General features: G+C 36.2%; 5 protein-coding genes across 10 annotated transcripts in view; all 5 read left to right on the top strand.

Annotated features, from left to right (window-relative positions):
• Nucleotides 1-11,245: 11,245 nt before the first annotated feature.
• On the top strand, nt 11,246-16,847 carry LOC147407393 (alcohol acyltransferase 9-like). The gene is made up of 2 exons (XM_086432837.1): nt 11,246-11,715; nt 15,833-16,847. Exons 1-2 carry the CDS (start codon nt 11,287-11,289, stop codon nt 16,730-16,732), a joined length of 1,329 nt encoding a protein of 442 aa, XP_086288963.1. The 5' UTR covers nt 11,246-11,286; the 3' UTR covers nt 16,733-16,847.
• A 6,014-nt stretch (nt 16,848-22,861) lies between these two features.
• Nucleotides 22,862-30,293, top strand: LOC147407392 (Homeodomain-like superfamily protein). Of its 3 annotated transcripts, none has more exons than XM_086435938.1 (13): nt 22,862-22,947; nt 23,487-23,638; nt 23,711-23,777; nt 24,074-24,246; nt 24,331-24,394; nt 24,824-25,068; nt 25,176-25,644; nt 25,850-25,950; nt 26,101-26,144; nt 27,465-27,729; nt 27,960-28,104; nt 29,196-29,320; nt 29,796-30,293. In XM_086435938.1, the coding sequence occupies exons 2-13, from the start codon at nt 23,606-23,608 to the stop codon at nt 29,940-29,942; spliced, it is 1,878 nt and encodes a 625-aa protein (XP_086292064.1). In that variant the 5' UTR covers nt 22,862-22,947; nt 23,487-23,605; the 3' UTR covers nt 29,943-30,293. The 3 variants fall into 3 exon arrangements, with proteins under 3 accessions (XP_086292064.1, XP_086292063.1, XP_086292065.1); XM_086435937.1 differs by lacking the exon at nt 22,862-22,947 and adding an exon at nt 22,954-23,398; XM_086435939.1 differs by lacking the exon at nt 22,862-22,947 and having other exon boundaries at nt 23,518-23,638; nt 23,718-23,777; nt 24,074-24,241.
• A 7,772-nt stretch (nt 30,294-38,065) lies between these two features.
• On the top strand, nt 38,066-42,235 carry LOC147407391 (uncharacterized). The gene is made up of 3 exons (XM_086432603.1): nt 38,066-38,157; nt 38,257-40,174; nt 40,220-42,235. The coding sequence occupies exons 1-3, from the start codon at nt 38,066-38,068 to the stop codon at nt 42,233-42,235; spliced, it is 4,026 nt and encodes a 1,341-aa protein (XP_086288729.1).
• A 6,799-nt stretch (nt 42,236-49,034) lies between these two features.
• On the top strand, nt 49,035-59,747 carry LOC147407390 (phosphatidylinositol/phosphatidylcholine transfer protein SFH6-like). Of its 4 annotated transcripts, XM_086435935.1 has the most exons (16): nt 49,035-49,298; nt 49,379-49,485; nt 51,030-51,333; nt 52,241-52,340; nt 52,430-52,696; nt 52,813-52,890; nt 53,033-53,134; nt 53,238-53,287; nt 53,402-53,501; nt 53,626-53,724; nt 53,839-53,952; nt 55,404-55,536; nt 56,911-57,311; nt 59,316-59,390; nt 59,503-59,567; nt 59,601-59,747. In XM_086435935.1, the coding sequence occupies exons 2-15, from the start codon at nt 49,452-49,454 to the stop codon at nt 59,521-59,523; spliced, it is 1,878 nt and encodes a 625-aa protein (XP_086292061.1). In that variant the 5' UTR covers nt 49,035-49,298; nt 49,379-49,451; the 3' UTR covers nt 59,524-59,567; nt 59,601-59,747. The 4 variants fall into 4 exon arrangements, with proteins under 4 accessions (XP_086292061.1, XP_086292060.1, XP_086292059.1 ...); XM_086435934.1 differs by having other exon boundaries at nt 49,387-49,485; nt 59,503-59,747; XM_086435933.1 differs by having other exon boundaries at nt 59,503-59,747.
• Nucleotides 59,748-69,250: 9,503 nt separating this feature from the next.
• Nucleotides 69,251-72,089, top strand: part of LOC147407389 (S-adenosyl-methionine 4-1-methyl-2-pyrrolidinyl-3-oxobutanic acid methyltransferase-like) — a 4,198-nt gene continuing 1,359 nt past the window's right edge. The window contains exons 1-2 of the mRNA XM_086435932.1: nt 69,251-69,381; nt 69,479-69,883. Coding sequence (XP_086292058.1) covers nt 69,304-69,381; nt 69,479-69,883 — 483 coding nt within the window. The 5' untranslated portion in view covers nt 69,251-69,303. The remainder of the gene's footprint in view (nt 69,382-69,478; nt 69,884-72,089) is intronic.

The raw sequence follows: 72,089 nt of genomic DNA, 5'->3' as shown, positions 1-72,089 counted from the left end.
GAAAATGACGTAAACCTGAAGCAACTTTTATTGCTCTCCAAGAACCTATAAACTTCAACCTTAGACTTAAACTTTTACTTTCGTCTTCAACTTGAAATCCCATCTCTTTGAACATTCAAACCTCAAGAATGGCAGAGGATTTTTGGGGAATTAGGAGACGAAGAATTTTATGTATAAAAATTAAGATTTTTTGGCAAATGCTTGAAGATGAAATAGAAAATGGTGTATTTGTAAAGAGTTCAAAATGAGGGCATTACATTATTTCTTATTTGTTTAATAATCTCTTTTTCAAGATATATTTACCATAACCCATAGGACCAGGTCAAAATGAATCAACCTTTTCATTGTAGATAATGGAGAGATTTTTTGCTCAAAGACTTTTTCGTCGCAGATTTCACAGACTCTCTAATGCATGCCACATCAAACTTAATGGGGTAATTTTTTAAATTGAGAATGTCATTTAATACACGTGTGCTTATGTGATTGGTCGATCCAAGATCCTGTGAACATTGTGAGGGAAAAAAAAAATCCCGTGTAAGATGTCCCTTTCCTATAAAATGGGAATGGTGTCTCTGTCGGTATGGAGCTCAAAATACATTCAAGCCATTCTCTATGTAACACGCAGTCCGCTGTGTTTATTCTCCGATTAAAATGTGCCACGTAAACACTGTTCTTATTTATAGAAACAGGACACCTTACTGGATCGCAACTCAGATACATAAAAATGATACGATACATTTCATTCACTTTAATAAAGTGCATATCTATATTCAAACGGGATCATGAAATCTCTTAAGTGGGACCAATCAAAGTATTGTGTCCTTTTTGACAGCTTTTGTTTTACTAATCGTCGTGTGTGATGTTATTTGGATCGTGAATATAAGGAAGTCTAGTTGTAACCACGTGATACAAACCCCTTTTAAGACTTCCTTTAAGATTTTAAGGCCAAAACCTAAAGATATTTCTACTTTAACTACTAACCTTCACCCCTTTTTAACTTTCTAGTCTTTGAGAGTTCTTGGTGGGTTGGTGAGTAATTAACCAAACTTACACGCATGTCACGTATGTACCACTTAAGGGTTGGTCATAGACAAATGAAATATTAATGCAGTACAAGCTTGAGGCATACGACGTCAGCCAACTAATACTCTCTTAATTCAATTATGTTTATATGTATCTAATCGCAATATCTTATTTCATATTCATTTTGTCATATTTTTCGTTCTATTAGAATTTTAAATTTGAACATTCATAAGTAAATTAAAATATTAAATATAAGATTGAAAAATTATAACTTGATTGATGTATCTAATTGGAAACTTAATTTAAGATTCACAAAGAAATCCAACAAGCTTAATTTAAGAAAAGTCTTCAACAATAAGTCAGGCCAAATACACAACTTATATAATTCCTCCCTACTTTTAGAAAAGTTTGGTCTAAAAGAAATCAAAGCTTGGCTATTTAAAAAAAAAATATAGTAAATACAAAGATATAAGCACGTGGTACTTTAAAACCTAAAGAAGCTAGCTTTCAGAGGTTAAACTTTTGACTGCTAACCTTATGATACATGCATCCAACAACAATTAACAGTAACTATCACTCTGAAGCTGAGACTATTTCTACTGCTCTTATCTGAATCTGCAACTTTCCTTTCTCTTGAAGGATACGTTGTGCTTATCTCTTTTCCAAAACTCTAAAAAGCCCAACTTTAATCTTTAATTTGACAAGAGAGCTGCTATTGCCACGCCAACTTTTACTAATGCAGTTGGTGTGGCAATAGTAACTCTCATTTGACAAATGTATCTATGTATGTGGTGATAGATTTTGAAATGTTTGGGTAATGTGTGGTGGGGCATTCCATAACAAACCTTAGATCTTCCACTTCATGTAAGCCTGGCCCACAGGCAAGCAACAAAAAACTGTCCAAGTCTATTTCAGGCCTAGGACCAAGCCTATCCATTAAATGGGCTGGGTATAATAAGCCCAACAAATTCATTCAATTGAAACTAATTCGAAACCTAAAGGCCAACTGTATTTGTTTATTTTGATATAGCGGATTCATTTGGCTCCAATACATTCAGCTCTAACATCAGGTACAGAAAATCACCTGAAGTTATAGAAAATTAATTGTACTTAATATTTGGCCGCATTAAAGGGTTGAGAACAAGTTGCATGATCCAACTAGTTTATTAATATTAATTGGGTACGGATTTGCTTGGGCAGTTGGTTATCCATTGACACTCCTTCCCAATGGATCATGACATGATTTCAGTGATACATTTTTGGTTGCAAGGATAAGAGATGTAACTTTTTGGACCAATATTTTCTATCAAGACTGCTTATCATGATGATCGTAAAGTTCTCCTACAAGCCAAGAACACACTTGAATACTTATGCACATGTTTGTCCGACATTTTAATTCTACATGAATATTTTATATGAGCTAATCACACCAGTAATTAATTAGCACAGATCTTCATAAACACAAAAAATCTTAAACAATTCGAACATGGTCAAAAGGTCGTGAATTTTTCCAAGGAGTTGAAATGGATGTATTAAAGTTCTAATTCATTGTTGTATTATATATATTGCAATAATTATTTGTAGAACTGCTAACTAGGTTCCTAACGATACTCTCGTAAGCCCAATGTTTGTCTCATCTTTTGGTTTAATAGGAGCATCGGTAAGCCCAAGCCCATACTTGTATAGTGATGAGTAGTGAATGTATAGGTGTTTCAAATGGTGGGTTCATGTGATTGGTGGATCGAGATTTCTGTGGGCAAAAAGTTTTTCTTCCACGAGGGGAAAACAAGCAAATTCGCTATATCTATGTTTACAAAAACGTAAGGTTATATAGTCTGCAACATTTATGAAAGATTGGCTGCGCCCACCAGTAGAGTTAAGCAAGCAAGGACAAGTAGAACACAACAATTATGATTGAACATCTATGGCTGGAAACTCGAGGTCTTTGCAAAGGTGGCAAATAAAGCTGGAAATCAAAATGGAGAGAGATAGGGCTCATGTAATACGTATGTTAAGGTGTGACACGTGTTACAAAAACGATGAATTCCATTAGTTGCCCCTACCCACGATACCCATATTCCCAAACTGCAACAAATGGTACATACATTGTCCTTCAACAAGCATCAAACATGGTACTCCATACCATATCATATCTTGTTATCTTGCCTTTCGTCCATCCAAATTCTAAAGGTGGTCCACTTGCTCGCATTTGCAATAACGTTGGCATTCTTCCCTAGCGGATGCTCCCAAAGATCATTAAAACACCTGGTGTCACGGACGATGGACGATATCAAGTACCAAGTAGCAGATATACGATACGATTATACCAGTTAGGCCAAAAGTGACATCCATGCATTGCTAGGGGACCTCTTGAAGTAGGGACCAACTAGATTGGTCCTTCACCTATAATCTAACCAGGGTTCAAAGATTTGTATCAGTTTACAACGTCGCAAGAAAATATTTCAATTTTGATAAAGATCAAAATTAAACATAAAATTATATTTCAAAGCCTAAAGTCTCATCATTTCAATGTGGTATAGTTCCGAACACAAATGTGAAGCTCAACCCATTATATGGGCAACGTGTATGAGCCTAAGAAAATATTTCAATCAAATTATTTTGATTTTGTTAAAATGAAATATTCACTTATACTTCAAAAGTGTTTTGGATAGATGTGTACCAAACAATATTTTCTTTCCTACTTTTTTATGATATAGACATCTCAACATACCCCAGGGCCCATGCCATGACCTTCTATGGATGCGCCGACAATGCTAACTCTCACTCTCATGCACCCTCAATCTCCACCCCCACCCTATTCCACTCCTATAGCTCATTTGAGTGCACACGAAGTGGGGAAGAGGACCCTCTATAGCATGTTTTTTCTTATAATACTTTTTCCCACGGTCAAGATACTACCATGTTGAAAAACAAAACAAAACATCTCAATCATTTATAAGTGCTTATGACATAGATTAGATTTTTTAATTTTATTTTATATAAATTAAGAAAAAAAAAAAAATGGCACGATCAAAGACTTTGAAAATGAACAATCGCTAAACTCTCAAATTTAAATAAATTGATTTTTACTGTTTATTGATGTGGTTCTCTCTCAACCCTTGTCAAACTCTGAAGGGTAGTGCAGGAAAAACGCACTACAAAGGATCGTATTGCCCCACACAAAGTGCTATAAATCATTGATTAGAATAATTTAATTTGATGCAAGGATTTCGAAGATTAGGATTTGATGAGGTTCCAATTTGATCATAACTTGGGAAATTAGTTTTGAATCAATCATGTCTCAATCTGTTACATTCCAAAGGGACATGTTAAAATATATTATATCATATACTTTGGACATGATGTGTGTTTATGTTCTCTATATTAAAACAGAATGGATCGATTTGGTTTCGGTCCAATGATTACTTGAGTGGATTTGGATTCAAATGTTAAGATTATCCAACAAAATATGAGTCTGACTAATCTTATTAAATTAGTAAAGAATTCACCCTCACTGAGGATCTTTAGGTTGGCATCTAAAAACATGATCCAATGTTTCAGAGTTGTAGATGATAAAATTCAACGAACTTTGAAAAATAGAAATTTCCCAAGAAATTATTTTTTACCTTTGAATTTTAATTTTAAATTTGAGAGTTATGTGAAAATTCGATAATTATCCATCTTCAAAACCTTCGATTAAAATTAAAAGAAATTGTATTTAAAAAAAATAAATATTTGGACCTGAGTTTTTTTGAAGAAACTTAGAAGATTCTGGTGTTGGATATTGCTTGTATATTAATCCATTAGAGCAAAACAACCCTTACTAAGGTTTAAAATCTAACAAAGTTGGTAAGGAAAATATTTTCTTATAAAATATCGTGTTAGCTCCGGATAGAAGCAGATTGACGGATTGGCTCCAAATCAACCTGATCCATTGACAGCCGCCCCATTTGTAACTTTTTTTAATGAAAATTTTGATAAATCACGAAGACCCGACGCTGTTGACGTGGCAGTGTATAAGAACATAGATTTTTTTCTTCGGGATACACAAGGAAAAGATCTATGGTTTTATCGACTGCCACGTTAAGTGAGTCAGGTTTTGCGAGATAGTCTTTTGGAAACGACGTATTAGAGTAAACTTTTTACGTATTGAAGAGGATATCTTTTGTTTGATGCCATCTCATGATAAACATGAGATCAGCATCTAATACGGATTTGTAAAGTACAACATCCAAGTACGTACGTGTCAACTGAAGTGGAAGAGTAGCTTTTTACCCTCATTTCCAAAGCTTTGCTGGCATCTATATATAAATATATTGAAAAACAATACGACAAAACAAAAATATCCTCAACCTCTAGAATTCCATAACATAAAATAAAATAAAATCCCCATTTCCTCTCACGCGATCTCTTACTTGTATGGGAGGAATTGGGAATTTTATTGTATGGAATAGATTTGTGATAAACGGACTACCCCATGTGATACGCTCAATTGACTCTCCTGATGTGATAAGTCCAAAAATCATAGATCTATCCACCTCGTGATTCATAATTCTCTTAGGATACGGATTTTTATGGGAAAGTGCAATTTTGTATCCCAAAAGGCATAGATCTATGATTCTCAAATTTCTCACGTCTAAAGGGTCGATCGAGAGTGTCACGTGGGGTAATTAGACTTTCATGATTTATGCTAATAAACTAAGGTTAAGGGCAAGATAGTGAAGTTTAAGATATATAAAGAATGGGAATAGACCATTACTATGAAAAAAAAAAAAAAATGGGGCAAATTTGAGACGAGTCTTCTAAACATCACATGAAAAGAGGATAAATTCTTTAAACCTTGACATCGAATTTGCCTTTTTTCACATAGTGCAGTATCCCCTTTTTGCTTCAATACTCTCCCTTTGGGGTAGATATGAATTCAGCTACGAAATCACTAATCTAACTATTTGTTAACTCCTTAGATAAGAAAGGTTATTCCTACTCATATCTATATACTTAGAAAATCTTTAATTTTTATTTTTAAAACTAATCATGAATTCATCATTTTGAATATCACATTAATTCTTTGTAGAAAATCTTAGAATTTTCTACCAAAAAATTTCATCGTCTTTTACTTGAAAAATCTTATCTTACTCTTTGACTTGACGAATAAAGTAGACTCTTCTTAAAATTGAAAAGTAGGATAAAATATTTTACCCAAGGCATTGAGGATGACCAATTTTCATAAAAGAAGTTATATCAAAGAGTTTGTAATTTTAGGTTGAAGACGCGAGTAATGAGGTTATTTTATATCATTCTATCGAAGAAGGCCAAGATCAATGACGCACGCGTTTGGTGAATATTTGAGGTACCCTATATATATAAACCATTGACATTGTTCCCTTGACTTGGATTTGCTCTCATAGACTAATCTTTACTATTATAAAGAGAGAAGGCGAAGTATAAGTAGTTTGACACCTAAATTTGAATGGTCATATAAGCCCCCTCTTTATATTTAAATTTACTATAATCAAGGTCATTTTAATAAAAATCAAGAAAATTGTAATCATGTTGCTTTATTTATGAAATTACAAAGTATCATTTCTTACTATGTAATCTTCAAAAATATTTTAATCAACTTTTTAAAATACATATAAGCCCTTTTATTCAATCTAGCGTTATATATATTTAAATAATATAATACATATTAAATAATTATTATACTTCTTTTCTAATAAAAGACAATATTTAATATCTAAAAGATCAACACACTTTTTCATTAAAGACAAAACAATTAAATAAACTATTAGAAAAGAAACGTATCATACGATGCTAAAGTCCCAATGAAGTATTAGACGCAAGAATTGCCATAAGTGCATATTATTAATAATGAGAGAATGATGAATGTTGTTTAAGAAAATTCTTTTCATTGATTTAAAAGTATAAAAAAAAAATCCCATTTATGGAGACCATTTTTCCACGCTTTATGATGAGGGCACGTGTCACCAATGATTGAGTGGGGTCCCAAGAAAAAAAATACCAAACTAGAACTAATAATACCAATGGATCATTGCAAGCAAACATGAGTATTTATTGAGGCTAGATTTAATACCTGGACGAGGTTTAGGATGGTCAGTAAGCAGAGCGAGATCCTACCCTAATTCACCCAGTTAGTCAACATGATGGCATTAACTGAGCAGACATGTGAACCCAATAAATTAAGTGAAGGTTACCATAACGGGTTGTTTTGAATGACAAAAATGCAAATCGAGCTTAGAACCATAAGTCATATCAATTCTGTACAATCTCAAAAACTAGTTGATTCTTGAGGTTAGTCAATGACCCCAATTATAACTAAATAGAGAATTTAATGCAATCTAAGTTCTTCCATGTGTCAAATCTCCTTATTTATGACGATATCCATAAATACCTATCAGGGCAAGGATGACTGTGATATGGCTTGACTCACCCACCCCCAAATAGTGAAACGTAATAGTTAAGCATTTAATGCACTGAGATAATATAAATTCAACTTAAGTGCTTGTTACAAGTGATAGATACATCTTCCAGAGCATTCAAGTGCATTTTAACTACCAACTCATTTTACACCTAGACTAGTCATGTGGTGATATTTATATATGAATTTCAACTATAAAAATAGCATCTTCAAGACTGAGTGGGGCAGTGGATATTCTCTTAAGTCTTTACATATGGAATATCTCTCTACAACTCTACTGTTCATCTTTTTTTTTTTTTTTTTTCATTTTTTTGATCACTACTATATTTACTAACTAAATCTTTGAAGGATTTTTGGTAGGCACCACACCAAGGCCTCTACTTTCTCCATTCTCTCTTTCAACCCTCTAAACCATTGGAGCCTCGAAGAGAAGACTTGTTGATCAAGAACACTACCAACATAATCTTCATTGAGGTACCAAACCAATCTCAAGGAGTGGAAGTTGTAAAAAGCCTCCACACCATTGATCTAAGTATCGCTTCGCTCTTAATATGTATGAATTTTGGGTATTTCATGAAGATAGATCTAGTGGCTAACTTGACGCTTGAAAATAACAAGTCTTGAGATCAACGCATCAAAGAAAAGTGCTTGTCATTTAGTTAAGTATCAAGCTTGCCACTAGACCGATTGATAAAAAGTTATATATGCGCATTTTGATTACTTCATGAAGATCTATCCAATGGTGAGTATTTAGACATGATGCTTTAAAGTGTGGAGCTCATATTTTGGTGAGGTGACAATCTTGCCATTGAATAAATCTTCATGAAATACTTGAAAAGGCATACAATAATAACGAATTGATATTCAGATAAAAAATTGTATCGTTACTAATCACTCAAATGGATCTAACCATCATTATAAAACTTAGCAAGGTAAATGTGGTGATTAAATCCCATGCATTGCTCTAGATTTGTATAGATTCAACTCATTTTCTTCTCCGATTAGCTTTGTTCTTTTCCCAACTACTTCTTAGCTTGAATTTGACACTGGTTTGATGCTTGCCAAACAAACTCCGAGGATTACTCAGTAAATGAACATAAAGGTTTCAAAGAAGAATAAAAACTCAAATGATATTAATGAAGATTTTAGAAGGAGGTTTATATGTTTGATTACACATGTAAAATAGGGTGGAAAGTCAATTTCCATGGAAAATGACATTTTTCAAATGTTTGATTGCACATAAAAATGGAAATTCATTTTCCACCCCAATCAAAAAGTCCACTAAAACATGGATTTCACTTTTCTACCCATATGGGTGAAAAAGTGAAATCCACTCATATTTTCCATCATCAATTTTTCCCCACTTATACATTCTTCTTCCCTACCACCACCACTACCACTACCACCACTATCACACTAACATCACCCTCATGACCATCGTCGTCGCCATCTTTGGCCATCTTTTCTCTTTCTCACCTCCGTCGCCGTCATCACCACCACATTCTCTCCTCATTTTTCTCACTTACCTACGTTGCCACCGTCTCCACCACCACCACATTCTCCCATCTCTTTCCTCATTTGCCTCTGTCGCCACCGTCGCCACTGCCACCACTACCACCACCACCACCACATCCTCCCCCCATGCCTCTTCCTCCTCATCTTCTTTTTCCTCTCCCCCTCCTCTTATCTTCTTTCTTCTCCTCTTCCTCTCCTTCTTCTTTTTCTTTTTCCTCATATAATTTTCCAAAGATTTTATTCAAGTAAAATCAAACAATGAAATTTGATTTTCCAACCCTACCTATTTTTCACCATTATTTTCTCATGGATTTCAAATTTCCTGAAAAGTCACTTTCCATGCAATCAAATATATCCTTAATGTTTTTTCATATAAGAGTAAATATATTTTTTAAATTTCCAATCATTTGGCTCCCATTTTTTCTATCTTTGTTGTATTTATAGCAATGAATTAGTTAACAACTCGTCAAAATATGATGTAAAGACCCATTGACATAAATTATGTTTTAAATATAAGATGAATATTTTGAAAAAAATGACATTTATAGTTTATAAAGACTTTAGATGATGTTTTTTCTGAGATCTATCATTAAAAGTTTAGATCTTAGATGAGCATTTTGCAAAAAACCCATCATCTAAAGTTTTACTTAATTTTGAAAAGAACTTTAGATGACAGTTTTTTTAAAAGTTGTTATCTATTTTTTTTTTTTTTTTGTAAGCGTCATTAAATACCATTTTTTTAAGTAATGATAAGCTAAGCTTGTGAATTTCTTATGATATAGCCAAAGCCCAAAATATTTATTTAATTTTTTTGAAAGATTTGCTTGAAATCGTGGTGGGGTTGGTCCAACCAATTAGAAAGGAATGGGAGAGGAAAGAAAAGATGATAGTTATCCCTAACAATAAACCGAACAGGCATTTTCGACTAGCCCGCTTCTTCAAACACTTGGCACAGAAAACAGGGTTTGGGTCCAATTCTTTGATTGCGAATTCTGCCCAAAAGAATTCATGAGAGGGACCTCCACAAAGTAGGATCAACAGAAGAGGGTTCGTGAATAAGACTGACAAGCCCAAAATATTTACTTTTAACACAATAGAATGATTTTTTCCAAAAAGAGATGACTCACATGAGTCAACTTGATAACCAACAAAAAAAAAGGGGCCCACACAGAAGTGCATCCCTTGGAAAGAAATGTTTTGGTGTCCTCAATTTCTATGTTACTGTCACTATTCTTTCTTTTGGGGATGCTTAGCCAAATATCCCGTCACCATTCTTCCTTTTGGGATGCTTAGCCAAACACCCTCCAAAGTAAGTGAAAGTGCCAACTAGTGCAGATGGTTAAAAAAAATTTGTGCAAGATAAAATCAGCCTTCACCTACCAATTATTAACTATTAATCTACTTTTTGTAGATAAAATAATATTTGATTTATTAACTTAAGAAATAAAACATTCTTGATTCTATAAATATAAAAAGAATCATGATAATGTGACTACCCCACGTGGTAGACTCATTTGATTCTCTTGACGTGACATGTGCTAGAACCATAGATCCATATTTCTTGGGATATATAACTGCATTTTTTATGTGGATGTGTAGTTATGTATCCTGGGAAGTACAGATCTTCGATTCTCAAACGTGTCACGTAAGGGGAGTTGATTGAGTCTGCCACGCGGCGTAGTCAAATTGTCACCACATATATAAAAATTAATTATTACGAATTATCCTCGAGATAAATATCATTGGTATATATTATTAAGATAATATAAGATTTTAACTAAAGTTACGTTTACATGATAGGGATTGTGTAGTATTTTCCTAGTCAATGGAATCTCACCTAAAAAAAAGTAGATCCACTCCAAATGAACGATTAAAATTTAAACACTTAATTACTTTAAGTCCTAATTATGTACTCGGACAATTATGGTCCTCCTAACTAATCGCTCTAAGTTTTTAATACACATTGCATCACCGTATCCCTGTGGGAATATCCTCATACTCCTCTATGACTGACATCTATTTTTTGGGAAAAAAAAATAACAAAAATATTCTCAATTTCTCGACTTCGAGAGTATCTTGATAAAACTTATTTTCTCAAGTACCACTTTATTTTATTTTTTTTTCAAAGTATTTTACTTAAAACATTGGTGAAACAAATAGTTACTAACAAGAATCTAATCGTACATTATCAAATCAAAACGAAGGTGTTGCACCTCTATATAAACAATACACCCTCTCTACCCTCTTTTCCATTGAATTTGATCTCTCTCTCGTTGTGTGTATTTGTGTTTTGAGATTCAACAGCAACCATGTTCAGATCGTCAGAGCTTCCAGATTGTTTATATCAAAACAAGCCCATCTTAATTTGCCCAAAGATCCCAACACCAAAACAATCACTCTATCTCTCTAATCTTGATGACCAAAAATTTCTGAGATTCTCCATTAAATATCTGTATCTCTACAGGAAATCTGTATGCATAGAGAACCTGAAATCTTCACTTTCAAGGGTTCTTGTTGATTACTTTCCACTGGCAGGGAGGTTGAAAATTAGTGAGGAAAATGAAGAGAAGCTTGAGGTTGATTGCAATGGAGAAGGTGCTGTGTTTGCACAAGCTTTCATGGATTTTACTGTCGATGAGTTTCTCGAAGCTTCTAGATGGCCCAACATGTCTTGGAGGAAGCTCTTGTATAAGGTGGACGCTCCAAGCTTCTTGGGTATCCCTCTTCTTGTAATTCAGGTGAGAATTTCTTTTTCTTTTTTATTCTTTTTTATTTCTTTAAAATTTATTAGTTATTTATAGTTATATTCTTCTTATTATCTTTTCTAATGGGCTTGTGTGATTTATTTCCAATTTTTTTTTTTTTGTGGTTTGTTGGGTAATTTTTTTTCTCTCCATTTTCTAGTATTTCTATTTAAAGGTTTATATTTAAATAGTGATGAATTTTTATTGAAGAAAATGACTTTTCATGCTTGATTTTCTTACTTTTCTTTTAATTTACAGATTTTTTTTTTGGCTTTCTTTTATGGACTTTGTTTTGATATAATTTGCCGTACAATTTTTAGTTCTCTCGATGATCTTTGACATTCATGTTAGGCGAATCTTGAGTACTTGTGTAGCTTCTTTTTTTCCGGACTAGAATATTTTTATGGAGACCAAATTTTTGAAGGCTTCGAATGGTAGGCATTATGTGAAGGCGCACATGCATGCCATATATGATATTACCTGGATTTTCTCTGATAACTAATGTTAAATGTCTTAAATCCTCTCATCTTCAACTTCTACAGCTGAAAAATCCTTATTTTTCTTCTCAAAAGAAGGCTTTTCTTCTAAAAGTCTTAACCCATGGGAAAAAAAACCCATAGATTTAAACTCCATCATCATCTACTTTCCCGAAAATCCTATCTTGTTTTTAAGTTTTGAGGTTGGAGAGATAGAGAATCTTAATTAGACAGTATATAGTTGGTTTGGATGATGAAAAATCAAGGGTTCAAGATTAAAGATTTTGACGAAGGAAAAAAAATTAGGATTTTTTTTCTACAAGTTGATGTGAGGGTATTTCAATCATTAAAATGTTGAAGGTGAGGGCATTTTGGTTAATGTTTTTTAGAGTATATCTCAAATATTAACCTGAATTTGGAAGGGTAATTTGTCAGGGACTAATGATTTTTGAACTCAACCTGATAGTCGGACTCAAAACTCACTGATGTGTCATGCACAAAGAATCGTAAATTCTCTTGCTCAGGATACACAACTGTACCCTTGAGATACACAACTGCAGATGTTAGGTTGATTGTCTATCCCGAGAGACAAAATCTACGATTCTTTACCAATGCCACGTCAGTGAGTTTTCGAGTTTTCCTGTCAGGTTGAGTTTAAAAGTCAGCACTCTTTGTTAGGCTTTTGTGACATACATAAATAACTTCCTAAACCGTCCTATGTGAAATTATGAAAAAAATTTTGCTAATAGAAAAATCAATACGACATTTTACAGAATCCCAATTGACTAATTGCACAATACCTAACATGATAATTTTGTATATTTGGGAAGCCCTTAATACACATGACTTCTTGCGATTGATTGATGTTGGATTCTATGAAAACTTGGATTAATTTTCATTAAAGTGGAAAAAAATTCAAGCCATCACATTAAACTCAAACTCATATTTATGGGGTTCCTTCATAAATTCAAGGAGTATGACCAATTCTAGCATATTAATGTTCCTATGGATTCAAATCATATAAGTATCAACATTCTGGCGATTGGGGGGACAATAATAGTGACCAAAAGCACAATTATTTTCTAAATTTAATTATTTTTAATTTTTTAAATTTTATATATAAATACCCATGTTGCTTTTGCTAAAAATGTGAATCCAAATATTTCTACCTTGTGATTTCTAAAACTAGATTCAACCACTGTCCTTTATATATATGTATATATATTAAGAGAAATTCTATTCACACCAATTTTTACTTATAACACACCAAACCTTTTGAAATTAATATGTTCTTTAAATGTTTACATATGGATTTGTGTGCTGTAAGTAAAAGTAGTTGTGTTAATAGCACCTCTCTAATTTAACCAACATAATTTACTTTAATTGAAAAAAAGTTTGCTGGTGTAAGTCAGAGGTTCAATGAGTGTACGTTAGTTAGTCATTAATTTCAATGATCTAGATTCTTCCTCGAATAAAAAAAAAAAAAAAAAGGAATAGTATTTTTTAGTTTGATTGTCAATCAAATAAATCAAGAGCCATCCTTTATTTACTTTTAAGTGTAAAAGAAGAACGTACTGAATACTGATGTGATGTACAATCATTGATCTATTACCATCCATTCCCATACCCAGCTAGGCTCTATTCCAACTACTACTTAGGGTCATCTCATCTACACGAATCTTGTTCTATTCATTCCATTTTAAGGCCTTGCCCGGTGCGCCACAGAATGTGAGATCAAATGTTTCTTTTAAGAGAGATTTACTGGGCAAACCCAACTTCATAAAGTAAGGATCTCTTAGAGTTGTCAGAACAACATTGGAGATTTTGTAATTAAAAATACAATAATTAGGTAAATTTCTATTCTTTTAATTCTCTTTTTAAAATGGTAGTTTGTGAGTCATATTTCCTATTGATTACTGGATGTTTAATTGTTCTATGGGACATGTTAAATCCTGATAATAATTACAAAAAAATAATGATAGTTATTACATTTACCATTTGAATATTCATTAATGATCATGTAATTATATGTTGGGTGCTTATCGCCTATGCTTTTAATTATATGTTGGGCGCTTCTGAATGATGTATCACTTTGAAAATTATATTTTTACATTTTTCAAAATATTCCTTTCTACTACTTCAATACAACATGTACTATTATTATCATAAGAAAATAATTATAATGGTAAAATAGAATAATATAGAAATTTTCAAAGAATAATAACAAAAAAATAAAAGTGTTAAATGATTTTTAATTATTAAACTCGACTTGACCTAATATGAATTAAGCAATTCAGGTCAATTCAGATCCGAGTTGGATTAAAAATATAAATATTGATATACTCGAATCTGGTTTGAGTCTATCCCATTTTAAGCCCCACTCTAATATGCAAGGGATGAGGTTGACACCAACTTAAGATGACAATTATATCCTTCTTTAATCCTTCATCAGTATTTTATGATTTTCATTTTGTTAAATTGAAATGAAATAATATTTTTATAATTAATTAACTTGTTTAATTATTTTAGACTGTACATTTTAATTAATTATTTAAATTTCAAAATGTAAGTTTTCAATACTTATTAGTTAATATATCTTTACTATTATAATAAGAGAAGGCAAAGTATATATAGGATATTGATACACAAATTTTACGTTAAAGATATTCTTAAAATACATTTGAACTTAAAATCAGGATCTTATGATTGAAAACGATAAATTAAATTGCAAAGACACTCAAGTAACCTCATTAATTAATTTATTAAAACTATAAATACATCATTTTAATCTTCAAACACTATAATGAGATAATGGTTTGATGTGAATTTCAAAATTTCCTAATTAATACTTAAATTACAAAAATACTTGTAAAATATATTGAATCATAAAGAGTCCTAATAAAATGACTCATTAGGTGGCATACTCAATCAACTCACTGATGTGGACAAGTTAGGAAATCGTAGATCTTTTCGTCTCAGGATAAACTTTTTTATATGGTGAAGTGTAATTGTGTATACCGAGGTGTATAGATCTACGATTCCAAACTTGTCACGTCAATGAGTCGATTGAGTATGCACCTGGCGAGTCATTTTATCATGACTCAATTATAAATTATAATATTCATTTGAAAAAAATTAATCTTATGTAAATCCTAATTTAAAAAAAAAAAAATATATGCGCCTTTGCACACGCCACTAATTTAATTCTAATTTAATAGAATTGTGATAATTTGACTAGTCCACGTGGTAAACTCAATCAACTATCTTGATGTGATAAGTTTGGGAATGGTAGATATGCACTTCTCAAGATACAAGACTGTACTTTCTCATAAAAAATTGTATCTTGAGGGAATTGTGTATCCCGAAGGGCACAGATCTACCATTCCCAAACTTGTCACGTCAAGTAGTCGATCAAGTATGCCACATGGGTTAGTCAGATTATTACGACTCAATTGAATAAGAACAGTCATATTTCTTTTTGAGATGGTGATCACTAAGGCTAAAGTAGATAAATATAAGCCAAGAAAAATCTGTGTGAGCTTGCCCACTCGTGGTGTTTTCCCCTTTTTTTAATGACGAAAATGGCCTTTGTCCTCCATTGGAAATGTAATGTTCATCTAATTTTATTGATGTAGGTGACGAATCTCCGCTGCGGAGGAATGATCCTGTGCACTGGCATCAATCACTGTCTCTGCGATGGCATCGGCACATCCCAATTCTTGCACGCTTGGGCCTACATGACCACGAATCCTAATGCAGATCTCCCTATTAGTCCCTTCCACAGCCGCCACGTGATAAGTTCCCGAAACCCTCCAAATATAACCTTCGATCACCCTGAATTTACCAATACTATTCCTCACATTGACATGCACTTCGATCTCACCCAATTCGTTCTATCCCAAACGTTGGTCCCCATCTCCTTAACCTTCACTTCTTCTCTTATCCTTCAACTCAAGAAGCTCTGCGTTCCCTCGCTAAAATGCACCTACTTTGAAGCCCTTGCATCGCACACGTGGCGCTGTTGGATTAAATCTCTAAACCCACCTTCATCACTAAAGATCAAACTACTTTTCTCAGCTAACGTTAGGAAAATAGTCAAACCCGAATTACCACAAGGATACTATGGAAATGGGTTCGTTCTAGGATGCGCCGAGACTACTGTTAAGGAGTTGGTTGATGCTAACGTGCACCATGGTGTGAAGTTGGTCCAAGAAGCAAAAACATCTCTAACCAACGATTACATAAGGTCCATGATTGACTTTTTGGAGGTAAAGCGAGTAAAACCTGATCTTACTGCGACATTCGTGATCTCTTCGTGGACTAAATTGGGTTTAGAAGATTTGGATTTTGGAGAAGATAAGCCTCTCCATATGGGTCCTCTGGTTAGTGAAATTTATTGCCTGTTTTTACCAGTTGTGGGTGATGTAGGAGCTGTAAGAGTGCTTGTATCAGTACCGGAAAGTGTTGTAGACAAGTTTGAATACTACATGAATGATTTATCTGATAATGTGAAGGATGAAGGAGAAGATCATTGAGAAGGTGAGAGAGTGTTGGGAAAATGGGTGTAACGTCTGTGAGTTTGTTTTTTTGTTTTTGTTTTTTTTTGTTTTTAATATTTAAAATAACTAAACAAAGTTAACTTCGGAAGGATTTGACTTTGAAAGACACGTCTCGCTTTCCAATTAAGATTTGATGGTCCTTATCTTGTCTATTTGTTTATTTATTTTTTTCTCGACAATAGTTGAGATTAATGGTCAATAACGATGACAGGTTTTGAATTAAATCTAAAATGTACACCCGCAAACGTTAACCATCGAATAATGTTGGAATGATTTTAAAATTCACATCGATTCACATTTTACTGATGTGGATGTGTGCACGGATTATATATGCTTTTAATTGAGATACGATTGAAAAGCATATATGATTCCGTGCACATTTCACGTCAACAAAGTGTGAATTGATGTAAATTTTAAGTCAAGTACTCTAACATTACTCTTAACTAAATTAACAAGTGACACCCTCTTTATTTCTTTCACAGTTCCATTGGTCCACAAATATATTTATAGTTATGTACTGACTTAACTAATTATGTTGAGTGACATTCGGGAAAGGCTCAAATAGAGGTTTTACACCTTCATTTAAAGTTTTGTAATTATTCTAAGTAGATTGTTGAGTCATTGAAGTAATCATATCATGAAACAATCAAAACTTAATAATAATCTCTCATTACTCCACATATTGGACGTCACCTGGATTATTGGAACAAGTTCTATCAATTTTAGTTTATCTAATCTTCACAGTTGGTTTATTCCTAATTTTTGTAATGATCTTCATGATCAAAGATAGTAATACTCTCCAATATTTTAAAACTTTTAGGAGTGCCCTATCAAATAAAAAACACTTTACTTGCTAAGTTAGGTGTGATAACGTTTAAGGGCACATGTTAAAGTGTAACAAGTACACCTTGAGAATTAAGCATATGAGGGTATTTTGGTAAAAATAGATTTTTTTGAGGGCATTTTTAGTTTCAAAATTATATGTCCCAGGTGCATTTATGAGGGCATGTTGGGCTTTGTGGAGCCTAGTTATGTTTGATCTGATTGACGACCCGACCCGAATAATATTTGCGTGGTATTTTGATGGGAACAAGCTTGCCTTCGGGAAAATTTTTTGGGGCCCTTTTTGTAACCCATTGTGAATCCTGTGCGTAATGTATAGAAGTCATTTTTGATGATTAGGATTTTTTAAAGTTTTGGTTGTCGTCTTTGGGACTTGAGCGGCACTTTGTAATTCTTCTCGAAAATAGTGAAACCTCTGCAACTCTGTGGACGCAGGCAAATTACCGAATCACGTAAATACTATCTTGTGCGTGATTGTTTTTTTTTCGACATGTATTTTTTCTCTATTTTTGTTTCTCACATGTTGTGAATTTCGGGTTGAATTCCTTACAGGGCACACGTTAACAAGACCTCTAAGTTAGTAAGGAAAGTTTCACGATCGCTAATATGATTCGATGCCATAACTAGGGTTGCAAAAAATGAAATTCTATGAATTTTTAAGAGAAATATTAAAAAATTAAGTTATATTTCACCGTTGAATTTGGATTTTAAATTTGAAAGTTTGATAACCATCTATTTTGAGCTCCTTGGATCATGCTCAAAAAATAATATTTAAAATTTTTTTAATTAAATTTTAATTTCTATGAAATCTAAAAAGTTGGGATGTTGGATTGCTAATGAAGTAATTCATGTGAGCCCAATGACTCTTAGTAAGATTTGAAATCTTACCCAGACTAGTCTACCCGTTCATCAAATTTAATTGTCACTAACTCATTTCAAAATATTACATATATGTAATAATTTTGTCAAATTAAACTATTTTTTTTTGTGTGTGTCATTTAACAACAATTTTGATGAATAATGCAAAAATTTTGATGAGTAATGCAAGTGTTTTTCCATAAGAAGTTGTCTCCCAATTCCATAAGCATCCCAATGCTGCTAATTATTGTATTCAAGTGTTGGTCAATTTATTAAAGTGTCATGCTTGGGTGACACAAATGGAGATACAAAGGTGACAAAAACTCGTGATGGCACAGGATGCTTTTTCGCGAGATACGACTAAAAAACATCTAAAGTTATGTAAGCGCCACCACATCATTTTTGTCACTTTGTGTCTCCGTTTGTCCTTCAAGCATTTTCCTTTATTAAAAGCTTCTCATTTTAATTGCATAGAGTTTCTTAATTATATATCATGCCCTACTAACTATCTCTTTAACGTTATCCAAACATGGTGAAAGGCTACGGCTACCTATAAAAAAAAATGCCCTCAAAAAAAAAAATATATATATATATATATATATATATTATCAGAAATACCTTCAAATGCTTATTTTCAAGATGCATTTAATGAACCTTAATGTGTGCCCATCATTTAATTGATTTTTGTCTCTCTAATTAAGTTTACCCTTGTTTAATATGAAAGGAAACTTTAAAGCTCCACGTGGCACATGTTCATCGATCCATACAGTTGGTTTCATCGAGACCTATGTTGGAGATCTCATGACGCATATGATCTTAACCATCTACTTGCTGAGTTCATCATCTTAAATCGTAGAAAGAGGACTTCAGGGGGGGGGGGGTAGCTTTGCCAACCAAAAACACAACCCAATTTCAAAGAAATCACTACAGATTCTGTAAGTGATCTTTCCAAATCTTCTAGTTTAGCAGGAACAGACCTCCTTGTGATGCCAATCATATAGTACTTCTTGATTTCTTTTCTATGCTTATTTGGCATGATCACATCCTTGGCCTCATACCTACTCCCCAACAAGGGATTTTATCAATATTTTCCAAGTTAAAAAAAAAGAAGGAACATTATATATAACATCTAACTTATCGATGTTCTTTAACTACTCAAGGAGTTGATTCAAATTATTTTGATTAAATTACTTGACTAATCATGTTTTACTTGTCGTGGTTGTGGAAGTTGAGTCATCCCACATCACTTCACTCTTAATAATATAATGAAATACAATAATATATATTAGTGCAAGGTTGTTTTGCGGTCATATACAAACAAAATGGTTTATCTATTAATGTTTTATTTATTATTGTATGAGGGCCATTCATCCTCACAGATTCTAATTTAATTATGTTGATGTGATCATCCTCATGATTATCAAAAGTCTTATCTCAAAGAATGAACGAATCATGTTTGTCTGTTTAAGAAATAGTGGTCTTTCATGTTATTTTATGATTAAGAGATAATGATTTTTATACAATAACTTTACTTAAAGGTTACTTAATTAATTATTTTGATTAGAGTTAAAGACTGATCATTGATCCTTATGGTTATCAGATAATAATGAAAATTCCCCACTTTAAATGATAGCATTGAGCACTCATTTTGTACTGCACATAGTCATAAACTTACAATCTGATTGGATGATTAGTTATAAATAATAAGAGTCGTGTTGGAGTGACCTCAAGATTGTACTTCATATCTCACTTTCCTGATGTGGCAGTGTATTGGAACCATAAATGCTTTTCATCGAAAGTGAGATATGAGATACAATCTTAAGGTCACTTTAGCATTAATATTAAAAAAGAAATGGCCTCGATCCACCCACCCACCCACCCACCCAAAACATGAAGAAATGAGCCATATATCAGATGGTTGTGATTTGAATCATGAGATCTTCTAAATGGGATAATTAATAGTTAGAAATTTCAGTTTAATTCATTTTGCATTAGAACATTAATTGATCAAAATTTTGGACAAAAAGAAAATAAAAACCAATGATTGGATAATGGATTTAAAAGTGATTTTCCACCACCAAGCTTTTTTTGCATTTGACATCGAGATGACCCACTTAATTATCTTTCTTTTTGGCCCTAAGCAGTCCTCTCGTAAAGGTTGTCCCATCCATGGTGCGGCCCATTTTATGGCAGCTTTCACTTTAATATACCTCAATTTGGACCCTCAAAGTGAGTCCTGAGATTCGAGGCCGACAAATGGAGCTGGCATCGATATCTTTCGATACGAATCTAACCAATCCAGTAAAAGGCTCCTGCTAAAAGTTTGAGTCCTTGGCTCTTGGGTCATATCATCCTAGGTTCATTGATGTTGCTGAAGTGGTCGGAGAATCTGGGCCCTCATATTTACTTACATATTCTCTGCACTAGTGGTGGCTTTGAAGAAAAGAGGGTATTGGTCTGTCTACAGACTGGCCTAGAGAGTCCTCATTTTTCTTAGAGTCCAAAGACAACTACTAGTTGTTTCTCAAAACTCCATCTCAATTTATAAAGGAAGAATAGTGTGGGACGTTCCCTAGGCTAGTGTAATCATTTTGGATTCCAACCTTTTGGGCTATATTTTGTTTACATGTCACCTCTCTCTCAATCTTGGTCTATGTATATATATATATATATATATATATAGTTTGCATACAATTAATTAAGTAAATATGGTCCCAATAATTTATTGACAACTAAACCCACCAAGAGATTAAAATAAAAATTGACATTCAATTTAGTCTTGCAGTAAGATTCTTAACAAGTAATGCCCATTTTATTTTTCTACTTTGTTTTTCTTTCCTTGGTATTTTTCTAGATGAAATCTAACATTACAATTGGTTTTTCCACCCTATCCATTTTTCCATGGAAAAGGACTTTCCATTCAATCAAATAGCTCATAACCTAAACCTTTATATAAATTGTAGGGCTCTCAATGGGTGAGCTTTGCCCAGACTCAGCTAAACCCTAAGGAGATGGGTGGTGCCTAGTTCGACCCTAAACCCTATCGGCTGCAGGCCTAAACTTTTTAAGCCTTAGCATGATGCACATGCGCTGAAAATATGAGGTCAATATGATGATAGTGTAAGAGAATAGGATACATCAATATTATGTTGCATGAGATGCATTGTATTTACCAATATCCATTTATCTCAACGCAACACAATATGATGTATTCCATTCTTTTACACTATCTATAAAACCAAAAGGAAGGTTGTGATTATTTACTAATATCCATTAAGATATTTTACATTAAGAATTATAGATTGTTAGTAACTCTATGTTAGGTTACTTTCTATGTCTTGGTTGATGTAATCTCTATAAATACCTTAGTAGGATCCATGTAATGATCATTCAAGAATTCTCAATAAAGTAAATTCTTTATATTGGATTGTTGTCTAGATAACATTTTTGTTAAATACCAAATAAGATAATTAAGCAACACACTTTTATGAGTCAAAGGAGCATATGCATTATATTTGTTTCATTTACCTCTTCAATCCACAAGCTAGGGAGTCATCTAAGAAAAATATTCATCTAACTTATTGTATTATGAATATATTTACAAGATATAGTAGTTGGCCGGGCCGAGTGGGGTTGTCCACTATCATACCCTAGCCCAATCCCAATTTAACAGTTGAAAATTATTGAACCCCCGACACTACCTTTGAGAGGGCTCAATATGAAGGGCCTAACCCTTGTTTTATCAGATAGGCTAGGGTAGCGGGCTCAATTGACACCCCTAGTGCTGAGTCTAACCCTGTTTGGACCCAGTGTTTAACAATGGGTAGTGATCCAGCATTTAACATGTTTTGACCTGTTCAATTATCTTGTAATTGATGTATTGTGTCAACCCGTGTATAACCCAACCTGTATATAACCCATTTTAAACCTTGAAAAATAGGTTAAGCGAGTTGTAATCCTATTGATCTGCGTACAACCTAACTCAGCCTTGTTTAGAAGGTTATATCTAGGTAATATAATGCGTTTCATGTTCACAGGTTTTATGTGTCAACCTGAGCATGGCTCAACCCAAACCTATTTATTAAACTGGTTATATAGGCTGTAACGTGCTACTTGTTTAATAAATCGGCTTGGGTTGGATAAATTTTCACAATATTCTTAGCTCAACATGATACAAAGATTCTAATGTTAACTTAATATGTTATTTCGGGCTAAGATGGACAGGGGACTATTAAGCTTCAAGACAATCTGGGTTTCATGGACTTCAAAAATGTCAGCCCACCTTAATTTGAAAGCTCAAGCTCAAAGCCTGAACCATTGTTTTTTCGGGCCAGATAGAGTTATTGGGCCTAATTGATAGCTCTAACAAATAGATATAAATAAAAGCCCTATATGAGTCGGTGTCTATCAGTCATGCTTAATTCACTATTATTTTACATACCCAGGCTTTCGGTTGTACCGCGAAGGCGCGAATCGAATTGTTTTTTAAGGTTCGATTTAATTCCCATTAGGGTTTGCTTAGGACTGTCAAATTCTGCTTAGAATTGGTAGAGATCGGTTTGAGATCTGGTTTAGGATTCGGAGAGTTAATAGGAAAGTAACCCTAAATTGAAAGTTATTAGGGTTCCATTAGAGCATTTTTAAACCTCGATTAGGGCAACCGACTCCTGTAGAATTTGAATATTGCTTTGAATTTTGGTGTAAACTAGTAACCGCAATTAGGGTTGATCTCTGATCGATCCATCAAAGTTAGGTTTTAGATTTAGAACTCGAATTCTTTTGAAGCACATAGTTTTTTCCAATCAAAGACGACGAATACAGATAACAGAAACCAACTCTCTATTTTCAGATAAAATTTGATTTCTTTTAGGTGGAAGGAAGCCATGTCCTTTGATTTGGATCCTTTTGCCGATATTCTTCCTGAGACTACTAGCGTAATTGGTAATTTATAGTTAATTCAAGATTCTGCATTTTTGTTGTTGTTCTATCTTTATCTGATGGAGCTAATGATGATCCACTCTTTTTGCAGCTCGTGCTGGAGCCAAATTCCAACCCAAGGCCAAACCCCGCACCCGGAAGGAGACAACAACCTTCACAGCCCCCTCCAGCCTACCAAATGCTACCGACCCTCCGCTGTCGGAAGTTACAATGTCCGTCCAAGGAAATTTGCAGCCTAGAGAGGCAAGAATTCATTCATAATCTTTGGTCATGATTTTGTATCTTTATTGGTAATTTTATTTTTATTACTACCAGACTGCAGATATTTTTTCTGAATTGGAATCCCTTGATGATATTCTTTCGCAATCCACCTCTGGAAATGGTGAGCAATGAACCCTCTTTTCACCAATTTGAAGACTTTATCCAATTCTATATAAACCATACAAACCAAGGTTCGAAATGTTGTATCGATTGAATGTTTCGGTAAATGGATAAGCCGATATGGTATTGAATGATGCAAAATGATAGATTTTGATACATACCTGATACGTTCCCGAAACATTCTATGTTTCCAGGTCAATGTTTTGTATGGGTCTCAGCCGATACCGATACATATCAGTCGATACATTCCGATATTTTTAACCATGATACTAACCATCTTGGGCTTCTTATTATCAGTGGGAACTGTGAGAAAATTCCAGCCTAAGATCAAAGTGAACACCTCACTTAGAAATAAACTCCCTACATCGCGTCCTGTTGACACTTCACCACAACTTGTTGTGTCCAATGAGCCAGCAAACGGCAAGGAAGCTGAAACTTTTGAATGCAATGGAGATCGTTTGTTGGGTAAGGTAAAGATTTGCGTTTTTTACCTACCCATATTTCTGTTTTGCTTTTCTTGGATAATTTTGGTAGAAATTTTTGTTTCCTCACAGGAGTCAGAGACATTTCCTGATTTGGAGTGTCTTGATATTATTTCTGAGGCCACCACTACTACTGGTAAATAATAAATTCCATTGTTTTCAATGTTTCATTTACTTCCATTTCTCTGTTTTGAGTAGTGAATTCTTTTTTCGTGGCAGCCGTGATGAAAAAATTCTCTGATTAATTACGGTTTTTTTCAATTGGCGATTTAATCCCAACTTATTCACATAACTTTGAACAAAATCAGTTTTTATATTATATTTAATATGAAATTTTGTAATTTTTTTAATATTATATTTAACATATGAAATATATACTTTTATATTATCCAATAAGTAATAGTATATTTTTATTTTTCCCAAATTTTCCATGTTTTTCCGATTTTTTACGAATTTTTCTCTTGCCAAATTTTCCCGAATCCCAACTTTGTCACAATGCAGCCATCAAAACATGTACTCTGAACTCTTGTCAATCTTCCTTATGCCACGTATGTTTCTTTTTCAGGGGACGCTCAGTTGATTCCTTTTGAAACTGAATACTTCGATGACGATTTGACTCCTACGATTACTCCTGAATGTTTTCTTGATATCTCAACGACAAGCGTCTCTGATTCTGCACCCACTGACCCTCCATTCAAACTTCCAGTGACCAAAGAGTTTACACATCTTGCTGATGCTTCAGGTTTACGATCTATAATTCCCGAAGAAGTTCTGAACTCGCAAGTTGTTCCTGTAATGTCAGGAAAAGAGGTATTTGGCCTGTTATTAGTTTATTTAATAAAATGAAATCAAGAACTTGGATTTATATTTTTAATCTGATTTTATCTCTTTCCTGTTCTGTTAATTGGGTTTCTCAGAGCACTAAGAGTAGGAAAAGAAAATCTTCAACAGTATCAGAAGAGATGGTGAGAAAGTTTCCTTCCGAGAATGTTGAAGAACTTTCTCAATGGGCCCATGATGAAAGACCTGTATTAGCAGCAGCTGTTGAGAGGAATAACACCAGTAAATCATCAATGCAGCTGAGAAAGAGGTTAACTTCTCCTGTTATAGCTGATGAGATGGAAGATGATACTCAAGAAAATGGAGACCCGCTTTTTGAACCCTTCAATTCTGCAATTGGTGAAGAGGGCCATAGTGATGATAACGATGAATATAAAGAAGAAACATCCCGTCGGAAGAGGGCACAAAGTAAATCTAATAAGGTTGTAGTTGGAAATAAGAAAACAGTCGGAAGGCACAAAAATGTGTCTGAAGTACCAGATCCACTAAACAAAGAACCTCCCAAAAAGAGGTTCTCTCGTTCAACTCGACGAAATAAAAGACGAGGTACCTCCAATTTTTTACCCATTCATCATAATCAAACCCTTATCCCGAAAATTTGGGGGGGGGGGGGGGGTTTGGTCATTTGAATTGGTTAAATTTTATGATTCTTTATAGATGTTATAATGTTGATATATGCATTTTTCTGTGCATAATTGTCTTCTGCATTTCTTTCTTTTTTCCCGATAAATGTTGACTTCTGCATTTCTAGTGAACAAGGTTTTGCTCGAAACCCCAGAGGAGGAAATTAATCCCCGAAAGTTGATTTTAAAGGATCTCATCTTTCTTGCAGAGGCTAAGGAACGACTATCGGTACATATCCTGTTTCTCTTATTGTGTTAAGTAATTTAATATAATGGAAATAGTCATGATGTCTTCAAGAGCATTTCATTTTTATCTTGAGTTTGCTAGTTCTGACATCACTGCTTGTCTTGCTGAGCCCTTTCATTTTTTTGTTTGCAGAATAAAGATGCATCAGCCCCTAAGAAATCTCTTCCCAATCAGAGGTACTATAAAGCTTTTACTTAAGAATCAACAAATTTCTTTGTTTTCACGTGCAATAGTTATGGCATTGTTTGTTTCATTTAAGAACAGAGGCACTTGGCATGATTCCTGCTAATACAAGTGGTTTGATATTATTAACTTATAAACTTAATTGTAAGCTTCAAAGATGTTTCTGTATGATTCAAGAAAAAGGAAAGAAAGGCGTACAAGATGTAAATTGTTTTATTATTTTACTTACATAAATTTTGTTGTGGTTAAAGTAATCAGTGAGAAGTATGTTAGGCTGGGGATTGGGATACGGTTAAAAAGCTTTGAACTCATTATTGTGAATTTCAGTTTGAGAAGTATCAAATTGAGGGGGTCTAATGATAACATAGAGTTTCAACTACTCCTCGATATTGGTGCACTAGTTTTGAGGATCTATACATTACTATTAGGGAAATTCAAGTATAGAACTAGCATTTTGAATCTCTTTGTAAAGGCCATGGGATGAGGATTTTGGAGAGCTGCTTTTCTGACGGAACATTTACAGCAGCCACCAGATGCTACTGTGGAAGTGGAGAGAGGTATTCTGCTATTTTATGCCTTTCTCTTTATTGAGTAGGAGAGGGAGAATACCTACTGATCCAAATGGCCATAACAATTCTTAACAGAGAGAGCACTCACAATTTGTATCATCACTTGAATACATGATTTTGATTTTTCTGGGAAAAGATCTCTCGTCTAATTATATCAATATGAGTTTAGAAAAGTGTCTCTGTTTACATATTGATACCCTCAAGTAAGGTTTTGTCATCCCCCCTCCACACACCTCCCCCCCCCCCCCCCACCCACACACGCACACACAATTATTATATATGATCTTGAATTTCTTGATATTATTTAAAAAAAAAAAAAATTTAATTAAAAAGAAACTTTTTTTTTTAATGAAACTTATGATCAATGATTTGAGTGCCTCATTGATTTGAATCCCACTCATTCTGATTTTACGATCCAATTCAGTTGTAACAACACTCTACAAATGTATAAGGGTATTAGCATCACCAGGGAAAGGGGGATTTGGGGAGATTCCTTTAACATGTTAGGAATTAAACAATCAAGTGCAAATCTAAATCTGTCATACTTAATTAAACAATCAGTTTTAATTAATATTAGACATAAATCTTCAATATTAGAAATATGTTACTGTTGTAAAAGAATTGAAAAGCGAAGAATGGATAAGAAATAGGCTTATTTGATTATGAAGTGGGCAATTTATTAGTTTCACATGAAAGTGGCATACAGTCTTTCTATCACTCTCTAACGTAATTTTTGTTATGCAGTGTTAATGATTCTTTTGCCCAGGCCACTCTGTATGATGATGACCCTTTTGCTTCAATGCGAGGTCTAAACGCTGATGATGATGATGAAGCAACCGCAAGAGTTCAAGAAAGTTCCTCTTTTGTTTCAATGCAAGGTCTAAACCCTGATGATGAAGAAGCAACTGCTAGGGTTCAAGAAAGTTCCTTTAAACTGAATTACCATTCCTTCATGGATAGGACACCGAAAGAAAGATGGTCGAAACAAGAAACAGAGCTGTTTTACGAGGTAGGATTCTTGTTCAGACAAATATGTGCATTTCTGACTATGAATTACACAAACTGATCGTAAAAATGACTGACCTTGTCAAATATGTGAGTTTCCATTGAGTTATTCAGTGTTTGAAGTTTTACTATGTGCTTTCAAGTTTCTTCTTTTTACACATCGGTTCTATTATCATTGTGAGTTTCCCATGAAGTTCTTTGAGTGATTTGTATCTGGTTTATCCTTTGATTCAGGCTATTCAGCAGTTTGGGACAGATTTTGCAATGATACAACAACTATTCCCTGGTCGAACTCGCCATCAAGTAAAATTGAAGTATAAAACGGAAGAACGCCAACATCCTTTGAAGCTGTCTGATGTTTTAATTAATCGTTCCAAGGGTAAGTCATGCGCAGGCATGCTTGCATTTCTTAAATTTATGAATAACTAAATATATCAATAAATAAATAATAAATATTCCAATAAACGAGTAGATCTAGGAAAATCTCAAAAAACATGACAATTGTCAATTTCATAAATTGTCACTTAGATGGTAAAAACCACTCTAACTAAGAAAGCATAGCACCATTCTTAGATAGTATGGAGGGTTCGACATAAAAAGAATAAGAAATAAGGATGAAATAAAAAGTAGTGCTTTCAAAATTCCAAATGGGGTTATAGCCTTCAAAATGGGTAAGGAGAACAAAGTCCAATTTTGGAAGGACCGTTAGTGTGATAATTACCCTCTTAAATCACTATTTGTTAATGTGTGTACAATTTCTTCCAAAAAGACACGTCTAGTGCAAAATTTCGTGGTTCACTTAGAAAATGAGAATTCATAAGACTTCAAATTCTGGAGGAATATCAATGATTGGGAGATTTGAGTCAATTATTGCGATTATTACAATAATTAAAAAAAAAAAATTGGAATATTTTTATATTCAATATCATTATAATTAATTATGTTGTAGGTTCAACAAGATGCATGAACTCAAAAAAATTGGAATTTTTTTGGGTGAAATCTTGCTTATTGGATGTTAGATTTTTTTTTTCTTGAATGTTGCAATAATCCTTCAATCTTGAATCTTATTTTATTTTGCCTTTTTAGCTTGATGCAAATAATTTAAGGAGTAGAAGATGTCTAGAATATAGTTCAATTATTAACTAAAAAGAACTTAGGAGTTAAATAGTATTAGGAGTGAGTTATAATGGAATAGATGTTAGATTGTTGTAGGAATTTGGAGGGGATTAATAAGAGGTTTTTATTTAAAATATAAATAAAAAAGAAAGTTTTTGCCCAAAGGTCAAAACTTTGTACATTGGGAAAATATTTGATCAAAGAAGTGGGTATACGCACATCTTGATTTGCGAGTATTCGGGGAAGCTCCTACTATTAATAGCAAACAGTTCGGATTATTTATGAGAAGTTGACATGCTTGGAAACATCAATATTAAGGTCTCTCTTTTGTTCCCTCTCTTTTCCTTTTTGCAGATCATTCCCATTTTGAGCTAGTGATCGAACGGCTTCAACAAGCTGCTGCTCAGGCCCAGCAAAATTTTAACATAGACATGGAGTCGGTTGAATTGACAAGCAAGGAGGGTACTCCAGAAAATAAGGTATTCCCCTTTAATTATTATTATTTTCTCTATATAGAATTCTTTTTAACAGTTACCAAAAGAAAATGGAATGTTTGGATACCAATTTACTGTATCTGTCATACTCTGGTCTGGGGTCTCTACTTGTGTGTTTCATCTTCAGTCCAAACTATTCAGTCAAAATGGTTCTACTAATGAGATCTCTGATCCAAGCAATCATTGGCCTGGATAATCCTAGCCATCTTATCAAGTAGTCCTTTTGCACCATTAGAATATGGTGTATTGCCTCAAGATCATTTGATCAAGCTGATTTTCTGGGTTGTGTCCTATGTGTACCACGGGCACAATGGAGGAGAAGCACAGATATGTGACTAGTACTACTGATGAATCTCATTTCCCTCTCTTTAGTTAATGCTGTGTGGGTCTCTACTTATGACGTGTGTGTGTGTGAATCCAGTTGTCTTTTTCTCATTATTGGAATGTCTCCTGCTTTCAGGAAGAAGTAGCAAAATCTGAGCAGGAGGGTGAAGAAGTAGCTGAAGATTTGGAACCAGATATTAATGGTTTTGTGAAATCTCATGAAAGTGAAGATGACCTCTATAGATGGATGGAGCCCATACAAGATGATTATGATGCATTTTGAACTAAGAACGCCTTTTGTTGTTTCATCATGAATGCTTATCTTAGCTACCAACGAAGAAGCTAATTGATAAGCTAGTTCTATGTTATTGGCCTTGGTACCCATTCTTTTTAGTTTTCTTTGGTGCGATTTTTAACTTCCAACTGTAAAAGAATGCTAAAATTATTGATTATGATTCAGCAAGTAAGAATATAAAAAGTAATGCTACCATGAAAGGGAAATTAATAGGACCCAATTCAATGTCAGCGAATCTGGTACCGGATCTAATAACATAGACGTGATGATATTGCTAAGAAAATACTAACTTGTTGCACGTTAAGTAGAGTTTTGAAAAGTAGCTTTCCACATTAATTATTGTTACCGTCTGTTGGATGTATGATTATTTGTTCGTACATTGTTGTCAAATTAAATTAATAGTCATGGTGATGGGCCTCGTCACATCCAATATGATCATGATTCGGATCCTATTAATTCTTATTTTATTAGCAAGTACTGTGAAAATTTTGTGAATTTTCTATGGGCCAAGAGCATGGTCTCCAATTGCGAAACCTTTAAGACCATGGAATGAAGCTGACCTTATTGGGCCCCGATATGGGATATGGCGAAATTAGAGACGATTCTTCCTAGTTTTTTATTGGCCTTCTGAGGTGATGTTATTGTTGAAACTTGGGGACTATCCTTCCAAAATTGCATAATCATAAATAATAATAATAAAGAATAAGAGAGAGTTGCTATTGCCACACCAACTGTGTGCACTTCTTTGGTGGTTTATATAAGAATTGGTGTGGCATTAGTAGCTCTCTAAAAAACACCGTATCCCAATAATTTGGAATCAGCTGAACAAGTGTTGTTCCTCCATCAATTCTATCTAATGTCCATGGTTGTCTCTTCTCTTAAATCAAGTGTGTTGATATCTGCACTCACTATCTTGATCCATGTTCTTTTTGGTCTTTCGCTTATTTTTTAGGAATCTCAATTTGCACATTTCTTCTAACTAAGGTTATAATCTGTCTTTGTTGCACATCAACCAACCATCTCAAATCAATTTTCCCCTTGTTTATTACATATTACGTATTTGGGGGTACTCTTTACATTTTCATGAAGACATCCATCTTTAAAATTTTCATTCTTAATGTTTTTACTAGTTCGTCTTTTTTATCTTATCTGCCACGTTCATCCTATGAACATCATCTAATTTCTTGAGCATAAAAAATTAAACTCTATAAAGTTGTTTAGTTTTTGTGCTGTCTTATAACAATTTTTCTTTCAATTTGATCGGGGTAAGTTGGTCACATGGTACTCTTAAAACACACTTCCACATTAACCACCCAATTTTAATTTTAATTTTGACTCCACGTGTGAAGAAAATTAGGGAGTTACTATTGACACCCTACCTTTTACTTATTACACCTCAATTTCTTAAATTATTTATCACACCCTGATTAAAGATTAAAAAACAGTCTTCAAGCATTACAAAGGTTTGCCTCAAAAACATAATCTCAACATTACAAAACATTGTAATGCTCATTCAAACAATTTCACTAGTTGTTTACAATTATGATTAGGCTCATAAAATCTTAAACCTCAAAAAATATAAATCTCGGAAAAAGCAAGAGAGCTTCGATCGTCATCCCAACTTTTAGTTATTCTCAACCATTTACGTTTTTATTTTGGGTTGGGATCCGTTAGACTCCCAGAATGACTCATGAGAAAAACACATGACCCTAACTCTTTAAATATAAAATCCAATGAACCATTGGATTTTGCATTTCAAGGGTTGAGATTATGTGTTTTTTTCATAAGTCAATTCTTAGGAGTAAACGGATCCAGACCTTTTATTTTTAATTGGTGTGATAAATAAAATTTGGGGTGCCAATAACAACACTCTAAAATTATGCCGTGCTAAATTTGACTAGTATAATTGAGAGACGTGAGGTGGCACATTTATTGTTTGACAATTGGCCAAATGTGAGGCTAGCCATGGCTATAAGGACAAATATCTAATCATACGGCCTTCCCAACTACCACTATTATTGTATATAGATGCGGAAGATCTAGTGATGGTCAAATATCCCAATTCATTCGGCCAGGCTTCTTTAAGCTTTTGTAGTAGTTAGATGAAGCTTTCAGGCGTGTTTATTACAAAATATAAATTTTAAAAGATTGATTTTAGGGGACGTAACATTATGTGTATTGTTCCCAAGAATTGGTCTTGTTTTCTGCCAACCAAAATTACAGGGTTACTGTTGCAACCAAAGATTGCTAAATTTCGGTTCCAAGCTACAGACTGATTGAATTTAAAATTTTGCTAAAAAATGATTCATTTTGATAATAAAAAAAATTTAGAAAATGATTCATAATAAAACATTTGAATGTGTTTGATTGCATCAGGAAAATGTCAAAAACTATTTTTAGTTTTTGAGAGTTGGGTTGATTGTGAGAGAATAATATTATGATTTCCTATACAATAAGAGAATCATTTTTGGGGGTGTTGTATTGGGGGGTGGGAGTGCCAGTGTGTACCAATTTAATTGAAATTGAAATCAAAGACTCTAGTTTTGAGTCCCTTTTTTCTTTATTTATTTTTTGATAACAGAGTGTCCAGACTTATGTTCAACTAGGGGGACCGGATGAGCCAAGGTCAGAACCAAGGCATATGGGACCCTCCCCCAAGCACATGCAATGCTTGCAAATCACACACACTAGGTAAGTCTAAAATAACCAACTAAAAGGGATTAGATCTTATTATAAATTTCAAATGATTTGAAAAAAATATATGAATTTAATCAATTAGAGAACCCGGAAATCAACTTGAGCTCAGCTTAAGTTTGTTAGGACTGGATTCGGAGCTGGTACAACCATAGCTCACCTTGAGGGTAGGGCTCTATCAAGCCAAGCCTGTCTAAGCTCAACCCAACTTGGCCAGTCCAAACAAAACTATGTGATAGGGGTGCAACTTGGTCTAGTTCAAATCAAGAACCGTATAGAACTTATAATTTTGGACTGGTTTGATTTGGTTTGAAACATTTTGTGATTCAATTATGGGTTAAGAAAATGAAAAATCAATCAATTCAGTTTAATTCTAGGTTCAAGGCTTGTATAGAACCAAATCAAACCGAGAGTTAAACCCTTATATAATAATAACTATAAATTAATTTATTATGAATTATTTTAGGAGTTAAGATAGAAATTAAAAACTTTGTTTTTTATGAATGAATTAATGTCTTTTTTATTTTTTATTTTTGCCGACACATTAATGATTTATTATATGATAGTTTATGTTTATTATTTATTATTTATTAAAGTATGTTGTTACTAAACAATTTTATAAGATATTGGCAACTCGCATAATCGAATCGAATCAAACCACCCTTAATTCAATTTGATCTGATTCAATTCTATTGGCTTTTTGGTACGATTCTGATTCTTATTTAGTGGAATCTGACCTATGTTGATTTGATTCTAATTTGACCTCAAATCGAACCAAAGTGCACTCCTACCACGTAAGAGGGATTTTGTTGCCTGTAAACGTCATCTACTCCTTATTTGCCATACAGGAAATGTCGGTAAAAGTGAGTGGGAAAATCCAAAATCCACCAAACAGATCCTAACAACAAATTACTAAACATACAAATCTGTCATCTTCGATGTGTACCTTCTTACTTACTCGACAACATTGTCGAGAGCAGAGTCATCTATTTTGGTTCTGACCCACAGTGACACTCCAACAACTTGTGGCCCAATGGAACTTCTACTGTCCATGTCAGAATTGCTGCACCATGAGGCTAAGGATCTTACGTCAAGAGAAAATAGTCATTTTCAAGCGATTTAAAATGATCTAAAATGTACTCATCTGCAACTTCGAGGGTTAACTTTCATGAAAAGAAACACTTTCCTTAACTTATTAAGCATGTAAGGCATCCAAAAACATTATTGGAGGACACAGAGATGTTGATGTTAAAATTTTAATTTTTTTTAAGGAAAATGCTGGAATGACACGGGGCGTTGACTGCGATTCTCACAATTCTGACTTGGGATGTGCACACAACCATAGATGTGTTTCCTCGCGATATGAGTAAAAATCATCTACGGTTATGTATGCATCTCCACGTCAGAATTGTGAGAATCACAGTAAATCCTGTGTCACCCCAGCACAACTCTTTTTTAAATATAAAGAAAAGGTGATATTTCATTGTTGGATTTTAATTTTAAACTTGAGAGTTCAGTGATGGTTATGATATTATTTTGCCAATATGGTAATATTCCATAACAGTCCAACCTATCTTACTAAGGTAGTCATGCTAGCCTATATTAATTTTCTTAACTTATGCAGACCCATCTCCGGTCCATTGTCTTCAACTTCTTGCAAAAACTCTGCAATTTTCTATCAAACAAAATTATCTTTCTCAACTTTTCCAAAAATTTTATCTTGCTCTTGAGATTTGATGTATGAAAGGAGAAAATTAGTTGTGTAGTGGAAAATCAAGGGAATTCTTGGATAGAAGTTGAAGGTGAGGGCATTTACGTCATTTCTTTTATTTGTCTACAGTGAGATCGGGGCATGTCATCAGTCGGAAGACACAGAATAACTCAAATATTTACAAAACTACTTGGAGGGGGTATTTCTAAATCACCATTACAAAGCATGTCTCTCCAATAGAGAAACATGCACTTACGGTCGATCGATCATTTCGGATTGAGAAATTCGTACAATTTCTTCTTGTCCCTAAGTGTGAGAGTTAGGAATAACGTCTCTAGTGATGCTTACAACCTTACATTTGTACAACTCAATGGAACAAAAATGTTGATTGTACTATTCTTTTCCTTGGGATATTGTACATTCCCATCTAACGGTGAGTATCTATCTACAAGATGGTTATAATAGGGGTTGACATCTTTTCGCTTCTCCAAAAATATTACTAACGGAAGACATAAAAAAATTAGTATTTAAGTACCCTAAATTGCATTAAGAGAAAACATTAGAGATTAAGAATCTTAAAAGACGTTGTTTTGTCACTTGTGGAAGTCCTCATATTAGTTGTGGGTTGTCTAATTTTCTTTTTTTCTAAGTAATCGGGGATTAGGCAGACCCCCAACCATAGAACGAAAGTAATCATAGTATGAAGATTCCTTAATTTGCAAGTGCCAACTAACTTAGTTGATAAAACCTTTGGGTGATGATATTAGAAATCAGGGTTCAAATCCTGCCAACTCCGAGTTACTAAACTCATGATTAAGAACAAACTTACCAATTATATTGAAAAAATAGTTTCTTAGATCGGGGTGATTTCAACAAAATATGTGTCGACAATCAAGTCTGTAAGTAATTCGATAGAGTTTCTGCTTAAGAGAGTGCAGATTGCATACTTAAGAGACTGTAGTGGGTAAAAAACTCGGTTCAGCTTATGATGAGCTGAGGTAGTTGACATCTCATGTACCAAGAGGTCGTGTTGTGCCAGAAATTGTTCTGCACTGCCTTCCCACCCCTTCTCAGATTTTCCATGTTTGTAGTCCATATTCAATACATCCTACACCCTATACATGAACGATACTTATTTATAGGTTCAGATTGTCTAGCGGTAACAGAATGATGTTAGTCATAGAAAGATGACTTGGGGCAATATGGAAGCTTCCTCTATTATGAAGATCACGTTGTGTCATACTATATGCATCCTTGATTAATGTATGAGTTTGGTTGTTCGAGCAATGTCTTATAACTTAGAGGGTGTGGGATTGTATGACCTCAATAAATCATTCATGTGTGGGGTGGTTTGATTTTTGGGTCTTTGTCCTACATCTTTCTAGGCAATATATTGTGTTCTCACCCCTTTCGATACTAGTTGGTAATTCCATCCTAACGTTATCGATGGGTCCCTTATCCTTACCTTGGCACAATATTGTTTGTTTCATGTCTTACAAAATAGGTCCGTTTTATCTGTCTCTTATGTTAGTAACTCCAACTTAATTTTATTTCATTATAAGGGACTCTTAAATCTTCCTTTTAAAAGACAATTCTATTAATACATTTGCCATCACCCTCAGTGGAAAAAAAATGGATGTACTATACACATACCCAAAATTAGGGGTCATAAGGAATTATCAAGGGTAATTTTGATACATATATAGCATAATCATTTTAAGTTTAAGAGAGGGAAATCAAATAATATAAAAAATGTGGATTTTAGGGTTTGGTAAGTTTGAGACAGGGTTGTAATTTGGGCAGGTTGGAGGGTCAACCTAAGCTCAACCCAAATTGTAAAACCCCCCAACCCGAGCTCACCTCAACCCGACCATTGGGGTTAGAGCTCATTAACCCAAGCTCAACCCGAGATTGAACTTCTAAAATAGAGTTGAGTTCGGGTAAATCCAAGTTAAGTAATTTTGGGTAGATTGGGCTCATTGAGCAAGTATAATTTCATTTTGATCAATATATAAATTTTATTTTATATCTTAAAAAATAAATATAATATAAAAAAATAAAAGCACTAGTAAATAAATTTTCACACAACATTCAAATCCATTAATTTATATATTAAAATTTTTTCCTTAATTTTACAAATATTTTTAAAAAGAAAAAATTAATATTTTTAAAAAAAAATAAAAATAAAAATATTTATATGCAAATATACAACATCGGGTTGCCCAAAGACTCAACCCGAATTCAATTTGGGTTGATATTTCCTATTCCAAGCTCAACTCATTTTCCATATAACCCAACTCAAACTCGCCTATCAATCGGATTGAGCCCAAGTTGAGTTTGAGTTTGCCTGTCCAAGTTGTAGCCCTTGTTTGAAAGAAGTATATAAAGAAATCTTAAAGTGTAGTTTCTTTCTTAGAATTAGTAAATTTCTCTTTGTCTTATTTATAAATAGAAGTAGAGCTAGAAAGGAGTTGATGGGGGAATTGCCTTTTGCCCTAGTATTTGTAACCCCCTCCCCCCCCTCCTTTTCCTTTCAAATTTTTTAAGTGATGATATTACCTCTTGACTTGGGCTTTCTCTCCTTCTCATCAACAAATTGAAAATGACTTAAATACCATTTTCTTTAATCTCTAACAAAAAACCTGTGAATTTTTCCCGCAAAACCATCCAACTTCAAGCTCTTCATTTTGCCCCTACTACTAGAAAATCTTGGCTCCACTCCTGTTTGCAGACATAGGCACGCTACTAAAAATGTAAATCTTGTTGTGTCATGTGTGTATTTCGGTGTGTTTATTTATTATATCATGTTTATGATGGTGATGCATTAATTGATATTTCCTAAAAATGCGACATGTGTGACCTCAAGATACAAGACAAAATGGTGTGATCCCGAGTCTATTTTCGAAGTTGGGTATTGAGAGTAGAATTTATCATTTGGCTCAAGCACAGCAGAGCGAAAGTTTCGATGGGTATGCGATCATACCCATTGCAATCCTCAAAGGGTATGATCTCGAATCTAACACATGCCATTTGGTCAAACACAGTTACCCAACTCTGAGGATTGTGATGGAGTTATGAACTATTACCACCTATCACAAGTATAACAATTTAATTGAAATGGTTTCTGTGGGGGGAAATTCTTGAGCACCGACACGTGGCTCGGATAAAGGGCCAAGGATAATGATTTTGAGGTCGGGCAAACCACGACTCTTGCTCGGTTTATTAACCCCGACGAATGCTTCTATCCGAAGCTCGGAGCTAGGCCATCAGCCAGTGAAGCGGTCCGGGCAACTGCCTCTTAGGTCGGTATGACAAGCCTGACAGGCGTGCCAGCAATAGATAGCCAGCTCTAACAACCCACGTCATGTCAGGCCAACTCTGACTTTCTCAGAAGTGATGGGGCAGTTGCAACAACTCCTGCAGCTGACATGTCAGGGAGTAAGCTAACTACCCCAAGTCACCTCAAGGGGTGGCACAGAAAACGATCAAGTTGAACGCCTATATAAGGAAGAAAACTACGAGTAAAAGAGGTTCGAACGCTCCTTCTCTAAAACACACTACACTGATCAATTTTGCTAACTTGATCGTCGGAGTGGGCTGTTTTGCAGGTCCCCCGAGCTTAAAGAGAAGGAAAGTGTAGAACCATTTCGTGCATCTACAATTTGGCGCCGTCTGTGGGAAACTTACAAGGAGAAAAACGACCAATATGGGAAGAGCTAGAGGCGAAAATCGTGGAGAGTCATCAAATCTACCACCAGCAGACTCGCCCCCAAATGCGCCGGATCCAATGCTAGCAATGTACAACTTACTCACAGAGATGAGAGAGGAAATGCGCAGGGGGTTGGAGAAACAAAATGATGAGATAGTGAAAATAAGAAAGGAAAACGAAGAGCTCAGGCAAAGGTTAGGCGAGCGTGCGGAGACCGAGGAAGGCCCAGGGGCAGAGCAGAGTAGCGACCATCCTGTTCGAGCGGCAAGAACGGAGGTAGATTGGACTGAAGATTCAGCAGCAGTAAAAACGCAGCAGGGAAGCTCCGAAGTTAAAGAAACCATGACGAGGAAGGAAGTGGAGGAGATGCTCAAAAGGAGGGATGAGGAATTCGCGCGAGGAAAGGATCCCGCGCAAAAGGTACGGAACGCAATTCGGGAACTCAAAGGGACCCCATTCTCGCAGGCGATAATGAAGTCAGAACCACCCAGGTCGTTCCACATGCCAAAGTTTGAAACTTATGACGGGACGCGAGATCCCATGGACCATATACTACACTACAGAAGTCAAATGGTGCTGTACCAAAATGATGATCCGTTGCTCTGCAAGCTGTTTCCGTCAACCTTGAGGCTCGGGGCCATGATGTGGTTCCAGGCCTTACCAGTTGGGTCCATTACGAACTTTTCCGAACTGGAAGAAACGTTCGTTGGGCAGTTCGTGCACCTGCGAAGGAAGAAGGTCGGAGTTAACACTCTATTTAACCTTCGACAGGAGCCCGGGGAGAGTATTAGGTCGTTCGTAACCCGTTTTCGAACGAGAGCCCTGGACGTAGAGGGCATGGACGAGGCCACAGCATGCGCGGCGTGCATCGCTGCGGTGATCCCGGGAACACGGTTGCATGAGTCCTTGATCAAGTCTGATCCTACTCGTCTAGAAGATTTGTATGCGAAGGTGGAGAAGTACATCCTGGTGGAAGAATCTGTGAAGGGCAGAAGAAGAAGCACTCAGACAGTGGCTAACAGCGAAGGAGGAGTAGACGCTTCAAAGGTACCGACCCACCCCGGAGTGGAAGGAAGTAAGAAAAGGCGGAGAGATTCGAACGAGCAGTCGTGGTGGAAAAGAGGCCGGGTGTATACCCCGCTCAACGAAAAACTATCCGTAATACTGAGGCACATAAGGAGGGAGCCCGATTTCGTTCAGCCGCCATGGGGGTATAAGGGGAAACCCGGAAAACCATTCTGCGAGTATCATGAGGTTGAGGATCACCCTACTGAGGACTGCTACAGGCTGCGCCATATCATCCAGGATATGATCGAAGCAGGGAAGCTCAAAGGTTATGTTTCCGCGGGAGGAAGGAGAAGTGGGGAGACTACTGAGAGAGCTGAGCGAAAGCTCGAGCAAAGAAGGCCAGCTAAAGGAGGGCGTCGAGAGACGGAAGAGCGCAGGATAGTTCATACCATCACAGGATTATTAGGGGCCGAAGTGCCGTCTAGGCGGGAGATTCGAGAGAAGGTAAAAAAGATCCGACATATGGTCGGGGTTAACAGCGTGGCGTTAGGAGTACGGGTAGTTGGAACGACAAACCACGGAGCAGATCCCCGGGCAATCGTATTCACAGAGAGTGACCTAAGGGGGACGGCAGGGCCCCATCAGGACGCGTTAGTAATCGCGCTCCCAGTGGGAAACGTCGAGCTCCGAAGAATACTTGTGGACTCGGGGAGCGCGGTGGACATTCTCTTCCTAAGCGCGGCTAAGAGAATGGGGGTTTCAGGTAGTTTGGAGCCAACGCCGACCCTCATCTATGGGTTCAACGGTGCCGCTAGCAGTTCGGTAGGAGAAATTACACTCCCGATCTCAGCAGGGTCTAAAGTGGTAATGACAAGATTTGTGGTAATAGATGCAGACTCGGCTTATAACGCGATCTTGGGCCGGAGATGGATACACGAGATGAAAGCAGTCCCGTCAACCTACCATCAAGTTATTCGTTTCCCGGGTAAGGAAGGAATAATGGAAATCAGGGGAGATCAGGAGATGGCGCAGAGGTGTTTTCACCTGGCTTTGAAGCAAGACCGAGGCCCCGAGGCCGTCCCACCAAAGAAGAGAAAGGTAACTCCAACTGTTAATGAACATTTGTAGCAATTACAGAAGCAGCCGCTGCGCGAGCAGCGAGTAACAGTTGAGGAAGTCGAAGCCGTGGATCTCGGGGGCGATGGAGGACAGATAGTTAGTGTCGGTACCACGATGTTGCAGGAGGAGAGGGCAGCACTACTCCAACTTCTGAGGGCAAACAAGGATGTATTCGCATGGTCATTGGAGGACATGCCTGGGATAGACCCGTCGGTGGCGTGTCATAGATTAAATGTTGATGAAAGCTTCCGACCTATTAGGCAGAAGCCACGGAGGCTGTCGCCGTGCCTCAGGCAGGGGGTGAACGAGGAAATCGAAAAGCTTTTAAAGGCCGGGTTTATCAGGGAGGTAGAGTACCCGGAATGGATAGCGAACATAGTAGCAGTGCCGAAGAAGGATGGAAGGGTGAGAGTGTGCATTGACTTCACGAACCTGAATAAGGCGTGCCCAAAGGATAGCTTCCCGCTGCCAAGGATTGATAGGTTGGTCGATGCCACTGCTGGACATGAGAGAATGTCGTTTATGGATGGATATTCGGGGTATAACCAGATCCCCCTAGCAGTGGAAGACCAGGAACGGACATCATTCATTACCGAGCAAGGGCTGTTCTGTTTTAAAGTTATGCCGTTCGGTTTGAGAAATGCCGGGGCAACTTACCAGAGACTCGTGACAAAAATGTTCGAAGGATTGATCGGGAAGACTGTGGAGGTATATATCGACGATCTGTTGGTAAAAAGCAAGAGAGCGGGAGACCATCTGGCAGACCTTAAGCAAACATTTGATCGGCTGAGGAGTTTCAAAATGAAGTTGAATCCGAAGAAGTGTGTCTTCGCCGTTTCCTCTGGGAAATTCCTCGGGCACATTATCACCAGGAGAGGTATCGAGGCAAACCCAGACCAGATTCGGGCGTTGGTAGAAATGCCGAGCCCCGCTAACCAAAAGCAGGTGCAGAAGTTGGCAGGGAGAATAGCTGCGCTAAACAGGTTTATCTCCAGGGTGTCCGATCGATGCCGTCCGCTCTTCGCGTTATTGCAGAAGGAGAAGAATTTTGCATGGAGTACGGAGTGCGAGGTAGCCTTTAGCGACCTAAAGAGGTATTTGGGGCAGCCACCGATCCTTAGCTCTCCGGAAGATGGAGAGGAGCTGGGGATTTATCTGGCGACAAGTCCATCATCGGTAAGCTCAGTTCTCTTTAAAGTTGAAATGGGACGGGAATATCCTATTTATTACGTCAGCAAGACATTGGGCATATCGGAGGTTAAGTACACCAGGACGGAGAAGGTGGGATTGTCGCTCGTTTACTCGGCGCACAAGCTCAGGCCTTACTTCCTTTCCCACCGCATCCGAGTTGTGACGGACACCCCGCTTAAAGAAATGATGCACAGATCCGAAAAGTCGAGGAGGATGGCGAGGTGGGCTGTAATCCTCGGGGAGTACGACTTACAATTTGAGTCCCGGACAGCAATAAAGGGGCAGGTATTGGCAGATTTCCTTGCGGATTTCCCGGTTGAAGATCCGAACTGGGAAGAGTTGGAAAATGAAGACGAAGGGGCAGAAGAAGTGGAGCTATGGGACAAGCAAGCAGGATGGAGAATTTTTGTCGATGGATCGTCAAACTACTCAGGTTCGGGGGTGGGAATAGTAATTGTAACGCCGAGCAATGATAGATTGGAAAAGGTCATCAAACTCGGGTATGGGGCATCAAATAATGAAGCTGAGTACGAGGCAGTTATCCACGGGCTGAGGATGGCAAATGAATTGAAAATCGGTCGGGTAAAACTATGCACCGACTCTCAACTCATAGCCAACCAATGCAACGGGAAATTTGAAGCAAAGGACGAACGCATGGCGAGGTACCTGATCTCAGTCAAACGAGAGATTGAAAAGTTCGACCAAGTGGAGATATGCCAGATACCCAGGGACGAGAACAGGCATGCAGATTCATTGGCTTACATTGCCTCAATGCTAGGAGAGACGGAGGGACGGTCTTTACCTGTGGAATACCTGCCTATAGCAAGCATCGAACATGAGGAGAAGTAGTGCGCACAGGCCGAGAGAACGTCGGGATGGATGGAAAAATTCACTCAGTATCTGCGCTCAGAGGTTCTGCCAGCAGACAAGGGGGAGGCCAGAAAATTGCTCCAGCAGGTCGGCAAGTACACTCTCGTTGGGGAGGAGCTGTATAGAATGTCTTTCGGGGGACCACTTCTTAAGTGCCTTTCTAAGGAAGAGTCCGAGCTCATAATGGCGGAAATCCACGAGGGAATCTGCGGTAATCATTCGGGAGGACGGTCGCTCGCCAATAAGATTATCACTCAGGGCTACTTCTGGCCAAGGATGCAGGAAGACTGTAAGAGGTATGTGAGGACCTGTGATCGATGCCAAAAACACGCCCCCATGCATCTGCAGCCAGCCAGTGAACTCCACCCTATGAAGTCACCCTGGCCGTTCTCGATATGGGGGATGGACATTGTGGGACCTCTGCCTCGGGGAAAGGGGGGCAAGCTATTCATCCTAGTAGCCACGGATTATTTTACTAAATGGGTGGAAGCTGTTCCCCTTACACGGATTCGGGAGGAAGAAGTTATCAAATTCACGTGGGAGCACATCATAACGCGGTTCGGGATCCCTTATGCACTGATCTCTGACAATGGAACTCAGTTCAAAGGCAACCACGTGCAGTCGTACTTCAAGGAATACGGAATCCGTTCTCTGCAATCGTCGCCAAGATATCCACAGAGAAATGGCCAAGCTGAGGCATCAAACAAGACAATCCTCGCAAACTTGAAGAAGAACCTGGAGGAACACAAGGGAAGATGGGTAGACGAGCTACATAGTGTCCTCTAGGCGTACCGAACCACGGCGAGGAGGGCAACAGGATTTACTCCGTTCGCACTAGCCTACGGAACGGAAGCCGTTATTCCAACCGAGATACAGGTTCCTACAACGAAGACGCTAGTGGCCGAGACCGAGTTCAATGACGAATTGGTGGCACGAAATTTGGATTGGTTGGATGAAACACGGGAAAGGGTCATAGAAAGATTGGCACGGTACCAACAGGTGTTGAAGAGGTCTTATGACCGGAAGGTGCGTCCCAGAGAGTTCAAAGTCGGAGATATGATTCTACGAAAGGTATTTTCTAACACCAAGGAAGTCAATAGCGGTAAGCTTGGCTGTAACTGGGAAGGCCCATACATCGTGCGCAAGATCGGGGAAACATGCGTGTACTACTTAAAGACGCCGGCAGGGGAGGAGATTCAATCACCATGGAATGTATTCAATCTAAAGAAATATTATCAATAAAGCCATCTTTGCGCCTATGCCTGCTGTTCAAAGAAGAGCCTTGGTCCCACCACGGGGACCAAGCCCAACTGGGGAGTTGGTCTAAGGGAAAGCCTCGGCCCCTCTATAGGAGCCGAGCCCAACTGAGGAGTTGGTTTGGAGGAAAGCCTTAGTCCCACCACGGGGACCAAGCCCAACTGGGGAGTTGGTCTAAGAAAAAGCCTCGGCCCCTCCATAGGAGCCGAGCCCAACTGAGGAGTTGGTTTGGAGGAAAGCCTTGGTCCCACCACGGGGACCAAGCCCAACTGGGGAGTTGGTCTAAGGAAAAGCCTCGGCCCCTCCATAGGAGCCGAGCCCAACTGAGGAGTTGGTTTGAAGGAAAAGCCTTGGTCCCACCACGGGGACCAAGCCCAACTGGGGAGTTGGTCTAAGGAAAAGCCTCGGCCCCTCCACAGGAGCCGAGTCCAACTGAGGAGTTGGTTTGAAGGAAAAGCCTTGGTCCCACCACGGGGACCAAGCCCAACTGGGGAGTTGGTCTAAGGAAAAGCCTCGGCCCCTCCATAGGAGCCGAGCCCAACTGAGGAGTTGGTTTGAAGGAAAAGCCTTGGTCCCACCACGGGGACCAAGCCCAACTGGGGAGTTGGTCTAAGGAAAAGCCTCGGCCCCTCCATAGGAGCCGAGCCCAACTGAGGAGTTGGTTTGAAGGAAAAGCCTTGGTCCCACCACGGGGACCAAGCCCAACTGGGGAGTTGGTCTAAGGAAAAGCCTCGGCCCCTCCATAGGAGCCGAGCCCAACTGAGGAGTTGGTTTGAAGGAAAAGCCTTGGTCCCACCACGGGGACCAAGCCCAATTGAAGATTTGGATTAAGGAAAAGCCTTGGCCCCTACACGGGAGCCAAGATAAACTAAAAAAAAAAAATCTAATCTAGTACGGAGTCGGGGCCCGGTTCTTTGCTAGCATCAAGTCCACGGAGAAGTCTTATGGTCGAGACAGGATGTCGATCTTGGACAAATGACGAACCCAAGGGCTTAAATATAATAAGCTATTTCGTTTATTTTAAGCAATATGCCTTAACATAAAAAGCAGAGAAAAGAAAGCAAGAAAGGACAAGAGTCTCAGAAAAACATCTCTTTATATATATTTTCGTTGATTGCATAAGAGATTACAAAAATGGGCCACCAAAAAAGGGGTAAAAGAAAAAGAAAAAAAAAAGCTATACATCCGATTCAATCACAACCGCGGCATCTTCGGGGGCTTGGATGTCCACTGGTGCAACTGGGGCTTCGGGAATCGACTCGGGAGCAGCAGTTGGTGTGGCTTCCGGGGTCACCTCCGGCCTCTTTGCAGCGGCCTCGGCTTTCCTTAGCTTCGCCTTCAGCTTATTATAAGTCGTCTCCCAGGCCTCCTCTGAAGAATCCAGCTGGGCTTGGAGGGAGTTGAGCTGATCTTGGAGTGCTCTCTCCTGCTCTACCTCCTTCGCCTTCACCAGTTCTTCTAGGGAAGAGATCTTCCCCTCCGCCAGAGCTAGCTTGTCTTTATTCTGCTCCAACTCGGATAGTGCGCTATCCAAGCTTGATTGGAGTTTCTGGGAATTGGCCGCAGCCGCATCCCTTTCAGCCTGTAGCTGAAGGAGGCTACCTTCCGTGGACCTAAGGCTGTCCACGGAGGCATCGCGGGATTCCACGAGCTTGGCCACGGCGTGTTGCACCTGATAAGGAGAAGAAAAGAGTTTAGATGGAGGGACAAACCGGAAATAGGATTCGAACCAAGGAAAATAAAAGGCTAGGATAAAAGCTCACCACCGCCAAAGCTCGGAACGCTTCGTTCGAGAATTTTGCCGAATCACCGGCAAAACTCTTGCAGACTTTCTCCACGTCCCGCGGTAGCGCGGAAGCATCGAAGATTGCCCTTGCTATGGCCGGGTCGGACAAGGCCGAATCTTTGTCCGACACCGGCCTGCCCCTGATGGTGGGTTGGACTACCCAGGGGGAAGGAGGCGTGACCCCCCTCTGCACCGATCCAGCCGAGGATGCCTGCGATGGCTCGGCCGGATGGCAGGCCTCCTCCGGAACTTGAGGAGGGAGCAGTTGGAACACTGGGGCTGGGGAACGGGGCCCCCTCCTCAACCTCTTTAGAAGAGGTTGATGGTCTTCCTCTTCTTCCTCCTCAGGATCGGCATGTCTTACCCCGGGAGTTACAGTTGGTATTGCTGGGGGAACCACAGCAACTTCCTCCTCCTCAGAGTCGGAGGCGAGGACCGGTGGAGGACGTTTAGATTGCAGGGCCATTTCTGCTGGGCGGATTGACGGAGGTAGAAAGGCCGTGACTTGATTGTACAAGTCGGGGTTGGAGAAGAGGTGGGTGATCACCACGGAGTCTCCCGGGAACCTGTCTTTGGCCGGGCCTGCATAAGTCGGACGACACATATTCAGTCTCTAGGCAAGAGAATAGAGAAGAACAAGAGGAGAAACACTTAGTTGCACTCACCGTGGGTGTTGAAGAAGGAATAGGCCAGGGAGGGAAGCTCGTCACCTTGGGCGTTCTCCCACTGACCGGACAACTGTATGGGGAATAAAAACCACTCCTTGTCCGAGTCAGGTAACTCGACCAAGGAAGGCTTCCCTCTCCTCTTCGATAGATAGAAGAAGCCCGGCCTATTCGGGCACTTCTTCAGGACGAATTGGTCCCGGATATCCCAGAGCCCTAGCTGGAGGCCGTCCTCCAGCCTACTGTTCATGTGCTCGAAGGCACTAATAAGTCGGAAGAAATTTCCGCTCATTTGGCCGGGGGCTCTCCGGTAAAAATTCAGAACCTCCCGAGTCAGCCTACTCAGAGGGACTCGGAGGCCTGCTCTAAATTGCCCCCAGTATACCACCGTGGTACCTGAAGGACCTTCCCTGAGCTGTGTGGCCTCGTCCACGTAGGACAGGCCCACATTGGCTGGGACACCGAATGTGTCCCTCACCATCTCTAATGGGGGACAGGCAGGGGAATAAGATTTCCCCTTGGCCATGGAGGAGGACTAGAAAAGGAGTAAGAAGAGAAGCTAGAGGAGAGGGGTTGCCTTGACTCTGTTACCTTTTCCTTTGCCCTCTTCTTTGAGAATGATCAGAGACCTCTCGCTGAGCAGCTGACGACCGGAAGGCGCAACAAAGGCAGGGCAAGGGCACAGCAGACGCGCGAGCAGAGAAAATAGGGCAGAGTAACGGCAAGGAATGCGAAAGTGAGTAAAAATGGGGAATGGGCGAGATATATATAGGCAAAATAGGCCTCGAGATGTGTGCCCGAGATCAACGGATGGGGTTTCTCAGATGGGTTATGATAGGGTATTAAATAACGCTGAGAAACCCGATATGACCGTTCGCCCCATTGCACGCGAATCGAGCCATTCCCCGGGCGCCACGTGTACACCACGCAATAATTGCGCCGTTTAAACCAACAGACAGGACGCGAACTGCGATAATAGCCCAACCGACCGCCGCCCTCGAAAAGTGAAAAGGCTAAGTAACGATTCGCCATAAAGATACCATTAATCTTAGCTAAGACCCTATAAGAGGCACCCACGTGTCAGTTTTCGTTATTAATATTCCCGAGTACCCGATCATGCTGCCCGAGCCCTCGGGAGGGGGTATTGTGGGGGGAAATTCTTGAGCACCGACACGTGGCTCGGATAAAGGGCCAAGGATAATGATTTTGAGGTCGGGCAAACCACGACTCTTGCTCGGTTTATTAACCCCGACGAATGCTTCTATCCGAAGCTCGGAGCTAGGCCATCAGCCAGTGAAGCGGTCCGGGCAACTGCCTCTTAGGTCGGTATGACAAGCCTGACAGGCGTGCCAGCAATAGACAGCCAGCTCTAACAACCCACGTCATGTCAGGCCAACTCTGACTTTCTCAGAAGTGATGGGGCAGTTGCAACAACTCCTGCAGCTGACATGTCAGGGAGTAAGCTAACTACCCCAAGTCACCTCAAGGGGTGGCACAGAAAACAATCAAGTTGAACGCCTATATAAGGAAGAAAACTACGAGTAAAAGAGGTTCAAACGCTCCTTCTCTAAAACACACTACACTGATCAATTTTGCTAACTTGATCGTCGGAGTGGGCTGTTTTGCAGGTCCCCCGAGCTTAAAGAGAAGGAAAGTGTAGAACCATTTCGTGCATCTACAGTTTCTAAGGAATTCCATTGCCCCCGATGTTGGGACTCCAGCTCATTTGTAGTTGGCAAATGAATGAGACCACTACAACTTTCGTGAATCTTACTTATAATTACATTTAATAGGTTGATTTAACATCCTTGACACCATTCTTTTTCTGAGAGATCAACAGAATATGATTTAAATGCCCTCTTATTCAAGGCTAAAAACTGTTGATTTTCTCTCCTAAATCCTGTAATTATCAATCTCTAGTTTAAACATTTTAAATTTTGAGAAGAAAAATCAAATATTTTCTTACCACGGGTTAAAGATATTTTAACATTTTTTTTTACCCCAAAGATTGATGATATTAAAGATGATTAAATTTTATGACAAAAATCAATAAATTTTGACAAGAAGTTGAAGAAGAGAAATTTGGATCATTTTTTAACAGTCATCATAAAGGGATTGTCATTAAAGATGTCAATGGGTTGGTTCCAGTTCCTAAACGAATCCGAATCAAAACCATTAAATTTTCTTGTTTTTAATCAGGTAAATTACACTTTCTCCCCTTATGATTTGGCATAATTCTATGTCAATCCGCTAACATTTTTACAATTGCACCTACCTCCCCTAAAATTTATTTAACGAGCTTACTTACCTCCCTTTCGTCTTGTTGCCGTCAATCAAATAGTTAAAAAATAACTTTTACTTTTAGTAAAGACAATTTTACCATTTTTTAAATGTTATATAAATAATATCCATGTGAATAAATGGGTTAACGCTTGCGGGAGTGTAGACAATCAGACACAATATGTGAGAGAGGAGGTAAGTGCAATTGTCAAAATGTTAAAGAGTCAACGTGAAATTATGCCAAATCATAGGGGTCAAAGTGTAATTCATTTACCCTTTTTAATCAGTTCTGGTTTTCAATAAGTTTAATATTTTAGATCTGATTCTAATCGGTCGAAATAAAAAGAGACCCAAGATTGAGGCTTCAACTCCGAATTAAATGGGCATCCATCAACACCCTGAGTTTTGTCATCCGAAAATAAAGTTGTATCTAAAATAATATGGAGGGCATGTCCAAATCACCCTTTTTAGTGCATGTATCAATTCTTTTGAAGCAACTGTCCATATCAAAGTCCTTTTCAATGAAAATTGGCCCCAATACAACGATGTTTTATCATTAAAGCCGAACATAAAATCATAAATCAGGTTCATCTACAAAGAATTGGTCAACGTACACGTCAGGTCTCCCAGATATACACCACGTGGAATACAAAAGTCTGATTTGGTTTACTAACCAACTCCCGGGTGTACAGGATACGCGGCACTAGCAAAATACGGTTAAAAGTTAACCTACTGCAGAATTCCTGCTTGCATACATCGCACTCTTAAGTAGGTCCACACCTACTTACCTAAACAACCAATTCGCAAATAACAACTCTCCCCTCTCTCCCTTTCTATCTCTCCTTCGTTCTAATATTGCGTTATTTATTTAATTTATTTTTTTTTTTTCCACTTTTTTTATTTTTTATTTTTCTTCTTCTTTCCTTTCTCTGATTCTTCCCCAGTTGATGAAGAGATTTTTCGGTTAATGTTTCAGATTTTTTTTATAAATCGAATTTCTTAATAGAAGTATTTATTGTCTTTCTATTCTCCTCATCGTGACAAGTGATTCGAGGTGAATTTAATTTGTTCTGATATATTATGGATTCAATCTTGTGATGTTTAGGGTTTCTAATTGGAATGCGGTTTTTCTAGGGTTTCAGTCATCACACAGATGTTGGATTGAACGTTTCGCTGAATTTTCATCTTTTGATCAAAGAAATTTGAGATGTCCGGACCGCTGGATCGATTCTCCCTACCTTGTGAGTATTTTTTGCTTTTTATAACTTTGTCTTGGTGTTTCTTTTTCTTTTTATATTATTGTTGTTCACTTGCGATCTTCTTTGGATCTAGATTTTTTGGTTGCCGATTTCCCAATTAGAGAGTTTCAGCTTGTTGTTTCTTTGTTTCTATGAAAATTTCGCTTGTTTTGTGATAATGACTTCGATCGGGAGTGTTTTGGCAATTTGTTTTGATGTGATCATGGAAACTCAGAAATTAGGATAAATTAGGCATTGATAAGCTTTGTATTATTTTTTATTGAATTTTTATTTGCATTTTAGCTGTAAGGCTAAATTATGCATAAAGATGGAAAATTTTACTAGAATGTAACCCCACAACATTAGTGCGGTTAAAGTGGAGGTATGCTTCTGGAGTATTATGTGATCATGACACACGACAATCATGCTAAAGGAATAATTTTGCAAGATAGCAATGAGTTTATCCAAGCTCTATGGAGCCAATTATTGTAGGAATAAATCCAATAAGAGTTAAAATAAAGTTTTTATGGATGGTTTGGGCATGTACAAAGGTTGAATAATATTTTTTTTAAAAATATTTTCTTTCAATGCAAGGAGCGAAGGATAAAAAAAACAAGAAATATTGTTTGTCAAAAAATAAATAAACCTGTGTTTTCTATTTATTTATTTATTACAAAACCCCTTTCCTTTGGTTTCACATCCCTAAAATATATTGGTATGTTTTTTGTACAAAATATCTTGTTTTTGAAGGTATAAAAATGGTGATCAATTTCATATCATTGTGGAGAGTTAGTTCCAATTTAAATTGGAAAACATCTAGGGAGGAGGAGATTTTGGTGGCAAAGAATATGGAAATAATTCCTGTGGTGATGGAGGGGCAACCTAGTGGAAGAAAATGAAGAATCAGAGGAAACCCATTCTCTTGTGGAGGAAACTCAAAGCAATATCATGGGGTTGGATAGCGGTGACGAAAATGAATAATTGAGATTCCATCTGATCTGCTATCGAGACCTAAAAGAGGAAAATCGAGGAGGAAAAAATTGTGGTCCTACCTAGGACTCTCCATGGGCATCAAATCCATATCAAGAAGATGATCCCTTCTATTTGATTGAGCTTCCTGAAGACTTAGCTTTCTTTGCAGTGTTCGAGTCTATTCAATGCTTCATTATTGTACGCATAGTTTAGGACTCATCCTTGGATCTTCTAAAGTCCATTACATCTTCCTGTCTTTTTTGTAGTTCTTGGTTATATTAATTTAATTCACTTTCTTGCTTAGCCAAAAAAAAAAAAAGAAAAGAAGAAAAGTTTCACATCATCACAGTGAGGAAAATTCTATATTTCCTTACCATCTTAAGGATTTTGGCCTCCCCTGACGATAAATTTCCGATTTTTTTTTTTTTTATTTGGTAAAACTTTAGCAATAATCAAAACTGTACAAGAATGTAATGACGCTTCCCAACACATCTTAATTGATTGGGATTCTTTGTCACTGAATCACATATATTGTTTGAAATTCATTATTTTTGTCTACTTTGAACTGTTTACAGGCTTTGAGGGGTTCATTGGTCATGATGAAAGAAGAGAAAGGAAATCTGATTTTGAAAATTCAGAAGATGAAAGGAGGACAAGAATTGGGTCTCTCAAGAAGAAAGCAATAAACGCATCTACCAAATTCAGGCGTTCACTTAAGAAAAAGAACAACCGGAGGAAAAGCGATAGTCGAGTAATTTCCGTCTCAATCGAGGATGTTCGTGATGTTGAGGAACTACAGGCTGTTGATGCTTTTCGACAAGCATTGGTCATGGATGAATTGCTACCTGCAAAACATGATGATTATCATATGATGTTAAGGTTATCTATCATTTCATGTTTTTGCTTTTGATTTTGTTGTTGTTTATCCATTCCCTTTACTTACGTGGATAAATACATCTTCATGTTTGGTTTATTAACTGCATTCTTGCCAAAGTACTTGTGTTAGAAGGATGACTTACTTTTTTCAAGCTGTTGGTACAACAATTATCTCATGAAGCCCATGCAGAGGCTATGTTCTTGGATAATTTGTAGGCATCAGTCTTTTTCAGATACACATTTATTCAAATACAAACTAAGCTTTCAATCTGTAGACTTCTACTGCTTTATCCTTTTCTACTAAATGAAGACTCTGGCTGTATAAGCTCAAAAGCAGGTCCCTTCTGGAAAAAGAAATTATAATCAACCATTATCCCGATATGGAGATTCCAGTTTGCTAAGTTGGTAAAGTCTGTCCGTGCTGATTTTGCATACCTGGATTGGGACCCTGTCTTCACTTACTAACTACATTTGGCTACAAAAAATAATAATGTATAACATAATTAGGTTGGAAACTATGATACCCAGTTATGGAAACAATGTGGGCAGATTGTGTGGGGATACACATATGCTATTTACATTAAATTTTTTCTGAAGTATCCGTGGAAATGTTTCCATGTTGAAATATCCATACAACATAGGTGGAAACTGTGTTTTATTTTCTTGAAACTGTGACATAATTGAGTTTAGCTCATTGTACTCAAGCACATGTTTGAACCACCATACCATGGACATCTACTAGTACTACCTTAGATTAGGTTTCATGAAATTTTGTTTTCTTGGCCTATGAATTATTTTATGGTTGTATGTAGGATGCAATGGGTTTGATCATCAATTATCCTTATTTTTTTATATTTATTTCTTCCCTGTATGATAGTTTTATATTGTTTTGCTTTTAATGTACGTCCAGATTTTTAAAAGCAAGAAAGTTTGATGTTGAAAAAGCAAAGCACATGTGGTCTGAAATGATTCAATGGAGGAAGGATTTTGGTGCTGACACTATTTTGGAGGTAGTTTCATCTGACTCCAATCTTGATTTTGCTGTGTCTTCATTCTTCCTGATTGCTAGAAATGTTTATGATGCTGCTGTGTTCATCAGGATTTTGAGTTCAAAGAGTTGAGTGATGTTTTGCATTATTACCCCCATGGTCATCATGGTGTGGACAAAGATGGAAGACCAGTGTACATTGAAAGATTGGGAAAAGTTGATCCCAACAAACTGATGCAAGTGACAACTATGGACCGATATGTAAAGTACCATGTTCAGGAGTTCGAAAAGAGCTTCGCTGTGAAGTTCCCAGCTTGCTCTATTGCTGCAAAAAGACACATTGATTCAAGTACAACAATTTTAGATGTTCAAGGAGTTGTACGTTATCCTTCATGTTGATCTTATTCTCACCTGTGGTTTCACTGCTGATGCTAAATATTTTGCTACAATATGGACTAAAACTTGTTCTGTCATTTCCATTTATTTGTTACCAGAGTTTAAAGAACTTCAGCAAGGCTGCACGAGAACTCATTGTACGGCTGCAAAAGATTGATGGTGACAATTACCCCGAGGTAGGTAACCTTAAGACCTTTACCACAATACAGCAGCTATCTATTGGTTCTGGTTCCTATATTGTTTGTAGGGTTCAGAATCTTATCTGAAATACCCTCTGATTATTTTACTCTCGTATGACATGGGACTATGCTGCCACAGACGCTCTGTCGAATGTTTATCATCAATGCTGGACCTGGTTTTAGGCTGTTGTGGGGCACCGTGAAGACTTTTCTTGATCCTAAAACAACTTCCAAGATTCATGTATGCCAGAAAGTTTTACCTATCTGTTATAAACACTTACTATTCAATTCATGACAGGGAATAAGTATTTATTTTATGGACTGCTTTTGAAATCTTTCCTCAGGTTATTGGAAACAAGTATCAGAGCAAATTGCTTGAGATAATTGATGCCAGGTAATTATTTTTTATTTTTGAATTGGAATATGGTTTTTTTTTTTTTATGGATATGTCTTTTTATTTCGTATTTATGATTTTAAAAACTAATGGAATATCTCGGGTCTTCTACAGTGAGTTGCCAGAATTTCTGGGTGGTAGCTGTACTTGTGCAGATCTAGGTGGTTGCCTTAGGTCCGATAAAGGTCCATGGAAGGATCCCAACATATTGAAGGTTCTTTACTGGCATTTGGAACTTTTACTGCTTATATTACCTTGCTTCTTTAGACTTTCTCTTCATCAACTTCGACTCATATGACTCTGAAAAAAAAAAATTACTGCCTGCCCATGCACTTCAGATGGTTCTTAATGGTGAAGCACGATATGCTAGACAGATTGTAAAAGTTTCTAATAGTGGTGCAAAGATAATTGCTTTTGCCAAGCCACATTACCCAACAGTAAGATTTTTGGCACTCAGTCAGCATTGATGAAACTGTGCTTCAATTTCATTATTTCTGATTTTAGTTTATTTATTCTCCATTGAGGATTAATTTTATTCCTTTGTTGGTCAGATAAAAGGAGGTGACACATCTACTGCTGAGTCAGGGTCTGAAGCTGAAGATATTGTCCCCCTCAAAGCATTGAGGAGTTATGCACATACTCGGTTGACTCCTGTTCGTGAAGAAGTAGGTGTTCATTCATTTAAATTTGTTGATGGGATATATTGACTGGCAACAATAATGTATTGCATGAATACTTTGGATTAGATGGATCCTAGGAGAACTTTTATTGTGTTTCCTTGAACTGTTTACTTAGGAAGATAGCTGAACATTTAATAAACTACTTTTTTCCACTTAATTGCTGTCTGAATTGCGATCAATGTTTTAAACACTAAGGCATGAGGCGAGGTGTTTCACTAGCCAAAGCCTTGAGGTGTTACCCTTAAGGAAGCCTCACGAGCGTATAATTTTTAAATATATAAATAAAAAGAACACAAACAAATAAACAGCAATTTCCAATTAAAACCCATGGAAAAAATGAAATAAAATTTTGCCACATCTATAGTTTCATTTCATACATCCAACTTTCCAAGTTTTTAATCACCAAACAAAGAACAACACTTCTAGTATAACAATCACTCGCACAAAGCATAATGCTACTCAATGAAAATACGAAGGAGCAGAATATGTTTAGGATAAAGAGAGAAATAAATAAATGGTGGAAGAAGAAGAAGAAGACGAACCGGAGATTGCTGGAGTTGCAAATCGGCTAGGACGTATGGATATTAGGGTCAAAAGAAAGATGTAATATATAGTCTAGAAACTATATGTAAATTAAATATTATAACAGGGACAGTTTATAATTATAAGGAGTTACGGACTATTATATAGTGATTCTCCCAGAAATAGAATAAGAAGAAAATCTGACACATTCCCTTAAAGCATACACCCTAGTCAAAAGGCACAAAAAAAAAAAAAAAAAAGAAATGCGTGCATCACTGTGGCGTAAGCTTTTTTCAGTGCCTCTTTGAATCAGGTGGAAGCCTTTGAGGGAGAAAGCGTCTTTCCTTAAAGCCTCTAGACCTTTTATGACATGCCCTCATATCGGAGGTAAGCCCCATTGCCTTGAAAATGTTGACTGCAATTGCATGTTAACTCTTTACATAACTTGGCCACATTCATTTTTTGATGTTTAGCTTTAATAAATATATTGCTACTTCAGAAACCAACATTTGCAGATAGTATCCTATTAAGACTTCAAGAATGCAAATGTAACGCGATTGCATTTGACACACACAGTGCAATGTTTACATGTATCATGTATGAAAATAAGTATCTAAATATATAAACAATATTGAAAACAGATAGGGATCCTAGATGCTTATTTAACTTGGTTATTCAACATGTGTCTTCATGGTTGCTTTCCTTTGAGTTATATACTTGCATTGATGGATGTGTTATACAATGAACATGAATTATATTAATTTCTAAGAAATGCATGTTTTCCAGGACATGTGTTTCTTGTGGGTTTAATTTGTATAATTTTGAATCTCGATGTGCATTATTGGAAGTTTTCTTCTTTGAAAATAGTTACAAATGTTTCATTAATTTGTTTTTGAGATACATCATACATATAGGCTAAAATGGCTGGAAAGGGAAGCTACTCTGGTGGCTTCTCAGAGTATGATGAATACGTCCCTGTGGTTGACAAGGTTGTGGATGTTGGATGGAAGAAAGAAGTTTCCCATCAAAGGTCCTTTCCTTCCAAAGGTTAGGCCATTCTAATTCAGCCTTTGTTAAGGAGTCATTGCAAGTTACAACTTGAAGTTTATACATTATTGTTTTAATCCTTTGTGAAATTCTTAGTTTGATAGACTTAAAATCTTTTGGATTTAAAGTTATGATGTGACTTTCGAGAGAAACCATTATCCAATTATTGATGGTTGTTAACCATTTCACTCATGAATCATCCTTGATATCTGGGAGTAATAACATTGTAATGGGCTTCTATTTTGTATTATAATGACACTTTTCCATTCGAAATTCTCAAAGAATGGTTATTGTCCATTTAGTATCAAATACTAATTTGTGGTTAACAATAGTACTATTTATAACCCTCAAGAGAAAGACTTTATTGCAAAATGGCTAAAAGAGCCAAAATACAAGAAAATGGTGTGTGAGAGAGGATCTCACAGCAATCCTCCTGGAAGAGAACTACAATGGGACCTGCAAGCATCATTACACAAGAGATGTGCAAGCAACCTTGTCCTATCTAAAAACAAAGTCATCAAAATGAAGCCTCTGAAATAGTTGAGAATGGAAGACTAACTTATATGGAAGGGCCTCAACTTCCCATACAGACCTATCCACATCATTCTTCTTGTTTTTTAATACCCATTCATTGTGATCCTTCCAAACAGACTAGAAAACCACAAAGAAAAGGAATATCCACAACACATTACCATTAGGACTAAGCTCCTTGGTTGGCCACTCCACCACAAGTTAAATGCTTCTCGACACAATTACAGCAAATATGATAATGCTTTGAGATATTTGGGTGGAGATGAACCTTCTAAGCAGCTAGGCCAGACAATGGCATACTTTAAAAGGTGTTGGCTGGCACATCTTGGGCAAGGAAGTTATGGAGGTAGGTAGAGAGTTTTAGGAGTCCTTCATAGATTGGATGAATAAGAATGCATTTATCACTTTTATTCCAAAAAATGAAGGTGTAATATTTCAAGGTCTTATTAGTTTTTCTGGTAGAGGCTATATATCATAGCCAAAACTCTTTCCACTAGACTGCAATGGGTAATGGTGTCAATCATCTCTCCATTTCAAGGGACCTTGTGAAGGGGAGACAAATATTGGATGTGGTCGTCTTTGCAAATGAAAGCATTGTCTCTAGACTTAAGGAAATCTTTCTTCCAATTATTATGTAAGGTAGACATTGACCCCACCCCCCCCCCCCCCCCCCCCCCCACCCCACACACTAAAAAAACAAAAAAACTGTAGTTGTGAGTTGTAACACACAAGAAGGTGAAGATACCCATAAATTAAATGCATGCCTTGTTATCTAATCAAAATGCAAGCTATCGGATATCCTTTATTTTCGCTTTGATGTGTTTTATTTATCATCCATTGCAGGGAAACTTCCTTCAACTGATGCTCAAAATATTCCTGGAGGAATTTGGGCTTACATTTATGCTGTGCTTATGGCCTTCGTCATGACTCTTTTCACTCTCTTCCATTCAGTGACATTTTTCATGACCAAGAAACATCCTGATGCATTGTCCAATCATGACCATAACAGTCCTGACCTCACACCCCATCCAGTGTCCAAGGATGAGTTGTCTCCCCCTTCACCAACTCCCAGATTCACTGAAGCAGTCCTCTCCTCCGTACTGAAAAAGCTGGGTGAGCTGGAGGAGAAGGTTTACATACTTCAAGAGAAACCATCTGAAATGCCTTATGAGAAAGAGGAGTTGCTGAATGCTGCCATTTATCGTGTGGATGCACTAGAAGCAGAACTGATTGCTACTAAGAAGGTAGTTTCACATTTTATTTATTTGGAGCATGGGCATTTACGAAGCCTGGTTAGTGTTTCCTTTACATTACATTGCCCATCCCAAACCTGGATAAAGGAGGAGGGTTGCATCAGGTTGGCAGCCGGTGTAAAAATCTCTCACCTCCTAACATGAATTCTGAAAACCTGAATCTTTGGGGTAAGGCTTCAATGATGATTTTATTTGGAGCACGGGCACTTATGAAGCATAATAGTCCAGTATTAGGCCTTCAACTTCACATACCTTCCAACGAGGGCTGTAATAGGCCTTTGTTGCACATGACCAAGCCATCTAAATCGATTTTCCCTTAGTTTATCACCTATTAGGACTATTACATTTTCATGAATTTCTTCATTTCTAATTTTCTCTTAGTTTTTCCACTTGTACATCTCAACATCCTTATCTGTGCTACTCAATCGATGCACTTGTTGTTACATTATCACATGACATTCGGCTCTATAAAGCATGGTTGGTCTTATAACCGTCTTATGAAATTTTCCTTATAATTAATTGGGATGCATCAGTCACATTGCAGTCGAGAAGCACACCTGTACTTAATCATTCTAGCTCTAATTCTAATGAAAACATCCTCAATATATCTTCCTTGTGGATAACAGAACCAATGGAATGAAAATTGTTGCTTTGGTGTATTTCCTGATAATCTATTTTTTAGTAATCATTCCTGTTCATAGGTATCATTGCGTTGCACTGTGTACTCTATCTTGGTTCAACGTACTCTATGCTCCAGAGTACCACTAAGTCATTTGCAAAAAACATAAATCGACAACAGAAATTGATTAGTGTTTGTTTGTATGTTTTTTTTTTTAAACATAAATTACTCGATTAAATGCACTGATCATATGATCTACCGATTTCAGTTGCCAAAGAAAATATTTCCTGCAATTGTGTTATAAGTAGCTAAGGGGATTGATAATGGGAAGGGAATTCCTTGAGGATTTGGGTGTATTCACTTTTAGTTAACACTATTTGTCTTTTCAATGATCTCCCAGCCTGGAACATCACTAAATGCTTGTGTTTCCATGTTTGTGGATGTCTGCAAACAGGCATACATATGCTTGCTTGTCAGTGTCAACAAGTAGTTTTGGGTATATTGTGTTGTACTTTGATGCTATAGCGGAGAATCTATTGATCATATCCTTATCCACCGTCCTTTTGTGGCGCGTTTGTGGTCCCGTTTTTTGCAATTGTTCCAAACAAGCTGGGTCTTTCCGAACGCTTTTTGTCCATTTTTAAGAGCTGGTCTCCAGACTTATTCTTTGGCAGGAAAAAAAATCTTTGGGCCTTGCTTCCTTTCGCAATATTCTGGGGCTCTTGGTTGGAAAGAAACAAGAGAATTTTTTCAGGGATGGAAAGGGAGCATCACGATTTGATTTTGTTAATTCTTGGATTTTTGTTTTATTGGTGTAAGGTGGATGTAGCTTTTAAGGAGGGTTTTCTTCGAGGAGTTTATTTTTAGATGGGATGCTTTATGCTCCATGTGAGGTATTTTGATTGTTTCCTTTGTTTTGGTTTTTCTTTTATTGTATCCTCAGTTGGTCATCTAGACTGCCTATCGCTTTTTTATTAATAAAATTTATGTTTACCTATAGTAATAAAAAAAAATTGAACATAGATTGAGAAGTGTCAGTTATTCAACCGTGTTAAAACATGCGACATTGCCAAAACACTTTCAAGCATGGCAAACGTTTAATTTCTTCGGGGATATATTCTCCCTCGTGCACTCATTATCAATTTATCATGCCTACTTTCATCCTTGTATCTTTGAATATTTAAATTTATGTGTACACGTCTGCATTTATCTATATGCGCATGTGCATATTTTTGTTTTAATTTGTGCATTTAGAGGCATCTCTTAATTGTCTGTATGTATGTATGTATGTATGTATGTATGTATGTTTACATTTATACGTGCATGTGCATACTTTATAGATAATGATTTGATTTTGCTTCCTTCTTCCTGAGTAGGCCCTGCATGACGCACTAATGAGGCAAGAGGAGCTTCTTGCTTATATAGACAGGCAAGAAGAAGCCAAACTCCGGGTAAGTCAAAATTGAAATCCTTGCTTGTATGATTAAAAGAAGACTATTTACTTGGGTCATTTATGAGACTGATGTCCTTATATTCTGCTTCTCTTTTTTGGTTTTGGAGCAGAAAAAGAAATTTTGCTGGTGAAGAAGTGAACCATTTCTACACAAATGTTTGAGAAAGAGAGGTGAATCGGTCTTACAAAGAGGGTTTACTGGATTCGATGCATATGGCTTTCTAATACACCGAGGAATAAAGAATATGATGCAAGTAAACTCTATCGCTTTACTTGTATGTCCTCTGTTTGTGTTTACACTTTGATTTGTTTTACTTGAAATGGAAAGAAATTAAAAGGATTTATGCATGGCCAATTTGACAAGCTTGCGTGTACTGGCCAAGTCTTAGAATAGGGTAATTTTACTATTTTACTTCTTTTCTTGGGAGCTTAGACTCCTTTTTTCAATGTTCCCTTTTTAAACCTTGAAAATTTGATATTTTCTATCAACCAAGAAGAGGTGTTCAACAAAATGCACTTCAAAGTAGTTAAACAAATTTTACAAAGTTTTGAAAAAATCCATAATTTTGTTATCTTGATAAAATACAAAAAAGTCTTTATATTTTCTATATAAAAAAATAGTGCCGAATACTTGTGTCCCTCTCCCCCTCAAAATAAATAAATAAATTTTACATGCTGTCATGGCCTGGCATCCCTAAAACTGAAGGAAGCCTTCTACTTATTCTGGTTCCGTTGCTTTTGGAAAGCGGCTTCAAAACACTACAATCAAAAGATTGGAAATTCCAATTTTCGGGCCTAAAAATAAAAAAATAGAAGAAAATATTAGAGGCCCGTTTGATAACTTTTGCTGTCAAATTCTATGATTGGAAATAGTTGGACAAAATAGCTGTAATAAACTGGAACTTTGAAAATTTTGTTTGATAGTCTTGTACTGGAATCTAGTAATTACTATTTGATACAGCAGTTGGATTATGGTAAAATGATTAAAATACTTTTAATGTTTAATAACGTACCGAATTAAATAGAATGACTCCGATAAATATTAAATATTTATTATTTTGATTCAAATATTATAAAATAATGAAAATAATTAGTTAATGTTAATTTAAATAAATTCATAAATATTATAATTCTATCGAAATTTTAGGAGCACTTCCTCTTAAAAATAGATTGATGAAAATTTACTTGATAAAGAAAATACTTGCTTTATTCACATAACATCTCATCCAATACAACTGTATTCTAACATCATTAAACATAACAATTAGGGGTGCAACTTGGTCTGGTTCAAATCAAGAATCGAACCAAACCGATAGCTTTTGGTTGGTTTGGTTCAGTTTGGTTCCGATTCAAGGCTTGTATAGAACCGAATCTTATAAAATAAATAAATAAATTTATTCAATTATGTGAATTATTTTAGGAGTAAGGATATAGATTAATGACTTCTTAATGGATAAATTAATGATTTATTATATAATTTTTGTTTTGTTTATTGTTTATTTATTTTATTAAAAATATGTTGTTTCCAACTAAGTTTATAGGATATTGGTAACCCATGGAACCAAACTGAGTTGTATTTCGGTTGGGTTATGGTTCTTATTTGGTAGTTGGTTCAGTTCAGATGTAACCATAAATTGAATCAAGTTGCAACCCTAATAAAAATCATAGCTAGTAAACATTAGTTGTTTAACTCAAGTACTAAGATTTGACAATATTGTCAAGAATTTAATGTGGTCTCCTTCCCTTCTAAATTAATTCATAGCATATCTCGATCAAAACTTCATATTGTTCAGGTGTCCAATCTGCTTTCGCACCCTTTGAATTGTTATCCTTCATCTGATAATGGTAAAAATAATAATTATACAACTCACCACTCTAATTAGTGCACATGTTAATAGTACCTTAAAAATATTTCCCTCATTAATCCATACTTTGATTAGAGATATCCTATTGGTCAAAATTTCAACATATTATTTTAGACCAAAAATGATTCTACAATCTGATAAATTTCAAATTTTTTTCATCAATCAAACCAAGATTAATACACATTAATCAATATTGGTGGTTCATTTTGATTTTTGTTCGGTGGACTAACACATTTCAGATTTTTTTCATCGATAAAACTGAAATAATTGTAAGATAACACAAAAATCAGATTGTCCAATACCATTTACAATACTAATCAATATAAGATGGCATGAATGTCAACCAAATCCATCAAAAAATTCAGAACTTATTTGCTGATATTGAAAAAATAATAACAAAAATTATATACAAACAATCCAAACAAAATAAGAACGTGTGCTTTAACAATTCAGAACTTGTTTGTCGATAATCGACTCAAAAACTAGTGATCAATCAAGCCAATTTGTGATTTGATCCACTAAATCATGATGAAACCACCATAATCATCAAGAACGAACCCAAATCCGAACACAATGGTGAAAAAACCCTCAGATCAACGAAGAATAGAGGGTTGATTTGTGGATCACGCGTATTGTGGGCGTACCCAATTTACAAAACTACCCTCATTAGACTTCACGTCATGTACTGGAAAGCTTGTGAAATCTGTTACGAAAAGCTCTGAGAAAAAATCTCTCCCAAAAAAGATTCAGCTTAATTTACACCCCTACTATTATAGAATATATATATATATATAGATATATATATATATATATATATATATAGATATATATATATATATATATATATATATATATATATATTTTTTTTTTTTTTCATTTTCACGGCCTCTCTCTCTCTCTCTCTCTCTCTTCTCCCAATCTTCCCCTTCCCAAGTCTCTCAACTCCTTTTCTTTCTCTCACCTATTCTCTCTTTCTGTCCTCCCTCCCCTTTTAGTGAAAGATATTCACAATCAACCTCTCAAATAATAATCCCTCTTTGTTCTTTTCCAAAATCCCTAAGAGTTGTTCTTTGTTCTCAAATAATAATTTTAAGAGTTGTGCTGGATTGACCTCAAGATTGGACCTCACCTCGCACGCCCCGACGTGGAAGTGTATGGGAAGGTGTGCCATGTGATTCTTTTGTTGTTGGGGTGGGTCATCGTTTGGTGCCATCTTTGGTAGAATGAGGGGCCACCATCACTATTTCTTTTTTCGCTACAAGTACAAGGAGTAGGACTTGTGATATTCATGCCTCGTGGAGTCGGCAACAATTGTTGGATGAGTTGAACATACATTTAGTAATTTTAGTTTAAAAATTCGCTCAAAGAAATAGAGAATGGTAGAAATACGGCATGAGAATTGTTCGGACATAATTCAAGCTCAATACTCTAAATTTTTCTTAATAATTCGTGTGTATAAATTATTAGTTCTTTGCAACTACTCATATCCAGATATTTTTAGAAAACCCCCAATCTTTTTAAGATTTATTATTTTTACATCTCATTTTTCATAACCACCAATCTTAGTCTTTCGTAAATTAATTACAATTGATACTTCTAATTTGATGCATGCATGTTTATCAAATGTTTAAGCCTTATTACTAATAAAGAACACTCAAATGCTTTTGCACATATTTATCAGGCATTTTAGTTCATATTCTAAAACAAAATTGAATTAATGAATTAAAAATTAATAATACAAATGATTTTGTATAATATTTAATCATACTACATAATACAAAACATATACCCTCTTAATTGAATTTCCAAGACTCTTGTTCAAAAAAACAATCTATGTAAAGGATATACATTAAGTAAAAACATCAAGTTAAGCGATAATCTTGAGATTCGATGATTAATGATATATAATGATAATCTAATGGTGAAACCTTTACTGTAAAGAGAGTAATGAAAATATTATCATCTGATGTTGAGATAGATGTTTTTTTGTTTTTTTATTTTATAAAAAGGTCAATTTGTGTTTTTACCTTTTTATATATATATATATATATATTTATATTTAATTTGGAAATAGAGTAGATAATGAATAAGTTGAAAGAGGTCAAAAAGTCATGATTTTTTATAAAGAGTTGAATTCAATGAAAGTTTTAATCCTATCTTATATCATTCGAAAAATTTAAATACAATTTGTGACTTATTGAGAGAAATTACTAACTATGGTCCACATTTTTCATATGACAATTTAATGTGAAGTCCTTTCCTTATTAACATGGTAAGATTTTGAGCCTTACTAACGTTGTTTTGCTCAAATGAATTATCAAGTTAGAAAACCAAAACCATGGCCCTCTAAGTTTCATGGAAAAACTTAGATAAAAAAAATTTATATTCAAAAATTTTTCTTTTGAACTAGGTCCGAGGTTTTGAAAATGGATGGTTATCAAACTTTCACATAACTCCCCAAACTTAAAAAGGAAATTCAACAATAAAAAAAAATTCAAAATTCATAGAATTTTGTCCTGCACAACTCTAAAGCATCGGATCATGTTTTGGATGACACGAGGTGAGCCCAAAAGCCCTTCTTAGTAAGGTTGTTATCCTTATTAACTTTTTTTTCTTTTTCGCTTTGGCGGGCTCGTGTACCCACAACCCTAGCACGTGTGTTCAGCAGTTAAAATTATATAGAAAAGCTAAGCTACTCTTATTTAATAGCTATTTTCATAGAAGATGTGTATTTTAATCACCGCCACACAAAAAATTGTAGCTAACAACGACTATGTGCCAAAGTTAGCTCAGTGCTCCGGACAGTAGTTAAGAAGTCAGGCAGTCCATCATTTTCCTTTTTCGATATATTAAACCAAGATAAGAAATAATAAAATAATAAAAATAATACATAAAAACAAAAGTCCCACTCACGTTACGTTCCTCAACCGTTAGTTATTCTCTTGACCACGTCGTGCTCTCCCTCTCAGCTATTAAAAATTGCAACATCATCCATGGCATTTTTTCATTGAGTCGTCGTGGGGTAGTGGTGTCAATGGGTTGGTTCTGATTTTGGTTCTGTTTATAAGAAAATTATAACCATAATTACTATTGTTTTTTATTCTGAGCCCATATTTAAAATAAGTGAAATCAAAATCGAAACCAGAACCACGGATACCCATTAATTCCGACTCTCACGAATTGAATGAGAAAAAAGTATTTCAACAGCATTTTAAAAAAATAAAAATAAAAATTATATACAAAGTATCAACTTATAGTTTATTTTACTAAAAACATGATTTATTTTTTTTCAAAAATTAAAATTCATCTTCTTTCCAAATAATAAATTTTAAGAAGAGATGACCCATTTTAAGTTTCAATATTTAGTTTATATAAAAAAATCGAAGAACTTTATATAATATATGTTAATTTTAAAATATAGGAAAACGTTAAATTATATATAATATAAAAATAAATTGATTCCGAGTACTCGTTGGTACACATCAAATAGAACCTAATGGTTCGGTTTAATATTAGATCCAATTCTAATCGGATCCAATAAAAAGGGAAGTGAAACCAAGATTTTCAGTTTTGGTTCTAGGTAAATGGGTACCCATTGACACCCTTATGCCAGAGTGACCTCAAGATTGGCCTCAATTCAAATTTTGTTGATGTGGAGGTGCAGTCAGAATCATGTATGATTTTCGAGGCCTAATAGCCCCATACTCATTCTAGGAGCATGGGAGTTACTTCCCTCTAAAAAATAACACAAGCATAAAAGATTTGTGAAGATTTTAGTTAGTTTCAACATGGAAAACAAGTGAAGGAATATGTATAGATTTTGGAGGATTTTATTTCTATTTGAGTTGTAACAATTAAGTTAAAGTATTTTGAAAATTTTATATTTTAAACATTTCACACCCAATCTCTTTTCTATTTATCCAAGAATTTTAAATCAAGATATTCTACCTCCCCACGCATCTATCGAGTTGGCTTGTCTAAGTCATTCCATCTCATAGACCAATTAATTTTTATAATTGACATGTTCCATCTCTCTACACAGCAATCGTGTTGACTCGTTTGAGTCATCCCATCTTAAATTAAATGGTAAAATAAAATATGCTCATTCTTATGAACTTTAAATATTAATACAAGTATAATTTTTGCCTACAAGAAAATTGTTAATTAGAAGATACTCAGTTATATGATCATATTTCTATTTTAAAATAAATATTTAAATAATTAAAATTTAATCATTTTTATCAAAAAATTATAATTTTTATTTTAAAATTAGATATTTTTAAAACAATGTTTCTATTTATTTTCTTTTAAAATTAGACGATTTCTCCTATTAATGTTGAGTTGACTCGCCTATATCATCTCTTCTTGGATGAGAAAAATCATTTATTTCGATTTAAAATTTTCTATTCAAAAATATTTATATTTAGAAATAATTTAAACACATTTTTAAATAATATATATTTAAATTACTAAAAGTAGAAGGGGTTTTGGTGATTTTTTTTTTAAAATTCAATGCCAAGTATACCCTCCACTAGTATCTCACGTCAAACCAAAATCCTGTAAAATCTCTAAGTATTTTAATGCCTAGAATACCATTCATTTGTTTTTCATGTTGAAATTAATCAAAATCTTCACAAATCTTTTTATGCCACATGTCATCTTTTAAAAGGAAAGTAACCCCCACGCTCCTTATCCAAGAAAAAGGTGTGGGCCTATTACGCCACACCTCATGCTTTTCACTTGTCGATTAAGAGATTAAGAATAATGATTTATGAAGCCCCCTCTGACACACGCCTCTTGACGTGGCATGTGCTAGAACCATATATTTTCTTCCTAGGGATTCACGACTGCACATATTTATGGGGATGTACAATTATGTATCCCAAGGGAAAAAAAATCTATGGTTCTAGCCCCTGTCACATCAAGAAGCGTATGGGGGTGTGTGTCAGAGGGGGTGTCAGAAAATCAAGACTAAAAAATTAATGATAAAATGACACTTTTGTATGATTTCTGATGGGTACTGCATGGAGCCAAATATCTTTTTGAGTCATTTTTTGCTCACAAACTCCTTAGTGCTTGCCATGTCAAGCATACAAGAGTAGTTTTGTAATTAAAAATGGTACTTTTATAAATTAAGAATGCCTTTCACTAGACATGGGTATATGTGATGAGTGGATCCCAGATTTTTATGAGCTTTGTGAGCAAAAGAATAATGATTTTCTAACTAGAAAGTCTTCACTTGGTCAATACTTGATTGACCTGTCATGGACACAAAACCATAGATCTTTCTCCTTAGGATACACAACTACACAAGTTGGGGAATCGCTGATTGTATGCCTCGGGACGCACATTTTTATGGGGAAGTGCAGTTTTGTATCCCGAGATATACAGATCTACGATTCCCAAACTTGTCACGTTAGAAGAGTCAATTGAGTGTGCCACATGAGGTAGTCATATTATCATGATTCAAAGATTTATGGTTTTGTATCTGATTGACAAAGTGAAGACTTTCTAGTTAGAAAATCACCACTCATAAAAGTTTCATGTCTTTTTCCTCGGTGCATGGTTCTAGCATCTATGCGCTACCACGTCATATATCAAAATCTGGGATCCACCAATCACATGTATCACGTGTAATTTACAAAAATATTGTTTATTCTTGACATGGCAAGCACTTCGGAGTGAGCAAAAAATGACGAGTGCTTTTTTGCTCATAGTCCAACAACCATTTGACATGTGGCACAAATGACATCAACAATAAGAGAGGAAATTTCTCTCTCCTACCCATGGTGGAAATGAAAATTTCCTAATCTTATCAACTTGTAGAATTCAAAAATATGATCAGATTCCATAGGGAAGTAGAGGAAGAAATTCGACTAATTTAAAAAAAATGAAAGAAAAACTTTTATCTTTCATCGTTGATTTTAATTTTAAGTTTGGGTACTCGGTATCTGTCCATTTTCAATACTATGGATAAAGCTCAAAAAATCTTTTTTAATGGGGAATGCTAATGTCCAAGACCTTATAGGGACGTTAGCATTCTCCAATACTTTTTTTTTTCAATAATACCCTTATTTATTTTGTCTTTTAATGAAAAAGATAAAGATATATTAGTCTTATTACATAATAAATGCTTATTTATGTAATTAATACTTGTCTCTTTCATAATAAATGCTAAGAGTATTTAATCTTAGAATTAAATGTCTTATTGTAATAAATGATTTGACAATCAATGCAAACAAGTATTCATTGTGTAAAGATGCATGTGGGCATGTCTTTGAAATGATGTAAGGGCCTTTTGTTTTCTGGTTGGGGGTCTGCCTAATCCCCCTTTAATTTTCAAAAAAAAAAATAAAAATTTATTCATTGTGTAAAAGATTAATATACCTGTATTTATTTTCATTAAAAGACAAAATGAATATGGGTATTATTAGTAAAATAAAGTGTTGGAGAATATTAATATTCTCGTAAGATCTTGGACATTAGCATTCTCTTTTTTTAATTTTTTTTTTTTTTTGAATATGAGTTTTATCATAAAATCTAGAAGGTTGTGGATTGGTGGTGTTAGATTGACATTGTGATAATCCATGTGGTTTCAACGATCACTTTGAAGAATTTAAATCTTAAAATTGAAATTTGTGGGTAGAGGACCCACGACTAGGAGAGAGAAATTTTATCTCCATTCCATATGTCATTTGTGCCACATGTCAAATTGTTGTTGGGTTGTGAACAAAAAATCTTTCAAAAACGACTTTTACAATGAGCATATGTTTATCAGGACTTAGATGAGTGATTTTTTGCTCACAACCCAACACGGGTTTGACATATGGTGCAGATGACACAAGCAACAAGAGAGAAAATTTCTCTTTCCTGCCTATGATGAAAAAAATGAAATTCTTGTTTAGATGATCTTTGGGAATTCAAAAATATGATCCAATATCACAATGTTGTAGAGGACGAAATTCTATTAATTTAAAAAAATAATTTAAAACAAAGTTATTTTTCACCATTAAATCTTAATTTTACACTTGGATGCTCGGTACTCGCCCATTTTCAATATCTTATATCAAATTTGAAAAACTATAATTTTTAATTTTGTTTTTTAACCAGGAGTTTTTTGTAATAAAATCTAGAAGGTTGTGGATTTCGATTTCCAATATGATAATTTATGGGGTCCTTTGACCTTTTTAAAATTAAAATTAGTTGGCAAGGATGTGCAGGTAGGAGAGAGAAATTTTCTCTCTATTGCTTACGTCATGTGCGTTATATGTCAATCCGGTGTTGGATTGTGAATAAGAAAATCACTTGCGCTTGATCAAACTAAGAAGGTCGATGAGTGATTGTTTGCTCACAGACTAACACCAATTTGACATGTGGCGCTAATGACATAAACAGTAATAAGAGAATTTTACTTTCTCTTGCCCATGGTAAAAAAATCAAAATTTCCTGATAAGATTATCTTATTGCATCCAAAAATATGATCTAATATAAAAATGCTGTAGAGGATGAAATTCTATGAATTTCAACCAAAAAAAAAAAAAAAATCGTCATTATATTTTAATTTAAAATTTGGTTGCTCAGTAACCATCCATTGTCAACATCATTGATCAAGCTCGAAAAATTTTTTTTTTTAATTTTTTTTACCATAAGGCTTTTCATGAAATTTAGAAGGTTGCAGTGTTGGATTATAAATATGATAATCTATGTGCATCCTAAAATACTTTTTAACATTTAAAATTTTAAAATAAAGATTTATGGACAATGGATGTGCGGGCAGGAGAAAAAAATTTCTCTTTTGTTACTTACCTAATCAGCGCCGCATGTCAAAACTGTCTTGGTCTGTGAGCAAACAATCACTCATGATCAACTAATTCTTGAGCATTGAGTTCACTCCATTATTATTATTATTATTGTTTTCATTTAATTCTTCTTTCTTGTGTTCAAACGAAGAAGGTCAACTAATCAAATGTTTACATACAGCAGCGTACAGAATACTTGATCTACAGAGGAGAAGAGAGGAGAGGAAAGGAGAAGAAACCATTAACCATGATGGATGTGCAACAGGTTCTTCACATGAATGAAGGAGAAGGAGATAACAGTTATGCTAAGAACTCCATACTTCAAGTCTCTCTCTCTCTCACATTTTCTTTGTGGATTGTCACCCTTATTGGATTTTCCTGATCTTAAATGATTGAATTAATGTGTTTTGTTTTGTTTATAGAGAACAGTGATAGACAAGGCAAAACCCGTAATAGAAGAGACGATGTTAGATCTGTACTCCACCACCCTCCCTCAGTGTCTGAGGATTGCAGACTTGGGTTGCTCTTCAGGACCCAACACCCTATTAGCCATCTCTGAGATTATAGATACTATTTACAAGGCATGCCAACCTATGAATCGTCGGCCACCTGAATTCCAAGTCTTCCTAAATGATCTTCCAGGAAATGATTTTAACACCATCTTCAAGTCTTTGCCTAGTTTCTATGACAAACTCAAGAAAGAGAATGGCCATGATTTCGGTCCGTGTTTCATTAATGGAATGCCTGGATCTTTCTATGAGAGGCTATTTCCGAATGAAACTCTGCACTTTGTTCACTCTTCTTATAGCCTCCATTGGCTTTCTCAGGTTAGAATCTTAGCTAATTAATAACAAACACCAAAAACTTTTCTTTGGCTCATCATTTCCATGTATCACAAAAACATTTGTGTTTTTCTATTTTTAATATTTGCATTAGCAACGCAACAATAACTACCATTTATTTTAGAAGACTGTCTGCGTAAAGATAGCCTAGATTTTCAAAGAAGGATAGCCTTTGGGACGTGTTAAAGGCACCCCAATTCTTACCTCAGGCACCCCACCCCATAGCAATAATTTTTTTTTTTTTTTTTTTTTTTGTCTTATATGACTTAAAAATTTCAGGATGATGTTTGGTGAATATCCTGACCAAAAATCAGTCCATTTTAAAATTTCTAAACCCATCAATAGTGATTTACAAAAGAATTTTCTAACTTATTTTGAAGGGTTAGAAGTTTCGAAATGGGCTGATTTTTAGTGAGAGTAATGCTAAGGTGACCTTGAGATTTACTCTGATTCTCACATTTCTGACATGAAGGTGTGTTCATATGCTTTTTACTCATATCTCAAGGAAACACATCTACGGCTTACATCAACACAGTGAGAATCACAGCGAAAAAAAAGTCCCTCCCGGATTTTCATTTTGGCGAGGATGATCTACTTAGCATATAGATCATCCTTACCAAAAATCTGCCCATTTTGAAACTTTTAATTTGTATAAGACAAATTTTTTGACTATAAGGGTTCGGTTCCTTAGGTAATAATTGGGGTGCCTTTAACAGTACCCATAGCCTTTAGAGTTGGTACAGGAATCTATAGCGACTCATATCTAGGAATTTCATTGAAGTGGTAACTTGTCTCTCAAAACACAGTTTCTTGTTTGAATCACAACTCTATTTTATCGAAGAAAAACATACTGTTGAGGATTAATTTCATGGTTTGTGGTGAATTCTCCAGAGATTCTGACTTTACGATGAACTTCAATGACTAAGAGTGAGTCATTTGCTTTTGAATAAGATCTCGATTGTGGATAATCACATGTATTGTGGTATAACTTCTATTGATTTTTTTGTATGTATGTAATGCTAACGGTGAATTCCTCATGAATCATCTTCTTATCCACTATTCCTATGTTTAGGGAACTTTTTCTGTATGTTGAGGCATCTAGAAAGAGGGGAATAGGAATCTACCCTTGCAAAGGAGAACTCTCTCCCAAAGATCATTATGGGCATCATACACGAATTTTTTTTTTCTAATTTTCTATTCATATAAAGTTGTAAAAAGTTTAAACATTTCATTTTTTCCTTTAGAGATAGAAAGTCCTGTTGAGTGTTATATATATATTTTCCTCCACTCTCAGGCCTAATTAAGCCCCGTGAGCCTCTTATATTCATAGTTCTCCCCCTTGCCAACATATTAGTCTTTTGGAATAGTTGGTTGGTTAACATGGTATCAGATCTCTAGGTTCATATATAGGTCACGGGTTCGATTCTTTCCTCCCCTTATGAGTGAGGGGGAGTGTTGAATATATATTTTCCTCCACTCTCAGAGGTGTCATACCCTAATTAAGCCCTGTGACCCTCTTATATTCATAGTTCTCCCCCTCTTGATCCAATAAATCGATCTTTTTGAGTAGTTGGTTGGTTAACATACTATCCAAGCATTAGGTTCGTATAGGTCACAGGTTCAATTCTTTCTCTTATAGGTGTGTAGGAGGATTGAGTGTATATTTTTCTCTACTCTCGGGTGTGTCATAGCCAGTTAATCTCCAACAAATCAGTCTTTTGGAGTAGTTGGTGGACAAGTTGTACTGTAATCTTCAAGGATTGGTGAGATGGCCAAAACCATGCCTCAGGAGAGTTTGAATCCCACCTTGGGGCCAGGGGCGGAGTCAGGATTTTCTTTTAGTGGGGGCAAACTTATAGTTAATTGGAGGGGGAGGGGGCAAAAATTGGAGGGAGATGAGGGAGTGGGGGCAACAGGGTCAAACGGGGCCTATCAGTAGTTCAAAATACAAGGATATCTCAAATTTAAGCATAAATTTAAAGGTATCTAAAATGCCCCAACAAATTGAGTGGGGGCAATTGCCCCCAATGTCTCCTTACTAGCTCCGCCCCTGCTTGGGGCCTACCCTCAGGGATTTATACCTGAAGTTGTATTGTAAGGGGAACTGTCAACATTGAGGGGTTTCTAATTAGCTGTGAGGTTGTTATCCATATTATTTCTCCTTGATCTCCTTATTTTTTCTTCGTAGTAA

Source organism: Akebia trifoliata, chromosome 3 (assembly GCF_017979445.1).
Source record: "Akebia trifoliata isolate Shusen 1 chromosome 3, ASM1797944v1, whole genome shotgun sequence".
NCBI classification, from domain to species: domain Eukaryota; kingdom Viridiplantae; phylum Streptophyta; class Magnoliopsida; order Ranunculales; family Lardizabalaceae; genus Akebia; species Akebia trifoliata.
This window is presented reverse-complemented; position numbering and strand designations above follow the sequence as displayed.

Bases quoted from the DNA above. Each gene is read 5' to 3' on its own strand.
- LOC147407390 (XM_086435934.1), top strand. From the start codon at position 49,452: ATGTCCGGACCGCTGGATCGATTCTCCCTACCTT. The intron at 53,135-53,237 runs GTATGCCAGAAA...ATCTTTCCTCAG, and splicing joins AAACAACTTCCAAGATTCAT to GTTATTGGAAACAAGTATCA. The intron at 53,288-53,401 runs GTAATTATTTTT...GGTCTTCTACAG, and splicing joins CTTGAGATAATTGATGCCAG to TGAGTTGCCAGAATTTCTGG.
- LOC147407393 (XM_086432837.1), top strand. From the start codon at position 11,287: ATGTTCAGATCGTCAGAGCTTCCAGATTGTTTATATCAAAACAAGCCC. The intron at 11,716-15,832 runs GTGAGAATTTCT...TTATTGATGTAG, and splicing joins TCCCTCTTCTTGTAATTCAG to GTGACGAATCTCCGCTGCGG.
- LOC147407391 (XM_086432603.1), top strand. From the start codon at position 38,066: ATGGGAAGAGCTAGAGGCGAAAATCGTGGAGAGTCATCAAATCTACCA. The intron at 38,158-38,256 runs GTACAACTTACT...CGAAGAGCTCAG, and splicing joins CCGGATCCAATGCTAGCAAT to GCAAAGGTTAGGCGAGCGTG. The intron at 40,175-40,219 runs GTAACTCCAACT...TTACAGAAGCAG, and splicing joins TCCCACCAAAGAAGAGAAAG to CCGCTGCGCGAGCAGCGAGT.
- LOC147407392 (XM_086435937.1), top strand. From the start codon at position 23,341: ATGTCCTTTGATTTGGATCCTTTTGCCGATATTCTTCCTGAGACTACT. The intron at 23,399-23,486 runs GTAATTTATAGT...CTCTTTTTGCAG, and splicing joins TGAGACTACTAGCGTAATTG to CTCGTGCTGGAGCCAAATTC. The intron at 29,321-29,795 runs GTATTCCCCTTT...TCCTGCTTTCAG, and splicing joins AGGGTACTCCAGAAAATAAG to GAAGAAGTAGCAAAATCTGA.